This window comes from Schistocerca gregaria, chromosome 3 (genome assembly GCF_023897955.1).
Source record: "Schistocerca gregaria isolate iqSchGreg1 chromosome 3, iqSchGreg1.2, whole genome shotgun sequence".
In the NCBI taxonomy this organism is placed as follows: Eukaryota; Metazoa; Arthropoda; class Insecta; order Orthoptera; family Acrididae; genus Schistocerca; species Schistocerca gregaria.
In genome coordinates, this window is record NC_064922.1 from 641,877,390 (window position 1) to 641,949,478 (window position 72,089).

At 42.4% G+C, this 72,089-nt stretch overlaps 2 protein-coding genes and 1 pseudogene across 2 annotated transcripts in view; 1 reads left to right on the forward strand and 2 right to left on the reverse strand.

Moving 5' to 3' along the window:
• The first annotated feature begins 22,210 nt into the window (after window positions 1–22,210).
• LOC126354601 (uncharacterized) lies at window positions 22,211–59,383 on the forward strand. Its single transcript, XM_050004352.1, has 4 exons — window positions 22,211–22,475; window positions 39,948–40,269; window positions 50,670–50,887; window positions 58,549–59,383. The coding sequence occupies exons 1-4, from the start codon at window positions 22,296–22,298 to the stop codon at window positions 58,789–58,791; spliced, it is 963 nt and encodes a 320-aa protein (XP_049860309.1). The 5' UTR covers window positions 22,211–22,295; the 3' UTR covers window positions 58,792–59,383.
• Window positions 38,068–38,185, reverse strand: LOC126356590 (5S ribosomal RNA; annotated as a pseudogene).
• Window positions 59,384–63,530: 4,147 nt separating the features above from the next.
• Window positions 63,531–72,089, reverse strand: part of LOC126355541 (uncharacterized) — a 17,628-nt gene continuing 9,069 nt past the window's right edge. Inside the window, exons 3-4 of the mRNA XM_050005899.1 lie at window positions 66,154–66,503; window positions 63,531–63,623 (exon numbers count right to left, since the gene is read on the reverse strand). Of these exons, the coding sequence (XP_049861856.1) occupies window positions 63,531–63,623; window positions 66,154–66,503 (443 nt within the window). The remainder of the gene's footprint in view (window positions 63,624–66,153; window positions 66,504–72,089) is intronic.

A 72,089-nucleotide genomic window follows, 5' to 3' on the forward strand; every position in this document is an offset into this window, starting at 1 on the left:
CTTATGTCCTCCTTGCTTCGTCTGTCATGGATAATTTTGCATCCAAGGTAACAGAATTCCTTAACTTCGTCTACTTTCTAATCACGAATTTTGATATTATATTTCCCCCTTTTCTAATTTCTGCTATGTATCAAATGGTTCAAATGGCTCTGAGCACAATGAGACTTAACATCTGAGGTCTTCAGTCCCCTAGAACTTAGAACTACTTAAACCTAACTAACCTAAGGACATCACACACATCCATGCCGAGGCAGGATTCGAACCTGCGACCGTAGCAGTCGCGCGTTTATGGACTGAAGCGCCTAGAACCGTTCGGCCACCGCGGACGGCTTTGTCTTACTCCTGTTTATTCTCAAGCGATATCGTGTACTCATTACACTGTGTATTCCATCCAACAGATGCTTTAATTCTTCCCACATTCAGTGAGGACAGCAATGTCACCAGCGAATCTTATCACTGATATACTTTCATCCTGAATTTTTACCAATCTTGAACCTTTATTTTATTTCCATTACTGCTTCTTCGATTTATAGATTGAAAAGAAGAGGCAAAAGACTACATCTCTGTCTTACACCGTTTTTAATCCAAGCACTTAGTTCTTTTGTCTTCCAGTATTATTGTTCCCTCTTGATATTTTATGTATTTAGAGTATATTACCACGTTTTTCTACAGTTTACTCCTATTTTTCTAAGAATTTCGAACATCTAACACCACTTCACATAGTCATATGCTTTTACTAACTCGACTGTTGCTTTGTGATGATCAACGTTGCTTTCTGTGTCAAGTGCAACGTTAGAAATGGCAGACTGTTGTCTTTATCTTTCCTGAAGCCAAACTGATCGTCATCTAGCCGTTACTCAATTTAGTGTTCCGTTCGTCTTCCTATTATTCTTGCCAGCAACTTAGATGTATGAGCAGTTAAGCTGATTTTGCAATAATTCTCGCACTTCTTGCACTTGCTGTCTTCGGAAATGTATAGCTGATATTTTTTCCCAAAGTCTGACGGTCCCATAAATTCCACAAACCACCTATAATAGTCGTTTGGTTGCTACTTCCCCCACGATTTCAGAAATTTGACTGAAGTTTTCCACAACCATTTTAAATTCTGACTGTAACATTGGACCTCCGATGTCATCCATATCGACTCCAATTTCTTCTTCTAACGCGTTATCAGACAAGTTCTCCCCTTAATTGTACTTTTTCCTCTTATATGCTCTCCCTCCTGTGTTTAAGACTGGAATTCCCATTGCACTCTTAACGTTACCACCCTTGCTTTTAATTCCACCACAAGTTGTTTTGACTGAATGGTGAATCAATCCCTCTACAATCACTATTTTTTCGATTTCTTCACGTTTTCCAGCAGTCATTTGCCTTGGCTGCCTGCATTTCCTTTTTATTTAATTTTCAATGGATTTATATTGCAGTATTCTTGTCTTCTTTCACCATTTTGTACTTCCTTCGATCAGACGAAGTTTTACCTTCTTGTACCTATGTTCGTCTGTCCAGCATATGTGATTTCCCTTCTTAGACATATCCACTCCTTTTCATCCGAGCTGCCTACTTTGCTACAATATGTGAGCAAAAGTATCCGGACGCACCTAAAACATACGTTTTTCATATTAGGTGTATTGTGCTGCCACCTACTGCCAGGTACTCCATATGAGCTACCTCAGTAGTCATAAGACATCGTTAGAGAGCAGAATGGGGTGCTCCGTGGAACTCACAGACTTCGAACTTGGTGACTGGGTGTCACTTGTGTTATAGGTGTGTGCGCGAAATTGCCACATTTCTAAACATCCCTAGGTGCTCTGTTTCCAATGCGATAGTGAAGTGGAAACGTGAAGGGACACGTACATCACAAAAGAGTACAGGCTGATCTCGTCTGTTGACAGCCAGAGACCGCCGACGGTTGAAGAGGGACGTAACGTGTAATAGGCAGAGATCTATCCAGACCATCACACAGGAAACGAAGCTGCGTCAGGATCCACTGCAAGTACTATGACAGTTAGGCGGCAGTTGAGAAAACTTGGATTTCATGGTCGATCGGCTGCTCAAAGCCACACATCAAGCCGGTAAATGCCAAGCGACGCCTCACTTGGTGCAAGGAGCGTAAAAATTCGACGATTGAACAATGGAGGATGCGAGATAGGAGGGGCGTGTGGTCAGCACACCACTCTCCTGGCCGTTATGATGGTTTTCTTTGACCGGAGCCGCTACTATTCGGTCGAGTAGCTCCTCAATTGGCATCACGAGGCTGAGTGCACCCCTAAAAATGGCAACAGCGCATGACAGCTGAATGGTCACCCATCCAAGTGCCGGCCACACCGACAGTGCTTAACTTCGGTGATCTCACGGGAACCGGTGTATCCACTGTGGGAAGGCCGTGGCCAACTTGCCATTAGTACTCATTTAATCACTGTCAAAGGTTGCATTATATTTATAGACGTAAATTTACTCCGAACTTAAGGTTATGTCTTCAGTTCCTAAAGGTAATAGGAAAGAAACATCCACAGCCTTTTAAGCGTAGCCATCTCATACTCCATCAAACTGGTTTAGAGTGTTTCGTTGGAATATGAGAACAATGTCTTAATTACTAAGCGTCTAGGTCGTTTAGCACGTAGAGGATACCTGATATCAAATGACACAAAATACTCATTGTGGCATCAACACAAAGTAAACTGATATTGAAAGATTATATGCAAATAAATGACAGGTATCTTCTTTAAGTTCTTGAAGTTCAGTTATACTCTTAACGGTCTCCTAAACCTAACGACTTCGTTCCTGAGAAACAACTTTGCTTCCTCAATGTATGAACGTTCAAAGACCTACTCATTAGTTTTTCTACAAGTAATGATTAGGTTTCGTTTCTAATACTGTTCCTTTGGACATTAATATTCAGCCTCCATACAAAAAATATGTCCAATTAAATGGAACTATTTCATTGATTTCAATCCTTCTGAAACTTTTGCTCAAGACAATATTACTTGTTTCTGTCTGTAGCATCCACAATGGCTTCCACATTTTAAATGATGATTTATGCTTTTGGAGTAATGCATGGAGTAACTATTTTGCAAGATTAAACAAGTGAACGTTTCGAGCTAAAACTATGTACAAACGTTCCTCCAGTTTTCAGTTCAGCGGAACTACAGCTGTTTGAATGTTATTTGTTAAAGTTTCACTACAAAACTGCTGAATAAAACTATTTTTATATATTTAAAGTACATTGGTTATTGACAATCGTTTGAATTTCTTAAATTTCCGGAATGGATCACCTTTTTGTGATTAGTTACGAATACATCTTAAGAGAATGACTACATACGCGTTAATGAATAATGAAATATTCACAATGTAAGCTTTTAGTTTATCTCCTGTATTAACCACTTCTCTTAAAACGCACTCTTTCACCTCTCCTTGAAGACACGTCAAGTGTACCTGTTAGAAAACTGATGTAAAAGACATAGATTATACCTCGGTTGCGAAAATTTCGTCCATGTAAGTTGCCATAATTTATAGTGAACTCGTCACACTGAAAGAGCGTTCACAAACTATATTCAAACGTATCCCAACCTAACGACGCGGTTTAAAGTGAACGCACACAGTCTACACTGCGAAAAGCTTTATTTTCTGTGGTTACCGGTTTCGGTTACGGCTACACCTGCTCTGTTCACCGCCACCGCCTACCGTCATGGTATGAGATCTGAAGATGGTAAAAAACTGCCCGAAACCAGTAACAAAAATAAAGGTTTCCACGGTCCAAACGGTTTGTGCTCATTTTAAAGTACTAAAAAACGGCTGAAATGTTGCAATTACTAATTATGAGGTAATTCAATCTGCAGAAAGTTTACCTAAATGAGAACATTAACACACGTCTATAAGACCGTATTCAAAATTAGTCGACTTTCGTTCACAGCCTTAACACGTCTACAAAAACTTTATAGTGAACGTACATGACTTTAACAATATGAAGCAGAGCGATCTGCTGACATAGCTAGATGTGAAAGAAGTATCATAAAAAAATAATGTTAGTAACCGATTTTCAGGGACGAGATTTCATTCCTAATTGTGCCGCATAGTGTTACTTACAATTTTGTATGTGCGACATCGTAAGTATATTCGAATTACTGCAGGTTCGCTTGTGATTCCACCACATTGCATTCAATTGCTTATCCAGAAGAAAGGCATATTTTAAAAAAATATTAATCTCCAAGAAGTTAGTCAGAACCAGAGTAAGAACCCTATAAGCAGTAAGAAATCTACCTATAACATACATCACAGGCAGGAAGCGAATTTCCTTTATAAAACTTGTTAATAAATGTTAATTATTGTACGTAAGGATACATCGTATCATAATAGTCATACAATAGAATCTGGAATACTACATAGGCATTGGCATTCATGAGCATCTGATCTGTAGATCAAGTTTAACATTTTGTGCCCGCGCACCAAATAAAAGTTGGACAGGTGTTATAACGAATTTTTGAATATGAATCAGGTATAAAGTGTTCCTACCCCTTCTGACTTACCCTTCTTTTGTATCATTAGATTCACAATAATTAATATTTCTAAATATATAAATCAAAGTTTGCTGACAACGCTTTAGCGTGACGAAATGTACCGTCTGGATGACATCGCCTGGCTACATCGCAATAAGACGCGGCAGGGATGTGGCACAAACTTCACGGGCCACATGATTAGCCGTTATCTTTCTATTTGCCCGCACAACCAGGCGTGGAGTCAATTACCTTAGCTGCGTGATACATACCGCTGAGTCTGTATAAGAGCATGTTAAGTGTGTCACATGAAACCAGTCTCTTCATAACTTCGCGAGATTGACAACGGATTCAGTACATGATGGCAGTGCTGGAGTACCTCCTGTGTGTGCTTCTCAGTCTGAGATTGTGCGTGTCATCTGTCATAGTGTCGCCCGTCGAAATGCAAAGTGCCAGTGAAGGGCATCTTGAAAGCCTGGAGAAAAAGCCGGAAGTCCTACAAGTACACGATGTTAAGTTAGACGAAGGGAATTCTTCGTTGCTGTCGTTGTTGAAGACTAGAGAAAATGCTACGTATAAACTATGGGGCAAAGAGTATTTTGGTAGTGGTTTTGACGCGGTTAAGTTGAGAAGAGTGAATTCAAATGCGCTAAAGAAATTACTCAGGGTGGCTGACAACAACTCGCACCAGGGCTCCACAGTCAGTTTCAAGAGTGAAGCAGATGATCCACAGGAACCTGGAAGCTCTTACGATCTAGGGCAAAACGATTCCAAATCTGTCTTGTTGAAGACGAACTGGAAGACTACAGTAAATATAGAAGATAGTGAAACTGGAGTGGATTCTGAGAAGATGGAGTATTCCCAGCTTATAAAAAATTTCACGAAAGCACTAGTTAGCAGTTTGAAACGTGCTCCAAAGTTGTCGGATGGAAATGAGGAAGAAGATGGAATTATCACAACCACTGATACCCAGATGACGGAATTACCGGCAACACAGGAACCTGAGTATTGGGAGGGCTATCAAGGATCAACAGTACCAATTCATCTACTTCAACAACCAACAGAATCATTGGACATGGCAGAAGAGTTGCATACTTTGGAGTATGACAATACCGAAACTACAACCGAGGAAATTTCGACACTTGCGGAAAATTTAGTTGACCAGTATTCAGCTGAATGCCCAGAAAGATCAGAGCATATCAGTCTACATGAAAAAGTAGTACCTGCTGAGAGCCTGCCCAACTGCGCTAAAGGTCTCGTGGCGTACTTTGAGAAGATTTTTGCACCTTGGTGGAAGGGTGGCTTCTACGGAAAAGGCAGAGGTGAGTGACAAAGCCGTGTGGTTAGTGGGTCTTACCATTTCTTGAACTACAGGATTCAGGAAGGGATGCATCGACCATACATAAGGAATACTACACTGTAAGCGAAGAAAGCTGAGTTTTCTACTAACGATCTTACAGTTGAATTTACATTCTTCGCTTTCTTGTGACGTACATGATGTTATTGTTAACGAGTAGGCGTACGAATGCCTCAGTGTTAAGTCTGACACACCTGCCTTGAATTTGTCACCTCCCAGCGCACATTTCAAAATTTTTCATTATATTCTCCACTAGCAGAGTGTAGCTATTCGTTTATTTCAATTTTGTCAGTCCAACTCCTCCTTGCCACTCTCTCTGTACGTCTTGTCTTACACCTCCCTCTATGTATCTGCCACTTCTCCTACTCTGACCGTCTTCTCCCTCTCTCTAGCTTCTCTTTCCTTTCTCTATCTCGTCTTCCCCCACTACCTGTGCGTGCCTCTCTTCCCTTCCTCTGACCATCCCCTCCTCACCCTCTCTATTTCCACATGATGAACGCCACAACAAAATGACCTTCCTGCCTCTTATTCACACAGTATTTCTTTCCTGATGGTAATTAATGTTTGTACCAAGTTTGCCTGAAATCGGTCCATTAGTTTCGGAGGAGATGTGGAATATACATGCATACAAACTTTTCTATAATATGTGCGGATACCTTTTCTTCTTTCTTTCCGCTATTCTGTTTTGATAAAATAAAGCCTTTACGTTGGCTTAAGCTTGAAGTCACCTGTGAAAATACTATAAAAGTTCGAATAAAAGTTTTGGAGACTAGCGTGTTCAAGTAGACAAATGGGCAGACACAGTTTCACTGTTACTATAGTTTATTTTAATCGGTGTACGTCACATTTCTTTCAGTCTGACCTTAGGATGCTATGTTCTGTCTTATCATCTTGGCTACGTACTAGTGAGGCGTAGCCAGTACCAGGTAAATGTTATGGCTGCATACTCGTATTTTGATGTCAACGATCTTCTTAGAAACAGAAATCTAATAAGTAGATGGAACCATAAACATAATTAAAATAGGTATGTAACTATACGTTATAGAGCCACTATTTTGTCCGTTTTCTTTAATTAATGTGCCTGTGGCATTCTGCGTGTCGTTCTGTCGTAGTATATACTGACGGTACAGTTAAACAGCTGATACTAATTTAATAATCGTTAACCACTAAATAGCAACACCATCAAGACAGCCACAAACAAATGTCAGATTGACATGAAGCATACTATATGTCTCGGTACACAAATGACAATCACCACAACTGCATGAATTACACATTCTTTGTATATAAAAATCTTAATGCAGAGGGTTCCTCATTTTGTCAGCACAAATTGTTTATTAGTCGGAAAATATCACACCTCGGCAAGAAAAGTCGAAATACGGACTCTTTATATCTCTGAAAAGGGCATTTGAGCTGCCATAATGTACACGAAAAATACAATGGAATTCATTGCTAACAATACCTACAGATCAAAAAAAGATTTGCATCACCTCGGTTCCGAGACTTCGGGAACCTGTACAGAAAACTGGAATTTGAGATCAACACAAACATCATATCCGCCCTTTTTGTTGCTCATTAAAACCACACATTGCATGGTGTACCACCATAAAGCGAGGTCATCAGAGGTGGTTGCCCGGATTGCTGTACACGCCGGTACCTCTAATACCCAGTAGCACGTCCTCTTGCATTGATGAATGCCTCTATTCGTCGTGGCATACTATCAAAAATATCATCAAGACACTGTTGGTCCATATTGTCCCACTCCTTAACTTCGATTCGGCGTAGATTCGTCAGAGTAGTTGGTGGGTCACGTCGTCCATAAACAGCCCTTTTCAATCAAACCCAGGCAAAAAAAAAAGTGTGTGTGAAACCTTATGGGGCTTAACTACTAAGGTCATCAGTCCTTAAGCTTACACACTACTTAACCTAAATTATCCGTGGACAAACACAGACACCCATGCCCGAGGGAGGACTCGAACCTCCGCCATGACCAGCCACACAGTCCATGACTGCACCGCCTAAGACCGCTAGGCTAATCCCGCGCGGCTATCCCAGGCGTGTTCGATACGGTTCATTTATGGAGAACATGCTGGCTACTCTAGTCGAGCGATGTCGGTATCCTGAAGTAAGTCATTCACAAGATGTGCACGATGGGGGCGCGATTTGTCACCCGTGAAGACGAATGCCTCGCCAATATGCTTCCGAAATGGATGCAATATTTGTCGGAGGATGACATTCACGTGTCGTACAGCCGTTACGGCGCCTTCCATGACCACCAGGAGCGTACGTCGGCCCCATATAATGCTACCCCAAAATAGCAGGGAAACTCAACCTTGCTGCACTCGCTGGACAGTGTGCCTAAGCCGTTCAGCCTGACCGGGTTGCCTCCAAACAAGTCTCCGACGATTGTCAGGTTGAAGACATATGCGACACTCATCGGCGAAGAGAACGGGTTGCCAATCCTGAGCGGTGCATTCGGCATGTTGTTGGGCCTATCTGTACCGCGCTGCATGGCGTCGTGGTTGCAAAGATGGACGTGATCAGGGACGTCGGAAGTGAAGTTGCGCATCATGCAGCCTATTGCGCACAGTTTGAGTCGTAACACGTCGTCTTGTGGCTGCACGAAACGCATTATTAAAAATGGTGGCGTTGATGACAGTGTTCCTCCTAGCCAAAATCCGATGGTAGAAGCCTACCACTGCCGTAGTATCCCTTGGGTAGCCTGAGCGAGGCATGTCATAGACAGTTCCTGTCTCTCTGTATCTCCTCCTTGTCCGAACAACATGGCTTTGGTTCACTCCGAGACACCTGGATACTTCCCTTGTTCCTCCTTCGGTGGTTCGAGTCCTCCGACTGTCATGGATGTGTGTGTTGTCCATAGCGTAAGTTAGCGTAAGTTAGATTAAGTAGTGCGTAAGCCTATGGACTGATGACCTCAGCAGTTCGGTCCCATAAAACCGTAGCACAAATTTCCAAACTTCCGTTGTTAAGAGCCCTTCCTAGCACGAAGCTACAGTGCGGACGCAATCGAACCACGGTATTGATCGTCTGTCCATGGTTGAACTACAAACAACACGAGCCGTTTACCTCCTGCCTAGTGGAATAACTAGAACTGATAGACTGTCGGAACCCCTCCGACTAATAGGCACTGTTCATGCATGGTTGTTTGCATCTTTCGGTGGGTTTAGTGACATCTTTGAATACCCAAAGGGACTGTAGCTGCGATGCAATATCCACAGTCAACGTATATCTTCAGGAGTTCTGGGAACCGTGGTCATGGGAAACTTTTTTAATGTATGTATTTGAAATCTAGACGAAGGTTATACTATTTCAATGTAAGTCTTATAGAATGAATATTTCAAGTATTTGCATTTTTGAGTTCTGGCACTATTCTTGCCGGGGTGCGAAATGTTATGCCTCTTGTAAGGAGGAAAAGTGTTTATCACTAAGTGTACGGAATTGATAGTGGCAGGATGGTAGCGTATAAAGAGTACAGCCTAACGTTCCGCGATATTGTTGTTCGCCTTGCACGTAATTACACAAATTTCAAGGGAATATGTATTCGATGATGAATTTACAGCGGAGCATGAGTTGATATGACACTTTCTGGAAGAATAAAACTGTGTACCATACCGGGACTCGAAGCTGGGACCTTTGCCATTCACGGACAAGTGCACTAACAATTGAGCTACCGAAGCAAGACTAAAGAACTGTCCAGCCAATACCTCATGCCCTACCTTCCAGACTGCACAGACGTTCTCTGGCTTAGCTTACGGTTGTTGCACTCCTTGAAGAAATGATGGTGAAGGAGACAAGACTTGCTAGTCTCAAAAGCTACTCTGGAGAACTTCTGTGAAGTTCAGAAGGTAGAAGATAAGGTTCTGGAGGAAATAAAGCTGTTCTCGGGTATCTCAGTTTGTAAAACACTTGCCCACGACAGGCAAAATTTCAGGGTCCGAATTCTTATTCAGCACACAGATTTAACCTGCCGTGAAATTTAATGTACTATATGAACTCAGGAAGGCCTTATTCAACGCGCTGCAGTGTCTTAATGGTTTCGCGAAACTGTGGCCCCAGGCGCCATATACACTATGTGATGACGACATATACACTATGTGATACAAAGTATCCGGACACGTGGCTGGAAATAACTTACAAGTTTGTGGCGTCCTCCATTGGTAATGCTCGAATTCAATATGGTGTTTGCCCGTCCTTAGCCGTCATCATAGCTTACACTCTCCAAGGCACACGTTCAGTCAGGTGCTTGAAGGTTTCTTGGGGAACGACAGCTCATTCTTCACTGAATTCTGCACCGAGGAGAGGTATCGACATCAGTCGGTGAGGCCTGGCACGAAGTAAACTTTCCAAAACATCCCAAAGGTGTTCCATAGGACTCAGGTCAGGACTATATGCAGGCCAGTCCATTACAGGGATGTTATTCCCGTGTAACCACTCCGCCACAGGCCGTGCATTTTGAACAGGTGCTCGATTCTGTTGAAAGATTGCATTCGCCATTCCCGAAATGCTCTTCAACAATGGGAAGCAAGAAGGTGCTTAAAGCATCAATGTTGGCCTTTGCTGTGATAGAGCCACGCAATACAAGAACGGGTGCAAGCCCCCTCAATGAAAAACACATGAAACATTGTCTCCGAATTTTAGTGTTGGCAGTACACACGCTGGCAGACGACGTTCACCGGGCATTCGCCATACCCACACCCTACCATCGGATCGCCACATTGTGTACCGTGATTCGTCACTCCACACAACGTTTTTCCACTGTTCAGTCGTCGAGTGTTTACGATCCTTACACTAAACGAGGCGTCGTTTGGCATTCACCGGCTTGATGTGTGGCTTATGACCAGGCTGCCCCCTAACTGTCACAGAACTTGCAGTGGATCCAGATGCAGTTAGGAATTTTTGTGTGATGTTCTGGATAGATGCCTACTTATTACACGTTACAGCTCTCTTCAACCGTCGGCGGTCTCTGGCTGTCAACAGACGGGACCTGTCTGTACGCTTTTGTGCTGTATGTGTCCCTTCACGTTTTCCTTTCAGTATCGCATCTGAAACAGTGGACCTAGGGATGTTTAGGAGTGGGGAAATCTTGCACACAGACGCATCAAACAAGTGACACCCCGTCACTTGACCTCGTTTGAAGTCCGTGAATTGCGCGGAGCATCCCATTCTGCTCTCTTATTATGTCTAATGAATACTGAGGTCCCTGATATGGAGTAACTGGCAGTAGGTGGCAGCACAATGAACCTAAAATGAGAAATGTATGTTTTGGGGCGTGTCCGTATACTTTTGATCACATAGTGTACGTTCTCTCGGCCATGCAGCATAGTACAGCCATTTCACTCATCCTCTCTCAGGAATGGGCTTCTTAGCAGCAAGATATGTATCCTTAAGGTGAGTGCGGTGACGCTTAGATCTCCACGAACTCTGCTAAACATTTGCTGCAGTTTTACTTGGCAGCAGGGAGGCATGCTTACAATGGCGTGACCTACAGCAACACTGCTCACAGCAGAACCACCAAGTCGTCTATTCACGAGTACTGTGCACGAAGACTTTGAGTTTGAATTTTACGTACGCTTGAGGTATCGGCGTATGAAGGCTCCGAGGAGAGCGAACATTGCCATATTGCTGTCCCCCACGTTATATGGATGCAAGTCATGACGTGATGGGGAGGGTAATATAGGGTACACATTGTCAGTTCTGGTTTGGAGAGCCATTAATTTCACCACGTTATTACCATTTTTGTTTGGCTCCCGGCCACAGCAACAGTCGGTAGCAGCGATAACCAAGAACATGGATGGAAGATCGCAGCTTGATTCTCAGTTGGGGCTCTGGACACGCTATTGTCATTTGTGTGAATGCAACTCTGGTGCGAATGCACGACTTTCGGTTGTCAGTACTCGTTACTTTCGAAAACTAGCCAGCGGTCATCAACTAACGATGACTACCACGTGACCCAAGAAAATATTGAGGGATATTTTCGAAACGTGATTCGGTGGCAGACCGAGACCCATATATCGTTTCATGTTTACGGTACTTTGACTTAGTGGATCCAAGTCATGCACGAAAATTACCCCCCCCCCTCCCCCTAAAACATCACAGAACCACTGGCAACTAGAATCGTCGCCCTTCACATAAAGCAGATTAAATATAATGGTTAGTAGCTGACAATTGTATCGTATGAGAAGAGGTAGAATCGTGACTGATCGCACGCCCACTACTCGCGCTCAGTCAGCTAACGTGCAGTTTCTGTGGTGTCTGACCCACTGAAAAGTGCTGGTTTATGAGCTACAGAGAGCAATGGCCTGTCGCCGTATGCACCCGTTTCCAAACGTACGTTGCACGCTGTTCCCTTCACAGTGTTCACTCGGAAATTAGTTCAGATGGACCTGCTTTCAGAGACAGGAATAAATTCAGTCGAGTTTGGTACAAGGTGTTACTGGTTCCCGTTATTTAGAATCTTTTTACGACCATGGTCTCTATGACACACTACACAGCTGGAAGTGGCACATCATTTCATGCAACTATGTTGGACAATCAGCGCTAATACCCAAACAAATTTGGCAACCTCATTTACAAAATGCTCAGATGCGATAGGTCCTTTCTACTGTTTCGTCGCATCTGTACGTCGACTCATTGGCTCTGCTGATATTATGCGACTGACTGGCACAGCCGCATGACTTCACTGCCAGATTTACGTCAGCGTGGGGGATCACTTGAAGACTTTATAGTATCCCGAGTGCAGGGAGGGGAGCCTATGAGCCTGTATAGTGTGAGGAGGTAGTGGAGGCAAGGTGCGAGCCAAGAAGGCTCCAGTGAATGGCAGCTACAAATGTAAAAGGGTTTTTATTAAAGTGTCTGCATTCAATAGTACACCACATCTGTGGGCTGGTTGGCCACTGAATTCTGTTGGACGGGCTGCTTGCAAACCTTCTGATGCTGACGCTGAGTGACGGCTGCGCGCTGTGGCCTTGTTACCTCAGCCGGTAGCGAGGTTTTCAAGTTAGCTCGACGATGCTACAGCCAAATGAGGTACCTCAGCCTCGTCACGATATGGGACGCCCACCACGACGAAGCAGCCATCTGTGGCGGCAGGCGACATCTGGTGCACGGGGAGCGACCCGCTGCCCGCTGGACAGGTGTCGGCCATGCTGCCTGGGCCGACGTGCTGCAGTGTGGCACTAAGTCTAGGTGTGGCTTAGTGTGGAGAGCTGTCAGCCTGCCATGGCCTCGTAGCGGTAACTTTTAGTGTCAAACCTAGTGAAGATCTCGCCTGACACAGACCTGACGTCTTGGTAGAGGTTTGAGAGATAATTTGTTTACTAAATGTCCGGTATTTGTATTCGGCAGTCGCACGCTTGTGTATTTGCGCCATTTCTGTCACCTGTCCTAAAATGCTACTGTCATTACAGCCCCTGTCCTAAAACGCCAGTGTCATTGACATTATGGCAAATTGCGCTTCCCCTTGCTGCACGAGTCCATGCACTAACTCTGATTGCCTCGCGACATCGTGCTGGCCTTGTTGCATTATCCATCCCTTGTTCCCGTTCTTTTAGCGCTGTTGCAATACTCCGCTCAGGCTAACACTATTATGCCCACACATGGTCAGTACGCCTTCGCCTGGTATCGGTTGTGCTTCATCTACAGCCCTCCAAAGCGATCACGACACAAATTTTGAAGGCGACTTGTGTTTTTTCCTGTGTGCTTGAGTTTTAAATTTCCCCTTCAGAATTGGTCATGCCATCGTGCACATTTTAACCTGAGAAATAATTCAATAACAGACTTTTCAAAGTATGCTCGTACTGAGACAGTGACCCGGTTACAGGGCGCAGGAAGAAGGCGATGAAGCGCCTGTTGATGCCCATCCTGGCCATGGCACTGGTGGTGAAGACGTTCCTATTGGTGGCAGTGGGGCTGATCGCCGCTGTGGCGGGCAAGTCGGCGCTGGTGAGCTTCGCGGCGCTTGCGCTGGCCGGGGCGGTCGCACTGCTGGGCAGCGCCGGACTGCGCGGCTCCCCGACCACCGCCTACGGCCTGCACCGGCTGGACACCGCGCCTGACGCTTCGGCCGGCCCGCAGCACATCACCCCCGCGTCGCCACTGTACGTGCGCTGACACTGTTGGACGCGGGCAGTCTCTCTGCGTCATTCAAACTGTTTTCCGTTGATAATAACGCAATGTTTTCCACTGACAATGACGAAACATGTCTGAAGTGAATTCGGTGCTGTTAGAGGTTCTATAAACAAGCTGTACTATTAATACGGCAGCCTCCCGACTGTCAGGGTTGCTAGGGCCTTGAGATTGCACGGATTCCCTGAAATGATGGACAATCCGAAGTACACATGTTTTTTACCCGAAACTGCTATATGCTGTACAGAGTACTCCATAGGCGTGCACCTACTCTTCTGTAGCAGTAATAGGGGGATAAACAGAAACGTTAAAGCAGTATTCTGATATTTAGTTCCTTATGGATAGAAAGAGTTTCTTGCACTACTATATAACTCTGAAGGTGATAATCTTCGTTGAAAACTCCTCGCATCATGAAAATAAGTGTGCGGCTCAGATGATAAAATTAACCATCTATGTTGGAAATCAACACTATGAATATCTTTACATTAATAGAAACAGTACGGATATGAAATGGAAGTGTTGTATAATCTGGGAGGCTATGTTACCTACATAGCGACTGTGTTAAAAAGGCGTCGATCCTCTACATTTCAGTTTGCCTGCAACAGAGCCGGTTTTACGAAATTTCGCGAGACATTTCACCAGCGCACTGTGGTTAATTGGTAGACTATGTGGGTGGCGTTGGCTGGAAGTATTCGCGATAACACCGTTGTTCCTCTCTCCTGGCATCAGGACAATTTCGGTGCATTTGGCTCCTGTCTACGCCGTCAGCTTCCACATCGTCTATAAGGAAGGAACTCCACTCTCAGCTCGAAAATAAATACAGTTACGTTAAAACGAAGGGCACAGTTGTTTTTCTCGTTCAGTTCTCTGTATTGGTATGTAACACAAAAGCTACGAGATGCAGTCGAGATGGTAGCCACTACCAAAATGGCAGCAATGTTGGTAACGTAGCCTCAGAAGTGGATCCCCTCTCCTGTCTGACACTACATCACTCAGAATTAGTGTCGACATCATCAGAAATCCAAGAAACTTCGAACATACCAAGAGAAAAATCGATATTTCATTGCTAAGACACATAAAATGGAAGAAAGACTGAATATCTTGCAGTTGGTCCTGAAATGGCAAACTAAAAATTTCGCGTAAGTAACCCCGTTACCCATGCCTGGACGCAGTTTCTTTTAAAATTAAAATAAAACAAGGAACTACCTATAATTTCACAATTCGTCAATATCTGGTAAATAAGTGTTTAACAACAATGAACTTTCTGTTTTATTGAGAACAAAGTTAGGCTTGAGGATAAAATTCTCTTGAATTGTGCTGCTCGTTTATATTTCATGATGTGAGACAGAAAATCCAATTACTACAAACTTTTGATATTGCTGTTTAGTAACATACATACAAATTACCAAACAGTTTTGCGGGAACAGAATTTAACTGAAGATGAATTATGTATTAAAATGCTCATGGGTTTAATATATTTCTCGTACTCAGATAATTTATCACCTATATGACCTTTATTTATTTACTTATTTATTACATTATTGTTAACATAATCAATTTGTTTAGTAAAACTATTAAAGAGAACATGAGAATGATATCTTTTTTAACTTATTTACAGTTGCAAGTTTGACATAACCTGAACTCTTAATAAAAGAAAGAAGGATATAGAATTTGGTAACATTCTGTTGCCAGGAAAGAAGGGCTTATGGTACCCTATGAGTTCAAGTGTTGGAACTATTTCGACTAACACTTAAAGTATCTTTGTTGATATTTAGCAGAAATCGTTAACATTCTTTTATAGCTGTTTTTGAATTTGAAATTTTCTTTTCTATAGCAAATAATTTAAAACAAAATCCTTACGATGCTGTCCAGTGTCATGCAACAGTTTCTACCACTCACATACACTTATGCAGAAACATACAAAATGATGAAATTTGGAAAGGAAAATTATAGCTTTTCTCAATTTGACAGCGCTGCAAACAATACCTGTCACCGATATTTTAAATCCTGCTTGACGAATTTTCCGACACCCAAACAAAACAGCTTACCATGCAGAACTGGTCCTTTCGTGTTTTATGTACTCGCAAAGAGGAATCTCAACGTAAAAGAATTTTCAGTGTATGTATCAAACAGCCCTGGAATATCGAAACCAATTTTAATTGATGATAGAGAAAAATCTTGCAAAATTCCTTAGACTTATCCTTTCCCATATCCATCAGTGAAGTAATAAATATACTGGTTTGGTGACTCCTCAGTGACAGTAGAAAGCAGAGAACCAACAACAATAAGGAGAATATTTATGCAATTTAATTACATACTCAAACCTAGGAAAGAAGCGCATAGTTTTAGATACACAACTGAGGAAAGCAAAGCCTCGTAGAATAAAATTTAATTTTCCTCTCCGATGTCCATTAAGGTTAATGTGGAGTTCGAACAACACAGGTACTTGGTTTTTTCACATATTGAAATCATTTTCGTTCGTCAGCACAGGCACATGAGTAACATAAATTCTGCTTTCGAAGTTCGGCCTTCGTGGAGACGTATTTACACTAGAAATGGAAAGCAATTTAAAAAAAAATTTTTTTGGAGTTGTCTTAAGCTATAGGTTTAGAAGTGGCTCTACAATTCAAAGTTGGGAGGAATGTAAGGAAATACCATCTCCATTAGAACCATGCCTGCGACAGCTCTTCAGTGATCAAATCATACTCCGTGTTGACTGCTTTGCCTTTATACATATTAACTGAAGACAATGAACACACGCAAGATGTAAATTCTGCACATAGGTTTGTGTTTCAGAGACAAACTGTATGTCCAAAGGGAAGTTTTCTGCAACAACTTTTGTTATAATCTCTAATGATCAGAAAAATGTTTAAATCAGATTAATAATTTACAAATTATGTACAGACACTGACATCTATACCCTCTACACATGTACATACATTATGAGTCAAAACCACGAAATAATTAACAAACTTTTTCTGTGAGTGGGGCCCCACAGTTTATAGATATTTTTCGGAACTATTATTGTAAGACCATAATTTAAGAAGTCTTTATTGTTGCACCCAATTTCGTGTGTCACGTATCACAATCAGTAACTTGTGATAGATAAATGAGCAGCTTTTTTTTTTAAAAAAAAAATTGTGTGAGGCAAAAGCTTCACTCTTGTACAAGATCAAATAATGTACTCTTACACACCTGTAATCTCTTAAAGTGGAGATCTGTGTGCAAGAATACATTCCATTCAGCCCTACTCTACAAAACAACAATACTCGAAAGTGCCCATAAGACTTACGACCGTTGAGACTTGGGTGCATCATAATACCAACATACAGACAATCATGGAATCTAATGATGTACAGCACTTACGTTGGTGACTCCAAACAGTATGACCATCTGTTTAATAGCATGTTAATCCACCTTGGGAACACAATGCAGTATCGATTCTACATGTCATGGATTCGACAAGTCCTAGCGAGGCTTCTGGAGGTTTTTGGTACTACATGTCTACGCATAGTTTACGTAGTTCGTATAAGTTATGGATCAGTGGTTTGTTGGGAAGAAGCTGGTGCCAAACAGTGTCCCTGGTGTGTGTCATCGGGTTTGGATGAAGCGAATTTTTCAGGGAAGACATCAATGTGAATTCAGTATCATCCTTCTCAAACCACTGTAGCACCATACACTTTTGGTGACAAGGGAAGTTACGGTGCTGGAAGATTTCATTTCCGTCGTGGGAGGACATAAAGCATGAACTGATTCAGGTAGTAAACAAAAATGTTCTCTTGATTCACGGCCTTCATAGCGCCTGCAGTTACTACCGCAAGTTCCATAGCAGGGCAGCTAAGTAGCATCCTTCATTGAATACTCTCCCCACTGGCCTGAGTCCTAAGCACAGTTCGTGTTTCGAGCTGAATTTCGACACGGGAACCCATCTGGTGCCATATGAAATACATCTCTCCCAACCAGTCCGACCGTTTATACTGACTCAAGAACCAACATAGGTGGTTCTTGGCAATTTCAGTCGAAACATACGATGTTATATGGTCCGGAAACGAGCCCAATGTTCAACAAAGTTCGATGAACGGTGTACTCGGGAAACTGTTTAGCTGGCACCAGTGCTGTGTTCTTCGTTAGACATGCTACAGATAGCCGCCTTTTCCTCTTTACAAGCCGGGAAAGCCTCCAGTCTCCACCTTTTGTGATGAGTCATTCCACATATGTTCCCGACAATAGCACGTAAACAACCGACCACCTTTGACATCTCCGAGAATCTCGTACCTGACGCCGCGCCGTATTCTGACGTCCATCAAAGTGGCTCATGTCAGTGGATTTCCTCTTTTGCGGTCACGTACCAGCAACGACACCAGGCTTCATTTAGGTCCGCAGTAGGCATTGGTCACAGTGTTTTGGATCATCAGAGTAAATCATGGAGTGATCTTTTATGTTATAATGGACAATATAGCGAACGTTTTGCTACCAAGAAGTGACTTTTATCTCCACAGCTGCTAAATTATAACACAGCCTTTTTCACTGAACTATGTAATTTGTTTGGGGCACTGAAAAGAGCCTTCAAAGAGACCTTAAAGGACAAACCACTGTCGTGCATCAGGAGAAGAGGTCCAACAGATGTCTCTTCCTTTCTGTACGATCTGCAAGTAAACGCGTAACTCTTCTATGCCTCGTACTTTCATTATTACTACTGGCATATCAAGTGCTCAAAATATTGGTACTAAGCAGTGACACGCGGGCTAAAAAGCGGTTCTGAACGAACACTGCTGCACGCTGCATTTCATCACAGCGCAGGCATAGCAGCTCATTTATTTTAGTGCCATCGGTATTTCCTTGTAGAGCTCTTGTTTTGATTATTTCCACACGTAAATCTCCAGATGTGTTAAGTATGGCGACAGCGTAAGACCACTTTTTTAAAATTAATTTCCGTCACTTGACGGTTAACTGTCCATTTATTTTACAGAATCATGATGTCGTCCTTTGAAGCTACTCTCAAGTACATGTTGAATTGAAAATTAATATAGCATGCCTATCATACAAAGCAGGACATAGAAATAAACGGTTATTATATATTAGCAATTCTTACTTACATGTTAATTTTTTCCTTTATTGTAATTTCACGCCCCAGCCTCACATGGGCAGGAGAGGGCTGGCAGCGATACAGTCCGCCGTTATTCAGCCGAGTGGCTTTACAAAAATATAAAAAAGTGGAACACGTACATAAAAAGGGCGAAAAAGGCGGATATAAAAACACAGTAAGTGGAGATAATGGAAGTTAAAATATACGCTAACAAGTGGACATTCACTGAGGGGAAAGTTTAAAAAAGTCGACATAAAGTTAAAAGAACAAATCTGGCAAATTGTGGGGCACTCAAAATACAAGGAGTCACACACACGTTGAACGTCGGCCACAATATAAAAACACACAGAGCGACGGACACTTAAAAAAGCATTATAAACGACGGAGCACACACGAAGAATAAAAACCGCTGGTAGGGACCTGCCGAGGGCAGGAACCCTTAGAGGCTGGAAAAAGAGGGGAGATAGTTGCAGTGGAAGGGGATGGGAGGAAGAGGAAAAAGGGGAGACGGGGGCTACCAAGAGCCTGGAGACGGGCAGGGCGGGAGATGGGGAGAGAAGACGAGGCAAGAGCGAACGCAGAGACACAGATGGGGGTCAAAAAGGGAGGAGAGTTACATGTTAAAATGTATTTCTGGTCTTATAGACCAATTGTCGTATAACAGGATACGAGTATATATGGAAGATACATAATATGGCTAACATTGTACACAGTGAGAAACCATTAACACAAAGTATGGCGTATTTACCAGCTGATATATTGCTGTAACTTGTATTCAAAACAGTGATAGATATTGTAACAAAGCAGCAATACTGTGTGAGCCACATGATCCTCGCTTCATCAGAGGTATTGCTAACAAAGGGATGGTGGATATTATTTAATTAAATGATTACCATATCATTGCAGTAGACATTCCGAACAGCCTCTTACAGGTGTACGTTGTAATAATACATACTGAGAGTGTTGGTATAATCATTTCAGGTGTACATAAAAATGTTTGACCTCACAACGATCGTATAGCTGCTGTCCGCACGACCCAAGCCAAGCGGAGGAACCAAAAAATAGCTCATAAAATAAATGATCTTGCACCAGAAATGCTCAATGTCATTCTCTACACATTTGTAAAACATGAAATTCCTTCAAAAAATTCTGTATGACAGTGGTACCCCACAAAGGAAAAAAAATGGTTCAAATGGCTCTGAGCACTATGGGACTCAACTGCTGTGGTCATAAGTCCCCTAGAACTTAGAACTACTTAAACCTAACTAACCTAAGGACACCACACAGATCCATGCCCGAGGCAGGATTCGAACCTGCGACCGTTCCGGACTGAGCGCCTAGAACCGCTAGACCACCGCGGCCGGCCCACAAAGGAAAGATAATTAAGTGCACGGCAGGTTTTCTTCTCCAAACGACTCGTCTGACGTTTATCTTACGACGGGGGAGATGTTATCCATTAACTATGGTAACATGTAAGTTAAGAACTATATATGCTTGTGAGCTTTTACAAGTAGCTGCTCATCCATTTTTCTTACTTATCGTGGATTTTCACTTGACCTGCAATGCGTATAGCGAAGACTGATTTATTCATGCTTTGTAAATAATGCTTCATCCATAATCAATTTCTTGCATAGAGTCGGTATTTCATGTTTTCTTGTAGAGGTAATTCTTTAGTGTTTAGTCGGCACTTACTGCAATAACGTCAGGATGAAGCTCAATCCATTGTCGACGTACATTTTTCTAAGAGAAGAATATTACAGTAAAAAACCATATTCACTGACAGATAATCCTATGAGATACCTCAAGTAACAGCCAATCACGCTTTCAAACTTCGTCAATTGTTAAATGGTGGAAGTGAAGTAGTACGCTGATATAAACCTTCCGAAATTTCGGATGAATATCTCGTTGGAAAGAAACCACAAATGTATTTCACGCGTTTGAAAGAAACACAATTACATTACTACTTTAACCAGTCTTATCGTCAAAAGGTTATACAGGACAATTTCTTCTTGACTAACAATATTGCCCCACAAGGACCAATATAAGAACAAATGACGATCAGAAATATAAACAGCTCTGTAGGAAAGTTAATTATCTACTATCTATTTACGAAATACAAGCGTGCTTCTATGATTCGAGCTTGCTTCTTCGAACTTCTCGTTTTGTTCACACTTGCAATTGTGATGGACTATCAGTCTTTTGTCCTATTGATGCATTTGATCGAAAATTGTCATTTCAAGAGGTAACCACTTCGAGTTAACTATGTGTCTCATCCAAACAGGATGAGATACGTAATGAGAAATAAAATAGAGTGCAGCAAGAGAAGGTGTTTCTTTATTCACAAAACTAATCATTATTACTCTTTATTATTTGCCTACGAGTGTATTGATTGTAAAATTTTTGGCCTTAGTGTAATCACTCTTTAGGGTTACTGTGATACTTGCTATGTTTAATTCTTCAACTAGTTGTTGTAGGTACACACTATCCGTTGGTTCTTAATACACGACAGCAACATTTTATAATGAAAAGTGAAACGCTTTTTCGTAATTTATTAACCCCATCTAAAGTGCTGACTGATACACGTCATTTCCTTCTACCACTTTGGTGTCAAACTGATATGTTCCATGAACATATTACAAATATACCAAACTCCTTTCTGAATTACATGAAGCTGACTTATACTGCCATTTTTATTAAGTCACAGTAATGAAAATATAATCATTGAGGTCGTCACTTTACTTCACCACTACGAAAAATCCGAGTGCATAGTAGAACAATTTATGGAGTACATGTTCGAGGTCTCCGTTGTAAATGGTTTCGCTTCACTTCCTTTTGCTGCAGAAGCTGGAGTTACCGGCGTAGATGGAACTAGGTTCCCAAAGCAGGCCGGATGCTGCAGATAAGAAACTGGGAGTCGTGCGGCAGTGTAGCTCGTCCGTCATCTCGCAGGAGTGGTGCCATCCCAGAGAAAATGCCGTTAGCTCCGTAGGCCCGGAAGACCGTCTTGATAGCGAGACGAAGGCCTCCGTACAGCAACGCTCTGCTCTGCGTTACGCTCTGGAAAGCGACGGCGGTCGCCAAATTGGCTCATTGTATAAAAGGGGCGGCGGCGGCGGCGGCGAGTCGCACTGTGCTGCGACACGCGTCACGCGCCGCTGCCCGCCCCACAGCCGCGGCTCCGGACCACAGAACTGACAGCGAGCTGCCGGCTGCTGCCATGCCGCCCCCGCACCACGCCTCTGACACGAGGGCGTTGCGCACTGGCACGCTGTGGCTGCTCTTCTTCCTAGTGCTGCAGCCCACCGCTGCTTTAGCACAGCACGAAGAGGATCCGGAGCAGGATGAAAATAAATCCATCGATTCGTGGTTTGGTCCAGACCTCAGGCTAATGTACAAGGTATGGTAAGAGTCCTTATGAAAGACTGTTACTTAATAGTTGTTTAACAGCTACCACAGCAAAATTCGTGAGTTACTTCTAGAAAACCTCGTACACTGTAAGTGCCAACGGCCTTGCCTCAATGGCAATACCGTTCCCATTAGATCACCGATTTTAAGCGCTGTTTGGCTTGGCTAGCACTTGGATTAGTGACCGCCCGAGTCTACCGGGCGTTGTTGGCAACTCGGGTGCACTCTGCCCTAGTGAGGCTAATTGAGGATGTATCTGATTGAGACGTAGCGAAACCGGTCACAAAACTGACAACGGCCGGTAGAGTGGCCGTATCCACATCCAATGACGCCCGTCTGCTGAGGATGACACGGCGGTCGGTCGTTAATGTTGGACCTACCGAGACCTGTTAGGCCAGAGTTTCGTTTCGAGTGTATAATGCAAACATTTACGGCCGGTAGTGTGTCACTTATTATGATATTCCGTGCCATTGCAGGCGGGTCGAAAAAAATTCGTTGAAAAAACCGTTTCACCCGCATCTGTGGAGGAAATCTTCAACGGAATCTACCTCTTATCAAGTTACAATTCACCCTCTTGATCTATATTAACTTAAATAAAATTTAGTTCCCAAGTGCTCCGTGCAGAGGCGTTTAGTAGTATCTAACAATTTGTCTATTGTGTGATGGCTGCATCGCAATTAATTATCGCCTGAACACTGTATATTGTACCATGATGTCCACTCCTGAACTACTTCTTAATTAAAACATATTTGAAAAGGGAACGATCTGAAAATCTAGAACAACCTCAATTTAAAAAAATAAAAACAAAGGTTGGCCTGTTTCGAGTAGGGCTCATGCCCTGAGGGTTCATTACAAAATTATCTGTCCACTCCGCAGTCGAGGATATTGACGATCTTTACCTGTTAACGGTAGTACTGGCCAAATACAGGTCCCAGGGACTCCTAAACTTTCGAGAATGTTTTAATTTGAAGTTTGAAGTCGGATAGCAAATGAAAAGTAAAATAGTTTTTCATGTGATATAATCACAAATTAATAGTTTCGCATTTTTCTCTTTACTTGCACTGTGAAACCTTACTTCTTGCCAAATATCATGTATCTTGATAACGGGAAGTACCCTATACGTTTTGATGAGTGAGTTTTAGAGTCTCAAAATATGTGACACAACGCCCCTATATTTTGGTTACATTTACTAAGAAGCTTAAAATTATTTCACAGCCAAGAGACCATTGACCTTGGTATGTGACTGACATTTCAACATGATACGCCAAACTGTTTCTGAGAGAAATAGTGTTACCGACGGGCAGACAAACATAGACAGATAAATAATATTTTTTCTTGTTACAGAATTACGAATTATGAATTTTCGGATTTTTTTTCCTTTACTGGTGCTATGTAACCTTGTGTCTTGTGAAAGTTCATGAATCTGCGTTAAAGAGAAGCACACAGGATGCTTTGATTAGTGGGTTTTCGACTATCAAAATGTGTGGCACAATTAGCCACATATTTGAATGAATTTTCTTAGAACCTTTGGCACTATAGGCGATAATGTCTGACATAAATTTCAACTTTATACGTCTATTCGATAGTGATAAAAAGGTTTCTTAACAGTCGGAGAGACGGACGGACAATAAAGCGATCCTATAGGGATTCCGTTTTTACAGACTGAGGCACGGGACACTAATCAAGTTTGTTCTATGCACTCGCAGTAAAAACGTTCCCTGCGATTCCCAAAACGTAGCATTTCCCTTGATGCTCAAAATGTGGCGTTAATGCAACTATATTTTTTTGTTCTCCATCAAAGTGACGAACGTTTACTGTGAGTGCGTCACCATAAGCTGTAGAGACTTAACAGAAAAATTACATTTTGAGTTCATTTCAAATCAAATCGATTTTGCTAAATGGCTTGATATGAAAAATAAAATTACATTATTAGAAACCTATTAGTTTGGTGATAAAGTAAATTCAAAATTATCTTTAGATGTGGCTTATATAATATACGTATAAAAGTTAACTCAATTCAAGACAAAATTTATACGCAATCAAACATTCTAGTTGAATTACGAAAGTTCTGAGTAAGCAAGATTCATTACAAATGCTGAAACGAAAGTACAATGTCTTGGTGTCTCGAACAAGCTGCACATGACAAACCTTTACTAATATTGCAACAAGGTGTCTCCGAGTGAGATATTTCCAATCTTATAGAAAGTGACTGTATAACAAGATAATAGCGTTAATTTTTAAATGATCTGCAACTCAGCTACACGGTGCAGGAAAGGCACTAAAGAAAATCTGTACTTTGAAACTATTTATGGTCTAATGTTCCTTTCATTTCTGCTGAAAAGTCATGCAATTAGTTCATAGCTGAGCGTGAGATGAACTTGTACTCATCATACAAGGCTAGCGCTTCTTGAACTGTTAGAATTTAGTGCTTCGGAAAAATGTGCTAACGCACATTATTCGTTATGAGACGAGACTTTTAAATATATCAGTGTGAAACAGACAACAGGCTGCGCCACCCTCGCATTCAGAACATATCTAAATAGTTGAACTTTTTCATTTGAAAACAGACTTTTTTATTCCTCCCATTGCTTGTAATACAATTTTCACGAATATATAAGCAGCAATGAAACATATAGGGTAATTCCGTGATGATATTATAAACTTCAGGATGATGGAGAAGGGTACATGTAACAATATGAGGTAAGGCCCGTGAAACGATGGAATCGAAAATTACAGGCGAAAATTAGTGTGATACCTCTGAAAGTTGGCAGTTTGTAATGCAAACTCTTCGCTTTCCATATTTGAACAAGAAGTCTTATGGGGAAAAATAAGAAAAAAATGTCCGTTAATCATGGGCTGTAAGGAGCATACCTCAAGAGCTCTAAGCACGTGCTCACAATTTTTACTGCGAAACACTTCTTTTGTACTGAACAAGTGCTTATAGCTCTTAATGTACTCACTTTAGAGCTCACTTTTAATGAACAATTTTTCTTATTTTTGTCTGTATTACCACGACCCAAAATACAGAAAGTAAAAAGTTTTCGTAGAGGATGACTGCTGTGAAAGGTGTAAGAACGATTTTCGCTTATAATTCCATCATCTGTCGTTTCGAACCAGGATCTGTTACCTCAGACTGGTAAATTTATTCCTCTCCGTCTGTCCTAGAAGTTTGTAACATAGTCACGGAATCTTCCTGTTAATACCGAATACTCAATAATATATTAGTATTTCCAGAAACAAAATTATATCTAATTAAAAAGAATCGATCTTCATTTGTCAGGACCAGTCAACAGTTCTTTGTCTTCTTCGTAGCTTGTTACTATATTTCTCCTTAAAGTGTGATATCTGTATGGGAAATATCTAGTAACAGCTGACTATTAGCTTCGTCTTGATGAAATAAAATTAACCTCCTCAAGTTAGGGAATGTTATTTTTATTTCAGCTGAAGTGTAATGTGAAAAAGAAATGATGTCCACCGCAATTATAGGTTTTGCCTATAACTGTAGTGCGGTTTCAAGTGTCTACATCGTATTATTGAAGGAGCTGTTTATAATATTTCAGGGTCATATAAAGGTACACCTTCGCTTGGTACCACACGTCTTAATAACAAAAGTATTAATAACGAAAAATAAAAAGTTTTTGCTAATAAAAAAACTGGAAAGTTTTATAATTTGTCGCTATTAAAATTACAAATACCCTACAAATAGGAAGAACCAGGCAAGAAACGGTATACTTCCTGCAGACACAGGAGTAACTAAGTTATTCAATGCCTTATGAATAAATTATTCACATTATTATATCGCATTTTGACTTAACCGAACAGCTGGTATACCACCGTATCTCCTAGAAACAACACTTTATTTCAGAGGGCACGTCAAGCATAGCATTGTTAACAGTTTGCTTGTCTATTCTTACGTGAATACGCATTCTTTCTGTTGGAATAATTTGTATTTTACAGATATCAAATAATCCTTGTGACTAGTTAGTGCGCAGCCATTCTGCAGCATGATTTCCCGTGGACATTCCGTCTGTTTGGATTAAATGACCCTCGACAACTTGGTTATTAGCGCTGCTGCCACATACTGAATCTTTTAAGAGCATTGGTAACAATAAAACAAATTAAATTTAGCCTCGAATTCAATGTATATGTTGATAAGTTAAGGTCTCGGCTATACCGATTTTCCCGCTGCAGGACTGCGACTGTGGAACTGCGGACGAGGAGCGAATGAGAAATCTGGTGTTTGTGGACATAGCTGAAGTATATTCGAGTTGCGAAACTAGAAACTACTGCCCGTCAAAAGCAAGTAGCCAGATACGAGGCTGTGCACGGCGTACGCTTATGTCACGTATGCAGCGAAATTCAACTTCATCTGGCTCTTGAACTAGGATCCTAGTGTAATGTCTCAGATAGTCACTGAATACATAAAAGCACACCATGAAATATCGGTTTGCAATACTGCGCTGAATAATTAAAGATACGATGCTGACCTTACGGAAATTGTTAGTAATGTATAATTACCTGTTTTCTGAGTGTCCGTTAGTCAATTTACTTTCTTTCTCTCTCTGTTCGGAGGCTACTAACAGAATTTAATGGATGATAAAATGAGAGAGTAATGACGTTCCATTTACCTATGTATGAAGGGACATCAAAAAGTATGGCAGGTCGGCTAACGTTTACTGAATTCTACACTACACTTTTAACTTCCAATGATAGATGAAATTTACTTTTAATGTAGTCGCAAGTCTCTGTTAACAACGGCCGGAATGTTCTACTACCTGTTCATTTCCGCGAAGTATGATTTGTCGGAACGCCATTCGGTAACCGCTATCTGGAAGTCCACGTCGTTGGAAAATCTTTTTCACCACAGATCTTTTTCAGGAGATTCTGTAGTCGATGTTGATGTTCTTCTTCCAGATCAGCATCACCCACCTCTGTGCTGCCTTGGTCAATTTGTTGTCACCATCTCACAACGAAGAGATGCGACATTGCATTTGATGCATACACTGCTGGAATGTCGCGATGAATCAGTGAGCAATTCAGACGCTTTGCCCACAAGAATCGTAGTGTCCCATCTGCATCAACCATAAAGTTCGTTTCCAGTTGCCACGTCATTTAACTCCTATACTATAACGCACACGTTATCCGTACGGCAGTAGAACTGTTTCTACAGGAAACCTGGAACATGTTCTCCCTTCTGATGATGCGCCACTCCTGTATTCTGCAGTGGATACGATTCCAACGATATAATGAATATTAATAATGGTATACTACGTAAAAAAATCCACTAGGAATAGGCAAAGCTCAAACGGTAATGAAATCACACCATGGATATTGGACGAGCTGGCAGACGAATTCATGGGTTACCATAATGTACCAGATTTTGGCAAGATTTTACAGAAAGTAGGCAAAAAGCTAGGAAGAAAAAAGATAAGCATAACTGTGTGATTTATCATTTGCGTGTGCCTATTCTCGTATAATGAACAGCCTAGCGCATATCACTGCACCTGCATGCACCTAATGAAATTGTGTCTGAAAGTACTACTTGGCTGATGCCAATGGAATACATTTGAAAATTGTTTTAATGTGGTTATTACATAAAGTAAGAGATGTCTAGAAATTTTATGCGATACTACTTACTGTAAAACCCAGATGCGTTGTATTTTGTCTCAGAGTAAATGTTTTGACGCATGATATTGTCATGTGAAGTACGGTGGGCTTACTGCAGCAAGTCAGAGCATTCTGTGTGTCCACTTGTAAACTGTCAAGCGCAGCGAGCACGCTTTTACGAGAGCGCTATCCTCTCATCATTAATAAGAAAGCAGTGCTTTTGAGAAGTGCACATCAATCTCTACAAGTTGTTTATAAGTTCTCTAAAGCAGAAAATGAAGAAAGAAAATAGTTGTGAGGAGCAGCAGAAATGAGATTAGCAAAAAACTTTACATCAGAATTTGTGACCAAGTGGTGAATGAAATGAAGGAATTGGTGAAGAAATTCTCCTGCCTTGGAAGCAAATCAGTTACCAGAGACGGACTAGAGGGTCTTCTTAGACAATATTCAGGCTCGCAGGAGATATTCCTCACTCTTTAGTTCTTTTATAAAGTTTGTTTTCTTTACACAGACTCGTAACACAACTTTCTAGAATGTTGTTGCACATTTATTCGACATTTGTTTATTTCATTGAATTGCGGGATAAAAATCATGCACTATTATTTTCACTGACTTTTGCGAATGGCGCTGCAGTTTGCAGTTTGCATCTCTTGCAGGACTGGCCACGGAATGGCTCTACTGAATTATTAATCTCTGCGACTGAAGTTGGTAAGACAAAATGTAAGGACAATATTGGCATCAAAAGTAGATCACTCCGTTATTTCTGTAAGTCTACAATCACAGCGACATCAGGTATGAAAATAAATTACAGAAAGACTAAACTAGTGTAACAATCGGCAATAGAAATGAGAATTTTACAAATCAATAAAAAATGTAAATAAAGAATAAACAATACCTGAAAAGTTACCAGAATGAAATTTTCACTCTGCAGCGGAGTGTGCGCTGATATGAAACTTGCGGAAGTACAGCTGTGAGGACGGGGCGTGGGTCGTGCTTAGGTGGCTCAGACGGTAGTGCACTTGCAGCGAAAGGCAAAGGTCCCGAGTTCGAGTCTCGGTCGGACACACAGTTTTAAGCTCTCAGGAAGTTTAATACCTGGAAAACTTCTGATTAACTGATTAGAGTCTAAAATTAAGGTTCACGCGTATCTGAAAGCCGAAGTTTGCAAGTTTTGACTTACGATAGTGAAACGTGGCGTTCAGTTATGGAAACCATTCGAGAACTGTTCCTTAGTGAATAACAGAAAGGTGTGTAATGAGGATTGATGGGAGAGACGTGGCAATGAAGAAATGGATAAGGGAGCAAACTAGATATAAGATATAAGTATGACTGAAGTGAAAATGCAGTTTGGGTATTACATAATACAGCGAGGTCATGGATGGTCGATGGATAGAACAAATATTCTTGCTGGATTCTCAGTGCAAAGCAAAGTTCAAGACGACGTGTTGGAAGACTGGCATATAATGCTAGACAACAATCAGCGTAATAGCTAGTGAATAAAAGTTACTGACAAGGATAATATAAAGAAGAAGAAAAGAAAACTGAAGCTCAGTTAGATGATGTTTATTTTATTTTTAGGAAAGGTAAAGGCACAAGAGAGGCAGTTCTCACAGTGCTCTTCTTAAAGAAACCAAGACTTAAGAAAACTGACGGCGTATTGAAACGCTTCTTGCACCTATAAAATGCGTTTGACAGTGTAAAATGTCTTAAAATGTCCGGAATTCCGAGGAAAATAGAAGTAAGCACAGGAAAAGACTGGTGGTAAACATTATGTCAAAACACCAAGAGGAAACTAAATTCATCGGAAAAAAATCGTGACACCAGAAAATAATTAATGTAGAGTAATGAAATTTCGTGAATACATTTCTTTAGGTAACATGTTTAACAGATTAACACTGCAAGATTACAAGTTAATGTAAGCATGAGGTAAACCATTACAAATGGGAAATGCTGGTACCTTGACAACCAATGTAACCGCCAGAATGTTGAATGCAAGCTCGTAAACGTGCATGCATTACACTGTACAGATAACCGGACGTCAATTTGTGACATGGCGTTCCATACCTGTGGCGCTTGGTCGCGCGGACCGAAAGCCCAATCGATGATGTTTTGTTGACTGCTTGGCACACTGACGCTTGTTGATAGCGTGCGAATCATTCAACGAAACATCATCGATATGGGCTTTCGGACCTGAAGGCCCACTCGTGTACTCTTGATGACTGAGCGACAGAAAACCTTACGCCTCACCTGGGCGTCAATACCGACATTGGACCTTTGATGACTCAAAACATGTTGTCTGGTCGGACGAGTCTCGTCCCAAATTATATCGAGCGAATGGAAGTGTTACGGTTATGAATCCGTGGACCCTGCAAGTCAGCAGGTGACTGTTATAACTGATGGAGGCTCTGTAATAGTGTGGGGCGTTGGCAGCTGCAGTGATATCGGACCCCTAATACGTCTAGATGACACTCAGACAGGTGACACATACGTAAGCTTCCTGTCTGATCACCTGCATCCATTCACGTCCATTGTTAATTCCGACGCATTTGAGAGATTCCATCAGGACAATGTGACACCTCACATGTCCAGAATTGTTACGGAGTGGTTCCAGGAACACTATTCTGAGTTTCAACACTTCCGCTGGCCATCAAACTCCCCGGACATAAACATTATTGAGCAAATCTGGGGTGCCTTCAACGTGCTGTTCAGATGAGATCTCCATCTTCTCGTACCGTTACGGATTTATGAACAGCCTTGCAGGATTCAAGGTTTCAATTCCCTCCAACATGACCTCAGACATCACTCGAGTCCAGGCCACGTCATGTTGTGGTAATTGTGCGTGCTCGCACCCTACACGATATTACGCATGTGTACCTGTTTTCTGGGCTCTTCAGTTTATAATGACAGCACACACTTCACGCTTCAATGGAAGCATCACGTTTTCACTATGGGCTCAGAACCGAAAAGTGGAACGAGGCGTGATCGACGTCCACAATAGAGACACAGCACGACACATCTGCGCAAAGCTTCGTGGCATTTTGACTGCAGTTTTAATTTCACGATCGATCGGAGCATGAAAGTAAACAGCAGAATACTCTACAAAGATACGTAACCGACGTAAACATGATGTCTTCAAGACGGCGTTTTGCTTTAATCGTTCTACGGTCACGTACAAATCGGAGATTACGACAATATAGACCCTCATCTTTGGTTGGCTTAGCTACGCCTCGTGTGATAAATCGACTTAGATAGATCGGTACCTGGATGAGCACACTTTCCATCATTCTGCCGAGAGTGGCGCTGAGAACTATGATGTATACAGCAAAACTCCTTTCGGACGAGAACCAAATCGGTGCCGAAATAAACCTAACCTCTCTGTTCAAACAATAACAAGAAATGAAATCAACTTTTCCACAAAACACATCCTCAAATCCAGTCAGCCAATAAAACCAGATCATCACACAAAGTAGCTCTCCATATAACGGAGTAACAACAAAGAAAATTGGATGAATGTTAAACTAACCGTGGATTACAACTGATTTTCCGCACCTGAGAAAATGAAAGAGAACCGCGGCGTAAGAGTAGCGTCTTCGACTAGAAATCAAACAGTCCTTGGTCCGGGGATTGAATGTCAACAGCGCTTATTAAACTTTGAATAAAAATCATCAGCGGTGGTGGCCGAAGAGTTCCGGTGTAAGGAGTCATCCTCAATCTGCCGAAGGCATTGTCAGAGAAAGCAGAAGATCAGACAGAGATTCAAGACACTTCCTTGTCCTTGGAGTGGGAAACTGCCTCTAAAAGGCAGAAGAACCTGCAATGATCAACGGCATGAGGATGCAGAAACCAATGCAAACCACTGCATTAAATGCACGTAATTTCTATCCGCAGGACTTGTGGCACGTAACTGAAAAAACAAAGTCTCCTGATGATTCCTACATTGGGAATAGGTTCCATACTCGGATATCCAGTAAAGGATGCCATGACGAAGGTGACCACGAGAAAAAGGTTGAATAAGTAACGAAAGGGTAACGTTCCATGGGTCGGGACATGAAATGTCAAGAGTTTGAAAGTGGTAGGGAAAATGTAAATCTGAAAAGAGAAATGTTAAGTTTCAGTTTAGATATTTTGTCTATCAGTGATGCGATATGGATATAAGATAAGGATTTCTCGTCAGACGAGTGTAGGGTAATATAAACAGCAGCAGAAAATGGTAAAAGGGAGTAGGATTCGTTATGAATAAGAAGGTAGGGTTGGAGACAGATAGTGTGAACATTTCAGTGACAGAATTGTTCTAGTTAGAAACGACGGCAGATCAACACAGAAACAGTTAAACAGGTTTACATGCCGATATCGCAAGCAAATGAGTAGGCAGAGAAAGTATATGAGGATATTGTAGCAGCGGAAATTCAATACATAAAGGGAGATAGTCATGGGGGATTGGAATACAGTTGTAGGGGAGCAAGTTGAAGAAAAGGTTAGGTGGGCTTGGTAATGGGAACTAGAGAGAGGCGCAAGACTAATTGAGTTCTGTAATAGATACCAATTAGTGAATACTCAGATCAAGAATCAAAAGAGAAGGAGGTATACTTATAAAAATCCAGTTAGATTACATCGTAGAAAGGCAAAGATTCCGAAATCTGATACTGTATTGTAATGAATAACCAGGAGTGATACAGACTCAGATCACAATTTAGGGTAACAGTAGGCTAAAGTTTAAGAGATACTTCAGGAAGAATCATTGCCAAAAAGTAGGATATATGAGGTACTGAGGAACTAAGCGGTATGCTTGAATTTCTCTGAGGCTGTAGGTACAGTAATAATGAAAATCTCAGTAGGAGGTTCAGTCAACGAGGAATGCACATCTCTAAAATGTAAATTGTAGCAGGTGGAAAGAGAAAAATAGGTAGAAGGAAGGTAGCTGCTGAAAAACCATAGGTAACAGAAAAAATACTTCAGTTTATCGATGAAAGAAGGAAGTATAAAAATTTTGAGGGAAATTCAGGAGTACAGAAATAAAAGTCACTTAGGGATGAAATAAATGGGAAGTGCAGGTAAGCTGAGACAAAATAGATGCATGAAAAATTTTGAAGAAACCGAAAAAGAAACGATTGTCGGAAGACTGAGTCAGTATAGAGAAAACACAAAACAACCTTCGGTGAAATTAAAAGCAAAGACGTTAACATTAAGAGTGCAATGGGAATTCCACTAATAAAAGCTGAGGAGAGAGAGGATATATCGGAAGAGTACAATGAAGGCGTCTATGACGGGGAAGACTTAGCTGATGACGTGATAGAACAGGAAACAGGAGTCGATGGAGAAGAGACAGGGTATCAATTATTAGAGCCAGAATTTAAAACATCTCTGGATTGCTTAAGATGAAATAAGGCAGAAGAGATAGTGGTAACAAAACAACTGCTTACATTGTTGTTTAAAATGTATGAGACTGGCGAAATACCGTCATACTTTCTGAAAAACATCGTCCACGCAATTCCGAAGATTGCAATAGCCGACAAGCGTTAGAATCATCGTACAATCAGCTAAACAGCCCATTCATTCAGTTTCTAAGAACAATAATACAAAAAAGAACGGTAAAGAAAATAGAAAATACGCTAGTTGACGATCAGTTTGGCTTTAAGCAGGGTAATGAACGAGAGATGCAGTTCTGACGTAGCAGCTAATAATGGGAGCAGGAATGAAGAATACTCAGTGTATATTCATAGGATTTGCCGACCTGAATAAAGTGTTCGGAAAAATAAAACGATGCAATGTGTTCCAAATTCTGAGAAAAATAAGGAAAAGCTGTAGGGAAAGCAAATTAATCTAATATATGTACAAGAGCCAGGAGGAACAGTAAGAGTGGAAGACCAAAACGAAGTGCTCTGATTAAAAATGGTGTAAGACAGGAATGGAGTAGTTCGTGTAGTATTTCGCCCCTACTGTTCAGTCTGTACATGTAAGCAGCAATGACGGAGTAAAAGAAAAGTTCAGTAGTGGAATTAAAATTCAAGGTGAAAGGATATCAGTGATGACATCCGCTGATGACATTGCTATCAGAAGTGAAAATGAAGAAGAATTACAGGATGCGCTGAATGGATTGAACGGTCTAATTCGTACTGAGTATGGATTGAGAGTAAATCGAAGAAAGACTTAAGTCATGAGAGGTTTGAGAAATGAGAACAGCGAGAAACTTAACATAAGGGTTTGTGATGAATTTAAGGTATTCTGCTACTTGGGTACCCAAATAATCCAAGACGGGAGGCGCAAGGAGGACATAAAACACGGACTAGCACTGACTAAAAGGGCATTTATGGCCGAGAGAAAGCTTCTAGTATCAAACATAGGCCTCAGTTTAAGGAAGAAATATCTGAGAATGTATGTTCGGAGCACAGCGCTGTATGTTAGTGAAACATGGACTGTAGAGAAACAAAAATGAAGAGAAACGAGTCATATGAGATGTGGTGCTACAGAGCAATTTTGAAAATTAGGTTGACTTGTAAGATGAGGAATGAGGTGGTCTCTGGAGAACAGGAAAGGAAGAGAATGTATAGAAAACAGCGAAAGGGTGGAGGGACTGGATGATAGCACATCTGTTAACACAGCACGAAATAACTTTAATGTTATGAGAGGGAAATGTAAAGGGTAATATCTGTAGATGAAGATAGGGATTTGAATACTTCCAGCAAATAATTGAGAACGTAGGTTGTAAGTGCTACTGTGAGATGATACAGGAGTGGAATTCGTGGCGTGCCGCATCAGGCCAGTCATAAGCAAATAAAAAGTGGTGCCGTGTTAAGGACATCCCAAGCGTTTCATCGTAGCAATCATCGAAGGCACACCAACCGCAGGAATCTTGAGGGAGCTGCTGCTGGGGAATATTCTAATCTGATGAAATCTCACGATACTAGTTGATCACATATGTTCTATAGCCCACGCCCGAAACTACTGGAATTCATTTGTTGACGAGGCTTTGGAAATTAAGAATATGTGGCAATATATTCAGTAGAGCTACGTAGCGCTACACGTCTGGTTTCTGAGCGCTCAGCTTCCGAGGAACTGCTGATTCCTGTATTCTAGACAGTGAAATGTTGTGCGGCAACAATTTTGAGTCATTCTTTACAAGTTTAAGAACTATTCTAAATACATATTACCAGGAAAAGCTTGGTAGTGTTCTACAAAAATTTGTTTATTTCGTCACGAACCAGCATTCGGCTTGCCCCTGACAATAACCCAAGCAGCCCAAAGCCAGTTCGTGACCAAAAAAATATAGTTTTTCAGAATATAAGCAACTTTTTACTATTTAGTGTTACTATCACGCCTGCCAGGCAGTAACAGGAAATTTAGTTAAGAATAATTTATCTATTCTGGTTGTAAACGTTGTGACGTTTACTGTAATGGTGTCTGAAGTAGAGCACAGTTAAGAATATTTTATTAGGACACCTACAAAACCAGAATAATGTCCTCCTTCACAAAAATTACTAATTTTAAATGTGGCTTGTAATTTTTGTCCCGTAAATGGCAAAATAATATTTCATGATCCACAAATCTTAAGTTTGTTGTGTTTTCTGTATGGAATTGTCAAGCATTTGCAACTTTATCCGCTAAATCGTAGTCTGGCTGCTGGTACATGTTTTTATGAATGTAGACCACACATGTTATTCAGAATTGCTATAAATATTCCTGAAAACAAGACACTTAATGTAGCATGTGCATTACGTGTATTGTTGTCGTTGAATGGCGACATGAAAGTTGGAGAACAGTGTATCATTTCAGTTGCTAAGTAAATGTATTTCACGTTACGCTGATAAGTAAGGCCCCTGAACACATTAATACCTCTTTCTACTTAATTAGTACCTTTTTAGAGCATTCATAATTTTTACCATCAGTAGGGCATGTTTGTGCAAACAACACCAACTACAATACAGTTGAGTCGCCATTGTTTATGACACTTAATTTTAGGAATTACACATATTTCAGTAGAAAAGTAATGTAGCACGAACAGTGCGTTTAAAATTAGTTGTGACTTTTGACAGTTCAGTGCGCAGCGAGTGGAAGGGAGCGTTGTTGCCAGCGTGTGCTAGGTTCGTCAGCAGGTGAGCACAGCATAATGGCAGGCTAGCTTGACTGCGTGCTACGATCTTTCTCAAACACTTTTTAAGGAAACCAGTCGGTAATGAACTCTCAATCTCGCACATCCTTAAGTTTAATAACAGTTAGCTTCATAATGAAAAGCCTATCATTTCGTTAATGGCCACAGTTACTGTGATATTTCGTTAGTAGGTAACTACTGCTAGAAACTCGTAGTATGCAGTCGAAAAAAGGAGTTGCTATGAATTTGTGTTTGGTTCATGTTAGGTTACATGTTTCTGCGTATTAAATGAAGATAATATACTGAATCATCCTTTGGAGTTTTTGCGATATTACTGTTGGTTCCCAATCTCGACAAAATTGAGTGTATGTAAAGCGCTCCGCCACGAACTCGTAATCAGTGAAAAAATAGATTGAAATATTCATAAATTCCTCTCGTATCTCTTAAATGGTGTAAGATATTGAAACAAGATTTTGGCAAATGATAGCACGCAAAGAACAGAGCGTTTTGCCGTATGATTAATGTGCAAAACTTCCACATCTACTGCGATAGTTAAGCGACTACAGAATTTTGAATGAACGTAATTATTGAGAGCAGTCGATATCTGGTGAAACGAGAATGGCCGGCCGAAGTGGCCGTGCGGTTCTAGGTGCTGCAGTCTGGAACCTCGAGACCGCTACGGTCGCAGGTTCGAATCCTACCTCGGGCATGGATGTGTGTGATGTCCTTAGGTTAGTTAGGTTCAACTAGTTCTAAGTTCTAGGGGACTAATGACCTCAGGAGTTGAGTCCCATAGTGCTCAGAGCCATTTGAACCATTTGAAACGATAACTTTTGTGGGTTTTGTAACAATATGAGTGAAGATGTTATGCGTTTAGTTTTATACCGAGAATGGCCTATTTCATGGACCATTGAACTGACTCGCACTCAGTTGCAAGTTTAATAATACACTACTTCAGGATTCTGTCACAATTTCAACAGCATTAAATGTTAGTGAGATGAATTTTTTTAAACTCCGCGGTGTTTCGACAAAAGTAGCCGATTTTAACAGGGTGACAACAGAAGCTACGTATCCCTAAAAACTCGTCACAGTCCTTTATGAATCACTGTCTCCTCAGCCACGTCCTTGGTATGGTTGACACTCAAAACCAGCCCTGTCGTGCTAAATTGGCAGTGGCTTCTTTTGCCAGCGTTCCAATCTCAGTGAGCGTAAACGTCGTGCTGTTTTTGCAACATTACTTTTCACCTAGACCAGTATCTCAGTCTCATTTAAATGAGCACGATACGGACGAAACCTGATTAAACCATGCCTTTTACCATCAGTTTGTCCGTCGACCTGGTAGCATAAAGTTTTGGCTTGTACAGTTGTACAAGTTTCATTAACTTCACCTTATACATGCTAGGTAGAGCATTTCCTTGTACCCAGAGTATATGCTTTCCACCGCTGCATTGTTGGAGCTTTATGCATCACAACAGAGTGGTATAGCGCATTTTCCATTACTATTGTCGAATTCCGAGGAATGATTTGCAGCAGAACGTTATCCTCGCACCAGGTTAACGTGTTTATGGACGACAATTTTACTGCAAATCACGTATCCAGATGCACTGCCCTGTTGTTTATTAATGTAATTCCAACACGAACCACTTGTTCACAAACCTGACGAGTACAGTACACTTTAAACTAATCTCCTCCTGAACAGCCATGAAGGCCCAACGGTACCGACCGGCCCCGTGTCATCCTCAGCCCAGAGGCGTTATTGGATGCGGATATGAAGGGGCATGTGGTCAGCACACCGCTCTCCCAGCCGTATGTCAGTTTCTGAGACCGGAGCCGCTACTTCTCAATCAAGTAGCTCCTCAGTTTGCCTCACAAGGGCTGAGTGCACTCCGCTTGCCAACAGCGCTCGGCAGACCGGATGGTCACCCATCCAAGTGGTAGCCCAGCCCGACAGCGCTTAACTTCGGTGATCTGACGGGAACCAGTGTTACCGCTGCGGCAATGCCGTTGGCCAAAGAACACTTTAACACCAGAAAATTCGACTTTGAACGAGAGATGGCGAACATTGATTCATCTAATGCGTGACATCACATAGTACTGTTTACTGATGGTGTGGCAACAGGGATGCTTTACCAGCAGAACTTCTGGCACGGTGATAGGTGTTACACGGGCAACGGCGTCATCACGCCCTCTGGTCACCCAAATGTAAAAATAGCAAATAATTTTAAACGCACTTAAAGTGAAACCTTCAGGCGAACTTAAACCATTAATCGAATCTGAAATATTGCCTTTAACAGACCATACTTTTACCGATAGAGATATCTAGGCACATCTCACGACCCGTCTTGACAGTTTCACTTCACCAGTAGTTCTAAGCTACCTTCTAAACTTCGGGAAAATTCTCCTGCAAACCGTGTGAAAGTAGGAACGAAATAAGAACGGCTATTGCTCCCAGAATGTGTATTTCACTCATAATCGCATGGGGACTGCTTTGAATCGCCTACGCTGTGACTAAGCCATTTCTCAGTACTGTCCTTTCTAGTCCATCTAAAAGTATAGGAGGACTGTGAAGTATGGGTGGTACGCGAGAAGTACAGGTGGAAGTATAGCTGTGGTGGAAAATCGTTATTCATTCCGGCAGAAGCATTGCCTGTGAAAGATAATGTTCTGGATTCGAGTCTCTGTCTGGCACACAGTTTTAATTTCCGGCCTTTACAAAACATTGAACACTCCAACTTAGAACGAAAAATTGATTATAATGCCACATTTATCAAATTTCACTGCGTCCCTTGTCATTCTCCTGTACGATAGACTTAAAGAGTAAAACTTAAGTTTAATGAGGCAGAATCCTCTTTCTGATCAACTGTCTATTTCGTCTGACATTATAGTTTTAAAATGATTGCACAGAACTTTCACAGGGTTTACAGATCCGTACCTCAGTCGGTAAAAAGAGAGCCCTTACAGGATGACTCTGTTGTGATTTATAATAAATATCTCGTCACGAAAATATTACTTTTTATGCGTCTAGAGTGGCTCCAGTGAGGTCACAGACAATAGCAATTCTATGTGAGGACAGAAGGAGCAACGACTCACACATACATCAGCTGCATACGTCCTGTTAGCGATCGACTTTATTCTGTAATCACACAAATACGCTTACGCATGCAGTTGTCTTTGATACTTTTTTGTGCTAGAATAAGTGCAAAAATAGTAGTCATGCCCTGGCTTTGAGGAATATTTCGCTTGGTTTGAAGACAAATCCTCTACAAAATATTCCATCTGTGGCACCTTCAGCCGGCCGCGGTGGTCTCGCGGTTCTAGGCGCGCAGTCCGGAACCGTGCGACTGGTACGGTCGCAGGTTCGAATTCTGCTTCGGGCATGGATGTGTGTGATGTCCTTAGGTTAGTTAGGTTTAAGCAGTTCTAAGTTCTAGGGGACTGATGACCACACCTGTTAAGTCCCATAGTGCTCAGAGCCATTTGAACCATTTCTTGTGGCACCTTGCACCTCATTAACAGCCCGAATGGTGTTTCGATGGAAAGTATCTATCGGGTCATTAGACGAAAATCCCACAATAACTGAATAGTAAAAGAATTAATAAAAAAATAAAACAGATTACAATGGGCAAGTAGTTGTCATTGCGACGAAGATGGCACCTCGAAAATATATTGCCTTTTACAAACGTCTGGAACCCGCCGAATCACTGCTGGAAACTGTATCTATAATGTTCCCTAACAGTTGGATTGAGCAGAGTGGTGTGTCGGTGTATGCAGGTGGTGTCGGAATGCAGCCGCCACTCCGACCTGTGGCTGTGCCTCAAGCTGAAGGCGCTGTGGACGCTGGAGCGTGCGAGGACCGCGGCCGGCCCGCTGCCGCTCACCAGCTACCTGTCACTGGCTCCAGACCCGGCGGACGCAGAATCCGACGCCTCAGACGCGCCGCCGCCTCCAGACACCGAGGCTCAGCTGGAGGAGCAGCTACCGCGGGATTTAGACCAGAAGCAGGCGCGGGTCGACGCCCTGCTGGTGCAGAGCGCTGACCGCCTGTTGCGATCGCGCGCCCTGCAGATCACTTTGCCGGCGAGCGTCTTTGAAGGTACGCCCCCGCTTTCACCAGAATACCTTTTCATACTATCCGTAGCTGCGAAGTGCTTTGCATCCTATCCGAATCATGTGCAAACCATACTGATACGGCTTTGTCAGCTCAGTACTGATATTGGAGGTAACAGCAGCTTTTTGGGTTTTGTAAACACCATTAACGTGCAAAGTGTATACTGGTATGAAACATCCTGGTGGGTTAAAACAGTATGCCGTTCTGAGACTCGGACTCGGGACATTTTCCTTTCGCGGGCAATTTCTCTATCACCTGAGCCATCCAAGCACGACTAACAGTCTGTCCTCACAGCGTTACTTCTGCCAGTACTTCATCTACTTGCTAGTCCTCCAAGTTTCGTATGAGGGCTTATGTGAAGTTTAGAAGGTAGGAGATGAAGTACTGGCAGAAGTAAAAGCGTGAGCACGGATTGCGTCTCGTGCTTAGGTAGCTCAGACGGTAGAGCACTCGTCCGCAGAAGGCAAACGTCCTAAGTACGACTCTCGGTCTGGCACACAGTTCAAATGTGCCACAAAGTTTCATCATTAACCTGCTCTTAATGTGCGTTTAGTACTCTCTTAACAAGGAACAGGCTGTGATTCGGTGCTACATCATAAGCGTTCATGAACGCCACAAAATTTTGTCATTGTGTAAATTAACTGTACGCTGAACCTTTCATGTACATATTGGTGAGATAAGCACCTTCTAAGTGTCGCGTGAGAAGCCTTCATTTACAGCTTGATAACGGCCTAAAGTTGTTATTTTCAGCTTCATTGTGAAGACTCTTTTGATGCAGATCTTCACGCAACGCTGCTATGAACATCAAAACGACAAACACGAAAAAACACATATGCGGGAGGATGGAATAAAGTGCTCTCTATAAGGGAAATAGAATTTTTAGCAAACTATGATTACTGATAGTTTACCGCTTACATGTTTTGAATCTAAATGTTATAACGTATCATACCAAATAATTTTTACTGAAGAAAGTAATATGCAGACACTTTATGCATTTTTCTGAAGGCTTACATAGTAGCCACTCCTTTCTTCCTTGGGTGACAATGAGACTAGTGACATCGCAACCGACTACCCATGACGCCAGTTCTGCTTTCCGGGCCTTTCTTCTACAAGTGTCAAGTACCAGAAAACATGCCAAGCGGCTGCGGGAGATGGCGCTCAGTTGCATTTTTGTGGAACGTCAAATATAAGGAGTCATCACACGAAAATGAGAGCGATGGAAGAAAACTAAATTAACCGTTTATTGTATCAAAATAATCATCATTACTGTTAGAACATTTATCCCGCTGTGGAGCAAGACGTTACGTTTTGGAATGCCCGTATTTACACGATCCCATACAGCCTTCTACCTAACTTGACATTCTCCAGATGAGTATCTACGAAACACGTTAAGGAACACGTTACATCCAGCGATTATCAAATATTTATCCAGCGTCAATATTAGCACTGCTCAACGTTTTAAAACGCGGTCAAAGCCTTCATGGAATGTTGTCGGTTGTCTATGGAACCATTACCGTACTCAGGCGCACATCTCCTCCTCCTAAATAAGTCGACAGCCACGAAAGTCTTTCTTCAGGGCTTAAAGAGTATGAAGAATGTGTAAGGGCTTTTCAGCTAAATTTCTGCGGTGTAGTCGAACGGCCTTGGCAACAAGCGGGCAATATTTAAACATTTTTAATTGGAAAAAATTATCCTCTACATATAAGTGTGGTGACAAGTATAGATATGTATGCCACAGCAGGCTCCACTTATGCGTTCGACAGCACTGTTACCTATAATGTTCCAAAAGGCCACGAGTAAAAACGGGATTTTTCCGGGACTCATACTCAGGTTCTGTTGGTGGTAGACACAAAGGGTCAAGTGTTTGGATAACTCTTGGGATAGGGACCACTTATATACTCAACAAAGGGGTAGTGGTATTGCAGTTACTCTTCGGTACAAGCTCCAAATTGGAATATTAAACACATCTTCCAGCTTAGGAAAATGAAGCAAGTAGTTTGGTTCTTTTTCCATTATATGTGGTATATGGCGCACTTTAAGGGGCATAAAGAGGCACCAGTTAGTTCACAGGCGGTACCTGAGAAAACCCAAAAATCATGGCTTTTGGGTACCAAAACCGAGTCGCGTGTTCTAAGACGGCTGAGCACAGCAGAAGACTAATTTATACGACAAATACACAAGATTCCGATCTCGAGCAATATTGAAAATTTTCATGATATCTTTATGTATTTCTGATATACAGCGTTTCGAATAAGCTTGAAATATCCACGTGAGGCGAAAACGTAGTTTATAAAGTGACCTGGCACGGAGAAATAGACTGCAAAGTGTCTCCATTATCATCAGAAGGGTTCTGGGAACTCGATATTGTAGTACTGTCGCACATTCAAAGTTTTTGTACATGTTCAATGACACCTGAGGTATAAAAGTATTTTTCCTTTATTCCAATTTCATATAAGTGAACTATCAAAATTTTACCGACACAGGAAGTTCTTTTGATATGAGTGACATGCCCTGCTGAAACAGGAAAAATAAGGAAACTAGAGGAAAAATGTTCCTATCATGGTACAAAAAAGGTTCATATGCTCCTGCTTTAAAACAGTATGACTGAAAGATGAGGTTCCAGCTGCCTCACTCTGCCTTTTTCGGCACATTTATAAATATTCCCAGAAATTTTCGAATGCGGTCATATTCGGGCTTTTTTATGCTGAGAGAGAGAAGAAGACAGTAACAGTGGGAAAGAGACGGAAGAATAAAAAGAATTATAAAAGATGCTAGATAGTGGTTATTGCACCCAACGAGCGAAGGAAACAGTAACGCGGAGAGAGAAAGAGAGGACGCTGTAGCAGTGGCACATAGTTGACAGTGAAGAAGTGACACAACAGTACCACGAAAAGAGTGACGCAGACACTGCCAGTGGAAGAGGAATAAAGATAAGGAGAAAGCGGAACTGGATGAGAGCCAGTGATAACGAGAAGCAGAGACACCGAGGAAGAGGGAGAGAGTGTCAGTAAGAAAAGACAGCAACACTGGGACTAAATGAATAAGATAGCTGTAGTAAGAAAGAGCAAGAGGGAAACGGTGGCGGCAAGAGGAGATAGTAGCAGTAGGACAGAACGAAAAAGACTGTGGCTATGAGACAGGAGACAGTGACAGGTAGAGAGAGACGCAAACAGATGATGACAACGACCTAGGCTGAATGTATGAGTAAGAATAGGCAAGCAGGAGCGAATGAGAATGAGCGACTTACAGCGATGGGCTGACAGTTCTGAGAGCTCTATAGTTAGTGAAGCTTGTGGGATTGAAATGTGAGACGCATTTTAAAAAGAGTGCGAATATTTTCGCATCCCGTAGAGTTTAGAATTTTCTTTTAAATTGCCTCGGAGGGTAAAATGAGGTAGTTGGTACCCCTCTTTTTATAAAACAGGAGCTTGTTGCCGTTTTTTGTGCTCCGATAGCAGGATTTTTTCTCTGGTTATATAATTGACTTATCTTACCTCGGACGGCTGAATAACAGACAAGTTTGTACCGTTACCTGATGTCTTAACACATGTCCTTGTATCATTTCTGTTCTTCTTATCAGTGCTCTCCGTATGTTCCTTCTTCGCCGAGTCTGCCTCATTTCTTGTCAGTCTACGTAATTTTCAACATCCTTGTAATGCACCTCTAGAACCTTCCGATTTTCCAGGTTTTCCACAGTCCACGATTCACATCCATACAGTGCTGTCCTCCATACGTACATTCTCAGAAGTTTCTGTTAAGCGTATTTGCATGAGTATGGCTAAAATAACGTTTTCCTTAATATTAACACTAAATATGGGAATATAAATTGTAAACTGATCCGTTCAACATCATTTAGATAAAATAATGGTCTAAATGAACTATGAAACCTGTTGTTAACTGACTGACAAATTGAGCCCAGAGATTAATGCTAGGAGAATGCTTTTAGCCTATGCCAGTCAGCATTTTATGTCATCCCAGCTGCATCTACCACGTGTTATTTTGCTTGCAAAGCAGCAGGATTGCTTCATTTTGTTTACACCTTGGCCACCAATTTTGATGCTAAGTTTTTCGCTATTGTCATTCCTACTTTTCCTCAATTCTTTCTTCAACGTACCGCCAACTAACATTTTGTGTCAATAGACCGTTCATTCCATTCACTTTCACTGACAGTGAGTGTAGAAAAGTAATCAGCGAATCTCATAATTGATATCTCCACTGCGCGATAGCAGTGGTGTTGTAACTGATGACAATGACGCTAAAACAGGTGTACTAAACATGATATCCCGAAGTTCCTTAATCTCGTTGCAGGTTAAATCAATAAATGCAAGGCCTCCATCCAGTGTATATCAGTTACATATCTTTCAGTGTATGCTGATATGATAGCTCCATACTTGGCAATTATACACACATGCTCTCTCGACGAAAGAACCTTACCAAAAGAGTGGGAAGTTACGTAGGTCACATAAACACTCAAGAAAGAAACATTAGTAATCCGCGGGATTAAAGAACTATACAACTAAATTCGAATTGCTGCATGATTTAAGAACATATGTTGTGTTCAAACATTACGAATTACCTGGCAGAAATAGTCTACACGGGTAGAGAAAATATGGTTCTTGTGAAACACAACTATAACTTTATTATCACGGAATAATGCGTGCTATGGGCAGGGGATGTCAAATTGATTATATATTTTCAGATTTCCAGGAGATTTATGACACACTTCCTCACAAACGACTTCAAATCAAGTTGCGTGCAACTGGATTTGAGATTTCCTGTCACAACGGTCACAGTTTGAAGTAAATGACGGAAATTCTTCTAGTAAAATGGAAGTAATAACTGCCGTTCCCCAATGATGTGTTACACGCCCTCCGCTGTTCCAGTCTACATAAACGATTTAGGAGACAAGCTGATGAGCACTCTTGGATTGTTTGATGATGTTGCTGTCACTTACCGTCGTATCAAGTCATCAGATCATATAAATCAATTGAAAAATAGTTTTGACAAGGTATCTGTTTCTGGCAAAACGTGGCAGTAATGAAAAGTGTGAAGTCATCTAAATGCACACTAAAAGGAATCCTCTAAATTTCGGTAACACGATAAATCACAGTTAAAGTAAAGGCTGTGAATTCAACCACATACTTACAGATTACAATTATGGATAACTTATATTACTGGAAGTATCACATAGATAATGTTGTTGGGAAAGTAAACCAAAGACTGCCATTTCTTGGCAGAACAGAACGTACGTCCACTTCTGGAGCATTGTTGCGTGGTGTTGGATCCACATCAGATAGGACTGACGCTGACACCGAAAAAGTTCAAAGAAGGGTAGCTCATTTTGTATTGAAGGAAGTAGGTGAAAGTTGCCATGGATGCGATACAAATCGGGGCGCCAGTGATTGAAACAAACCCTATTTTCATTGCAGCAGGATCTCCAAATGAAATTTAGATCACGAACGTTCTTCTCTAAAAACGAAAACATTTCGTTGACGCCCGCGTACATAGAGGGAAATTATGATGACTATAATAATAATAATAATAAAAAAATCAGATCACGCTCGCAAAGATTCCCTTTCCTCGCCCGCTTTCGAGGAGTCTATCGGTAGAGAATTAGCTTGAAGGCGGATTAATGAACGCTCAACAAGACACTTGATTGTAAATTACGTAGTAATGATTTAGATAAGGATGCAGATATACTCTTTCACCCTGAATTGTAATCTGACTGCTGAGCCAACCAATTATTTCCGTCATTGTTACTTAAATATACAGATAGAACTGTAGGGGCGAAAAGACTGCATTCCGGTGTTGCATCCTTTTTAATCAAAGTACTTCCTTCCTCTGCTTCCAGTCTTCTCTTTCTCTCCTGGTTCTTCTACATATTGTCTTTCCCTGTACCTTGCACCTGTTTTTTTAACAATTTCGAGCGTCTTCCACCATGTAAGACAGTTGAACACTTTTTCTATGTTGACTAATCCTATGAATGTGTTATGATTATTTTCAAGTCTTGTTCCAACTGTCCAACGCTAAATACTACCTCTCTGGTGCCCTTATCTCTTTGAAAGCTAAACTGTTTCTCATATAACAGGTTTTATACTTCCCTTTCCATTCTTCTATGTATTATTCTTGTCAGAAACTTTGATGAATGAGTGTTTTGGCCGAGTGTGCGATAGTTCACGAACTCATCTGCGCTTCGGAATTGCGTGGATTTTCCCGAAAGTCTGTTGGTATACATCAAGAATCGTAACTCCTACACACTAGCGTGAAACGTCGTTTGGTTGCCCTATCTCCTACGATTTTAGAAATTGCAAAGTGGTTTTCCCTTTTCCTTATGCAGTATTTGATCTCCTCCCTTCCAAAACCCAGTGAAACACTAACTGTAAAATTAAGTGTCCTATGGCATCTACGTCGACCTCTGTGCGACCTTCTTGCGATGGAGACAGACCCCTTGTCCAATGAGTCACCGTGCTTTCGTTCACTGCCAGGTCTCCGTAGACATTATGCAAGCGCCTATGAATATCTGCGATGCTCTTTTTTTTCCGCCAACAGACACTAAAAGGTAGCTCTCTGCTTGAAACGCTCTTCCGTTACAAACGGCATTTTCAAGGCTACGTATAGGGCCGCCACACTTCCCAACTCCAGGAAACTATAGGGGTTGAAGCGGGAATATTCCCCAGTGCCCAACACCAAATATAGCGTTGTTTCAACCAAAAGTGGCTGAGAGAAATGTGTGTTGCATTACTTATGGAAAACCCCACTTATATTTAAACCTTACATCTCCTTTCGCAGATTTTCTTACTTCTCTAACTCTTTCAGATTTTTAATATTGCACTTTCCGACATGTAGAATGTTTCTCTTTCAATTGTTATTTGACACACGGTTACATGCAATACATCATCTGTCTTTAGTGCAGTGGTTTCTGTTGCCTTCTGCATCTTTATGTAATTTGTCATAGCAGTCTCCCGTTTATTAGAGCCTGTTTCTTACCCCAAGGTTGAGAGGGTGCCCTTGATACTGTCCAATCTTCCGTCCTCTTTGATAAGGCTGTTGGTACAACAGATCATTGCCTATGCTTTTTATTCCGAATTTAAGCAGTGGCTAACGTATAATGGGGCTTATTCTTCAATTCATCCTTACATAAACACATCTTCCATTTCACTCATAGTAATAACACAAGCAATATCCATGATGTATTGCATTCGTTTCGTCAACAACCACTACTGTTGATTGAGAAAGTTTGATTTAGACAGTATTTGAGAATCTAAACTGCTTGGAACGACGACATCGACCTCAATCAATACTGGCCTAGTAATGTATGACACTGTTGACGGTTCACTACAACAAGGTTTGTTGACATTTTATCCAAATATCTCTCTGGTCGTATGTTTTTCATTTTCTCTCTCATCTGTTTCTTACATTTTAATTAAAAGATATTAAACTATAAAAATGAGACATGGTTCCAGTGTGTCACGTCCTGCATAGCTACAACTAATTAATTAAAAAAAGAAACAGGCATAAATCCTAAATAAGTAAACCTTACTCTTCCTATTAGTCCTGGTATTACGTGTTAGGGTTATTATCTCTAAATGGCACATACGTAAGTAATTAATCTCAATAAATCAATTTCCGAGCTGTGACGTCATAATAGTATAGGATAAATGAAAAATTCTTATAGCTATTACATACTAGCTGACAAACTGGGCATTACCTAGGTATTCATTCCGCCAACTTAATGGACACTGTAGTGTAATATCCCGGACTGTTTCTGGGCGCTGCACGCAACTGCTTCGCTTGTCTATAAAGCGTTTATGTAGACGTCTCTATGGCAACGTTGCTTCATCGCTCCGCAGATATCGATTGTTTTCGCCTACAGCCGCTTCCGCTTGGCAATTGGAAGTTGTCAAAGGCGATATCAGGTGTCAGGTATTTCCTTAAGTTGACTCTACAGTAGAAGTATGTTAGCAGTGAAGAATAACTGTATTAAAACTTCATACATGAGGCGGCATTTTTTCACAGATCTCAGTTTTATGACACTATGCCTCTTGAATTATGAGTTTTACATTGATATATTTGTGTAAGTACATTCAGTGGCATATGTGGATAGTGTCACCAAATCTTGTGGTCAATAGCCGCAGTGGCAAGGAAGTGATAAATTCAAAGCTCACGTACAATGCGGCAGATTGTCACCCATCTCAGTGTCTATGGTGTCTTTTCTCCTTAATATATTTGGTATCCGTATATAAATTTGTAGGTGCATTTACCTGCATATGTGGATACTGTCCGCTTAATTTATTGGAAATAGAGTTAGTGGCACAAAAGTAATAAATTGAAAGGTTATATGTTATGCGGCAGTTTTTCACGAATCTAATTGTTTACGACTTCATAACACTTCTAGTATGATAGGTAGGTGTATGTTGCCACACAATAAGGGAAGTGTGTACGTTTGGTTGAAATCGACCCAGAGCATTGGGAGAAGCTGTGGCATACACATACACTCTCTCTCTCTCTCTCTCTCTCACACACACACACACACACACACACACACACACACACGTAAACTATGATTTACTTACGGGAAAGAAATGGGCCCTAATGAGAATTCGACCTCAATGCAGATAAAAATTCGTTAAAAGAGTCGAGCACGGAAAACACTATGGAATTTAATGTGATTATATTTGAAATTGTTACAGTCGTTGCTTACGTTTGTGGCGTTCAGTATCTTAATTATTACCAACCGCTGAAGTATGTCGGCGGCCCTTGCAATTTCTTTGTATTTAGTAACATACAAGACGCAAAAAGAATACGTTTGTGAGTACATATTCCACTATTCAAATGCAATAAAAATGGTGTGTTGAACAACGCATTAGCGAATGACACAAAGTTCTTTCCATATTTTTTAAGTACCAGTAAGTGCATACACTGAAGCGCCAAAGAAACTTATAGGCATGCGTATTCAAATACACACGTATGAAAAACACGCAGAATACGGCGGCTGCGGTCGGTAATCCCTGTATAAGACAACAAGTGTCTGGTGTAGTTTTTAGATAGGTTACTGCTGCTACAATGGCGGGTAATCAAGATTTAACTGAATTTGAACGTGGTGCTAAAGTCGGCGCACGAGCTATGGGACACAGCATCTCCCAAGTACCCATGAAGTGGGGAATTTCCCGCACTACCATTTCCCCAGTGTACTGTGAATACAAGGAATCGGGTAAAATATCAAATCTCAGACATCGCTATGGCAGGTAAAAGATACTTCAAGAACGGGACCAATCGTTCAACGTGACAGAAGTGCAGTCCTTCCGTAAATTGCTGCAGATTTCAATGCTAGGCCATCAGCAAGTGTCAGCGTGCACAGCATTCAACGAAACATCGTCGATATGGGCTTTCGGAGCCGGACGTCAACTCACATACCCTTCAAGTAGCGAGGCACATAGACTTACGCTTCGCCTGTAGCTGTAACGCCGTCATTGGACTGTTGATGACTGGAAACATGTTACCTGGTAAGACGAGTCTTGTTCCAAATTGTATCGAGTGGATGGACGTATACGGGTTTGGAGACAACATCATGAATCCATAGGCCCCGCATGTCAGCTGGTAGATGTTCAAGCTGTCGTTAGCTCTCTGTAATTGTGTGAGGCATGTGCAGTTGGAGTGATATGGGACCCCTGATACTTCTAGATACTGCTCTAACGGGTGACGCGTACGTAAACATCCTGTCTGATCACCTGCATCCATTCATGTCCATTGTGCATTTCGAAGGACGTGGGCTGTTTTAGCAGTACAATGCGACACCCCACACGTCCAGAACTGCCACAGAGTGGTTCCAGAAACACTCTTCTGAGTTTAAAGACTTCCGCTGGCCACCAAACTCCCCATTGTGCGTTTCTGGGATGCCTTGCTACGTCCTGTGGTGAAGAGATCTCCACCCCTGGTACTATTGCGGATTTGTGTACAGCCCTGCAGGATTCATGGAGTTATTTCATTCCAGCACTACTTCAGACATTAGTCAAGTCCATGCCACGTTGTAGTGCGGCACCACTGCGTGCTCGCGAGGACACTACACGTTGTCAGCCAGGTATGCCAGTTTCTTTGGCTTTTCATTGTGTATTTTTACTGCATAGATCTGAGCTCTGTTATGTATAGGAACACAAAATCTGAAAGCGCTAGACCACCAGTTCAATCATTCATTTGTGCACAAAAGTAGGATCATTTTCTGTGTAGACACCTATAACCAAAACTATCAATTATACCAGCCCAGAAACCACAGAAATACTCCAATTCTAGTGACCTAATTCTCCTCTGTACAGTGTATTGAAACGCTAGTTTGTGTTAGAGCCGAAAGACGGTGCTACTGAGGTGACGCTCTGGGCCGCTGTTTGCAGGGAGAGGCAAGAAGAAGGACAAGTACGGCGGCATGCTGCTGGCGGCAGGGGCGGCAATGGCGGGCATGTTCCTGCAGGTGGCCATGGGCAAGATCGCGCTGCTCGCGGGCAAGGCGCTGCTCGTCGCCAAGGTGGCGCTCGTGCTCTCCACCGTCATCGGCCTCAAGAAGCTCGTGGGCGGCGGCGGCGGCGGCGGGGGCGGTGGTGGCGACCACCAGGTAACTCGGCACCTCTTACCTCATTTCAAGAAGTAGCCTATCTCTTTGAATAAAATACTTTTGTACTGATCAATTCAATAATCGCATTTGATTGATCGGTGTCAGTTAACCGATTTCGATTCTTAATGAGTCATCACGAAGACATGTATGTCGTTACGAAATTAACCCATCTAGTCATTGGAGGCCAATGGGCAATGCGAGATCTGGTATGCTTCTATGCTGTAAGTGGTGCAGTATCAGACTCTGACCTGAATTACCGGGAAATTTTATGTCTTAATTTCGGAAGGAGATATTGATCCTGATGATGATTCATTACAATAGAAACTGGATAACTGTCATAAATCCTCCAGATTCATGAAGCAATTCTTGAATAAAAAAGAAATGCTTTTCGCAGTTTCTTCATGATGATGGATCACGAAAACTACTGGGTACTTGAAACAGAATCGTCCGGTTTCACAAGACTATGTTGTCTGGGTAAATGAAGTTAGAAACTTGGAGTGTATTTTAGCTTACGCAAAAAATTGAGTTATCAAGTTCATCTTTTTTTTTTAAATTGGTTTTTATACGCATGCGGGCAACGGCCTTACCACAGTGCATACATCGGTTCCCGTGAGATCACCGAAGTTAAGCGCTGCCGGGTGTGGCCGATACTTGGATGGGTGACCATCCAGCCGCCATGCGCTGTTGCCATTTTTCGGGGTGCACTCAGCCTCGTGATGCCAATTGCGGAGCTACTCGACCGAATAGTAGCCGCTCCGGTCAAAGAAACCCATCATAACGTCCGGGACAGCAGTGTGCTGACTACACGCCCCTCCTATCCGCGTCCTCTGCTGAGAATGATACGGCGGTCGGATGGTCCCGATGGGCCACCAGCGGCCTGAAGACGGAGTGCTATATTCGTGCACCTATAATCTTTGGATACATTTTAGAATGACGTGCAGTCGGAAGTCCTCATTTACCTTTCGAAAATGTCAACGTATCCTCTTCCAGAAGCACAACAAACATCTAGATTAAAGTCGAACATGTCTCATATTTTCCTTATCTATTTCAATTTTATTTGCAGCATGTTACAGGATAAACCATGTTTTATCGTCTGCTAATGGAGGAGACACAGTGAGGGCCTATAAAGGCCTTCGTAGTTGATATGCAGTCTGAAGCAGGCTCAGCAAACCAAACATGTTCATACAAAACTGCGAAATGCTTACGAATTGAATTCTAAATCTAGCCAACAAGATCATTAAGGCGCCACCGCGATTCTCCAGCAGTTGGATATGACTCGATGGGCACAGAAAAATGCCTTAGACAGTGGCCTGATACCAATCGATCTAACATAAACGAGAATCTAATTACGGGTTGGGAAAGCCAGTGACATGTGGCATCTTACTTTCCACAATTCAGTCAAGGTTGTACCAAGGGTAGCGATACAAAGGCTTTCACATTTTCCTTCCCCTCTCAAATAAAAAGGAAGTCACATATCTTGAGATTACATGCACTTGGAAGCCAATGGTTCTATGAGAAATAACTACCCCCATTACACTGTATGAGGTGCAAGCTGTATCCTTGGAGCGAGTCACTGTTCCAAGATGTAACAGAATCGCCTCTTTTGAAACGAATGATGCAAATCGTCTTCATTGTTGCGTCATCGTCATCTGGACTCGACGCTTTTGGGTAATATTCCCTACCGGCAACCACGCTCATAGTCTACTTGCATCTATGGGAAAGTTAAATTTTTAATTTGGAGGCGTCTGTTAATATTCAACCCAAGTATCTGTCTTCATTCATATATAAGATACAGTCCTTTGGAATAGGATAAATATCTTTTAAGTATATTGTAGGAGCGTGACGTGGGTATTCTTCCAGAAGTGCCTCACACGGATGTTCCTCTCCCACGACTGTATCATTCTTCTTTACTTTGAGATCAGAAATTGTCTCTTCCACACTTCTAATGCAGCTCTAAAAGCCATTCACTACTTCATGACAGTTAACTTTCTATAACAAATCTGTTTATTTATTTATTGTTCCGTGGGACCAAATTAAGGAGAAGTCTCCATGGTCATGGAACGAGGCAATACATGAAATTATAGATATAATGAAATGCAAGAAACGTATCCAGGCGACAATTCGTAAGTTTAAATAAAGAAAATCAGCAATGTAACACTGGAATTTGCTTAATTTTTCAGCTCTTCCAGGAGCTCCTCGACAGAATAGAAAGAGTGAGCCATGAGGAAACGCTTCAGTTTAGACTTAAAATCGTATGGGCTACTGCTAAGATTTTTGAGTTCTTGTGGTAGCTTATTGAAAATGAATGCAGCAGAATAGTGCACTCCATTCTGCACAAGAGTCAAGGAAGTGCATTCCACATGCAGATTTGATTTATGCCTAGTATTAACTGAGTGAAAACTGCTAACTCTTGGGAATAAGCTAATATTGTTAACAACAAACGACAGTAAAGAAAATATATACTGTGAGGGTAATGTCAGAATTCCCAGACTATTGAATAGGGGTCGACAAGAGGTTCTCGAACTTACACAGCATACAGCTCGAACAGCCCCTTTTTGAGCCAAAAATACCCTTTTTGAATCAGAAGAATTACCCCAAAAAATAATACCATATGACATAAGAGTATGAAAATACACTCCTGGAAATTGAAATAAGAACACCGTGAATTCATTGTCCCAGGAACGGGAAACTTAATTGACACATTCCTGGGGTCAGATACATCACATGATCACACTGACAGAAGCACAGGCACATAGACACAGGCTACAGAGCATGCACAATGTCGGCGCTAGTACAGTGTATATCCACCTTTCGCAGCAATGCAGGCTGCTATTCTCCCATGGAGACGATCGTAGAGATGCTGGATGTAGTCCTGTGGAACGGCTGGCCATGCCATTTCCACCTGGCGCCTCAGTTGGACCAGCGTTCGTGATGGACGTGCAGACCGCGTGAGACGACGCTTCATCCAGTCCCAAACATGGTCAATGGGGGATGGGGGACAGATCCGGAGATCTTGCTGACCAGGGTAGTTGACTTACACCTTCTAGAGCACGTTGGGTGGCACGGGATACATGGGGTTGTGCATTGTCCTGTTGGAACAGCAAGTTCCCTTGCCGGTCTAGGAATGGTAGATGATATGTTCGATGACGGTTTGGAAGTACCGTGCACTATTCAGTGTCCCCTCGACGATCACCAGAGGTGTACGGCCAGTGTAGGAGATCGCTCCCCACACCATGATGCTGGGTGTTGGCCCTGTGTGCGTCGGTCGTATGCAATCCTGATTGTGGCGCTCACCTGCACGGCGCCAAACACGTATACGACCATCATTGGCACCAAGGCAGAAGCGACTCTTATCGCTGAAGACGACACATCTCCATTCGTCCCTCAATTCATGCCTGTCGCGACACCACTGGAGGCGGGCTGCACGATGTTGGGGCGTGAGCGGTAGACGGCCTAACGGTGTGCGGGACCGTAGCCCAGCTTCATGGAAACGGTTGCGAATGGTCCTCGCCGATACCCCAGGAGCAACAGTGGGAAGTGGCGGTGCGGTCTCCTACGGCACTGCGTAGGATCCTACGGTCTTGGCGTGCATCCGTGCGTCGCTGCGATCCGGTCCCAGGTCGACGGGCACGTGCACCTTCCGCCGACCACTGGCGTCAACATCGATGTACTGTGGAGACCTCACGCCCCACGTGTTGAGCAATTCGGCGGTACGTCCACCCGGCCTCCCGCATGCCCACTATACGCCCTCGCTCAAAGTCCGTCAACTGCACATACGGTTCACGTCCACGCTGTCGCGGCATGCTACCAGTGTTAAAGACTGCGATGGAGCTCCGTATGCCACGGCAAACTGGCTGACACTGACGGCGGCGGTGCACAAATGCTGCGCAGCTAGCGCCATTCGACGGCCAACACCGCGGTTTCTGGCGTGTCCGCTGTGCCGTGCGTGTGATCATTGCTTGTACAGTCCTCTCGCAATGTCCGGAGCAAGTATGGTGGGTCTGACACACCGGTGTCAGTGTGTTCTTTTTTCCATTACCAGGCGTGTATACGAAGTAGACTACTTTTCGTGTTGAACTGTCACTTATTTCAAATACTGTTGTAATGGTAAATAAACCAGCATTTAGTTTCTGAACAAGATTCTGAACATGGGCTTTCCACAACAGCTTACTATCTTTCCGAACGCCTAGGAACTTGAACTCTTCCGTCTCGCTTATAATATTCCCATTCCGTCTGATCAAAATATCAGTTCTTGTTGTATTGTGAGTTAGAAAGGGTAAAAACTGAGTCTTACTGTGTTTTAGCATCGAATTATTTTTCACAAGCCACAAACTTATTTCATGAACTACATTATTTGATAATGTTTCAATATTATACACACGATCCTTCACTACCAAGCTGGTGTCATCAGCAAACAGAAGTATTTTAGAATCACCTGTACTACTAGAAGGCATATCATTTATATAAATAAGAAACAGCAGTGGCCACAGCGCTGACCCTTGAGGAACGCCCCACTTAACAGTACCCATTGGGACTCAACATCACTACCACTCTCAATATTGTGGAGAATTACCTTCTGCTTTGTGTTCTTAAAGTAAGAGGCAAACCAATTGTAAGCTACTCCCCTTACTCCATATTGGTCCAACTTCTGCAGTAATATTTTGTGGTCAACACAGTCAAAATACTTCGTTAAATCAATGAAAACACCTACTGTTCGCAACCTTTTATTTAATCCGTCCCAAACCTGACACAGAAAAGAGAATCAAACCTGACACAGAAAAGAGAATATAGCATTTTCAGTTGTTCAACCATTTCTAAAACCAAACTGTACATTTGACAGCACATTGTGTGAATTTAAATGCTCCAGTAACCTTGTATATACAACCTTCTCGTTAACTTTGGCAAACACCTATGGCATAGAAATAGGTCTATAATTGTCAACATTATCCCTGTCTCCCTTTTTATAAAGTGGCTTCACTACCGAGTACTTTAATCGGTTAGGAAACCGACCACTCCTAAAGGAAAAGTTATAGATATGGCTAAGTACTGGGCTAACATACATAGAACAATACTTCAGTATTCTGCTAGATACCCTGTCATATCCATGAGAGTTCTTGGTCTTTAGTTATTTAATTATTAACTCAATCGCCCTCTTGTCAGTATCATGGAGGAGCATTTCAGGTAACAGTCTCGGTACACTTTTTTCTACAAGCGCTATATGATTCCCTGTTAGGACTAGGTTTCTTTTTAGTTCACCTGCTATATTCAGAAAGCTGTCTCGCAGATAATGAGACAGGAAGGCGACAACTGTAGAAAATCACCCTGGCTTTCGCTGGAGATCATTTGTGGGTACTATGGGAACCTCAAACACAAATATGAACTCCATTCTGTATGACACACACTGAAAGACGTTAGAAATACGTCTAGAAGATTTGTTTGCCTTATTTGTATCACAACTTTTTTCCAGTACTCGCTAGTACCCTGCTCATAAGCTTTAACCGTACCTCCTAATATTGTGTCGGACTTCCTTCTGACTGGTGTGGTGATGCTCCTGCAGCTGGATGTGGCTTAAGTTCTACAAGTCGTTGGAGGTCTCCTACAAACCTATTGAGCCATACTATATCTACAGCCGTCCATAATTGTGAACGTGTTGCCAGTACAGGATTTTGTGCACAAACTGAACTCAGGATTATGTTCAATAAATTTTCGATCGGATTCACGCCGGACGATGTGGGTGGCCAAATCATTCGCTCGAAATTTCCAGAATGACCTGAAATGGTGAACTGTCATCCATAAAAATTCCATCGCTGTTTGGGAACATGAAATCCGAAACGGCTGCAAATGATTTCCAAGTAGCCGTACATATCCATTTACAGTTAATTATTGGTTCAGTTGGACTAGAAGGCCCAGTACATTCCATGTAAACACAGTCCACACCATTATGGAGCCACCACTACCTTGCAAAGTGCCTTGTTGACGATTTGGGCCTATGGCTTCGCGGGACCTGCGCCACAGTCGAAGGCTACCATCAGCTCTTGTCAGCTGAAGTCGGGGCTCATCAGATCAGGCCGTCGTCTACGGTCCAGTTGATATGGTCAAGAGTCCCGGACAGCGCTGCAGGGGATGTCGTGATGTTAGCAAAGACAATCTCGACGGTCGATTGCTGCCATAGGCCATTAACGCCAAATTTTTCCACGCTGTCCTAACAGATACGTTCGTCGTATGCACCACATTGATTTTTGCGGTTATTTTACACAGTGCTGTCTGGCTGTTAGCACTAATATCTGTACGGAAACGCCGCTTCTAAGTGAAGGCCGTCGGCCACGGCGTTGTCCGTGGTGCGAGGTAACATCTGAAATGTGGTAGTCTCGGTACATTCTTGACACTGTCTCGGGATATTGAATTCACAAAGATTTTCGAAATGGATTAACTCCGATAGTGAGGGCATAATTAATCGGAAACCTTTTTCCCACGAATCACCTTAACAGAAATGAGAGCCCCGACAATGCCTTGTTGCCCAGGGCAGAGTCCTATCGTCATGACTGCTGGACGTGACTATTTTTGTGCTTAAATTGCGCACTGTTCCTCTACTGTTCATCAGTTTTAAACGTGGTTGTGAAACAGTAACCGTACAAGGAAATTAAAACTGCCATAAAGCTGGTAATCGCCAGGAAAACTATAGCTATTTTCGTAGCAAAGTACACGCCACTAAGGGCTGCAAGAGGAAATGGTCACTGGAGGTGGCGTCAAGACTAAAGGTACTCACTTGCCGAAGCTGCCACAACGAGGACACGAAATCAGTCAAGCCATCTAGTTACAGTCGATGATACAAGCCGCTTAATTTCCGCAAAGTATTTTAAATAGCTTCTAAGTATTTATTTCACATATCAGCAGCCTGTATTAAGAAAAATGATAAATTGTACAAGACAATGCCATATCAGATAATAGGTACAATTTTGTACGAAAAATTTATGACGTAAAAAATGAAAAAAAGAAAACGATATTTCGGAATCTGCACTGATAAAAAAAGATGAATCAGCTTTACGCACTCCTAAGCAACGATTTTATACCACACAAAAATTTTTATTACACAACTGCAACTGTTCATCAAGAATGACGTCGTCATTCAAAGGTAAATTTGGTAATTTTAAACTGTAGAAGATTATTAAGTCTGAAGCAATTCCTCTCTCTGTGCAGGATAATGATGTTCTTTTGCCGTTTATGGCTTTCAGTTAATAAATGATCGGCAAAGGGCGAGTTATGTATATTTGCACCGTATTTTCCTTAAATATTTTCTTTGTATCTATATGTATGTTTATTTATAACTGTTAAAGTAATTGTGAATTTTCTGCTGAAGACAGCAATAGTCGCTGTCGACATCTGCTAAGAGTTTTCTTGAAACCAGTTGGCTGTTTTATGCTCATCACCTAGTGTTTTTTGTTTTAGTTCTAAAAAAACTGTGTACTTGTATTTAATTTGTCTATAAGTACTTGGGTAATTAACTATGTTCCCTTTCTATTCTTATCGTACTGAATCCCCGAACCAGACCACAGGTCGTAGTTCTTCTTATGTGCGAATTTCTTGATGTATGTATCAAAACATTGGTGATATGTTGAACGCCTGGCTCTCCCGGCTTTGTAAGGCGCTCTCTCCGCCCGCAGGTGATCTACGCAGCCGACGGCCATGGCGGTGGTGGTGGCGGGTGGAGGCGGCGCAGCTTCCGTGAGGACCCGCACGTGCTGGCGTACAGTGCTCAAGAGCCAGTCGGACCTGGTGGCGAGGAGGAGCGGCGGGAAGACGGGCTCGCTGACGGCCATGTGGAAGACGACGTGGCTGGCGACTCCGATGGTGGTGTGGCTGCTGGTGCGGCGGGTGACCGTGACCGGAACAACAGCGTGAGCTAAGAACTGTGTGTGTAAATAACTCACGTCGCCTGCCTACTGCCACTTACAGCAGGTCACGCTTACGTCTTCTGCGGTAGCTTTCCACACAGTGGGTGAAAACGCCGTTAGGTTCAGGATACCATGTTAATAATAACGTCGCAAACAGTACAGAACTCAAGGCATATTTAAAACCAGAGAATTTCAAAGTTAACTCTTCTAACTGCTAGCCACAACAAAAAGGTGGAGTACTAGGTGCTTAACTAAATCTTATACAGATAGATGCATTTATGATTTACACACAACAGAGTAAAACAGCTTTAGGAGAGGAAGACTTTGGGTAAAACAAAACAGCTATTTCATTTCTTTGAAGAATCATTACCTACCGTAAGTATCCTCTACTGTACACGATTTACATCTCAAACGGAAACGTATATAGTTGTTCAGAGTCAATACGAAGACTGTACAGCTACAGCAGTGCTTATTTATTTATTTATTTATTATGTATTTTATTTATCTATTTATTTAATTACACAACTGACACGCAGCCAGGCGTCCAGTTAGAAACACACACACACACACACACACACACACACACACACACACACACACACACTTATCACACTCACAGAACCAAGAAACACAAAAATATTGAACGTATTTCGCTCATATTAATTACGAATGTAATGTTTTTATTAAAGTCTCTATTCCTATACCCTTACAACTGTGAAATGTATAATACCATCAAAAATGTTTTTCTGTCACGACAGCTATTCTGCTGCTCGAATAAACATTGATATGATTGCAAAGAGAACAATACATTCTGTCTTATTTTTAGTTTGTACTTTTGAATAAACATTCTCTAGAGAACTGCTACTTTTCCAAATAGGATAGCCCTCAAATTAATTTTTCCTTTCCAAACGTGCCATACTACACAAGAGCTGTCTACATATTATGAGCACTTTTGCTAGCTTAAAAATGTGTTCTGAATTATTATAAAACTTTCAGCTCTGAAGAAAGTTTTATAACATTTTTCGCTCAGTCTAGACTGCAATCTCCTATACACTCAATTGTAGTACTGTATGAAGACTTCGGTTTTCAGGCCATTTGCCAAGGATTAGTAGCTACTTTAGCCTACACCTGGATGTGTACTGTAGTGAGGATATTCAGACTGAGAATTTAGGGCTGGAAAATGAACGTCTGACTTTCGTGTTCAGGGTGTTTGAATGTGACTCAACAGGAAAGTCCAGCCTAGAGACTGCCAGTGTCTTTTCCCTTCTTTTTTTATTTTGCTGAGACCATTCTGAATTCGAGGAAGCGCAGTTCATGAACTTGATACATATACTTCTACATCTACCTTATTCTATGCAATTACGCGGTAAAAGTATCACAAATTGCAAGGCTGGTTTGAACACCACAGTACCTTTCTAGCCACGTGCGAGCTGACACCCCAAAGATGTTCGGGCTCACATGCGGTTTCTCTTCGTCGAAATGTCTTGGCTCAAACTCGTCTAGGGGTTGAACCGCACGTATCGCATTACACACCCTAAATTTGACACTTGTGACGTGATGGCTGGGTGTTGTGTGATGTCCTTAGGTTTGTTAGGTTTAAGTAGCTCTAAGTTCTAGGGGACTGATGACCTAAGATGTTAAGTCCCATAGTGCTCAGAGCCATTTTGACACTTGTGACTCTTTGGTTAAATACAAAGCTAAGAACTGCCCTCTGCCCCATCTCCGACCGCGTGTCCCGGGCACCGAACATCTTCGCTCAACTGCTGGCGCAGTGCCCTTTCCTGAAGACGTTCATCTGATTGACTACAGCTTATTCTACATTACTTTCCATTTCAACGCGTTTAAATAATCAAAGCTTGGCCACTTTCACTTTCTAAATCAAGTACAATATTATCCATTAGATAGTAAACGTTAAATTCTTTTACATAAGGCCAATACAATTCCCTTTTTAACTTTGAATGTCACTACCAGTAACCTAGCACCAATGTGCTTTCTGATAAATAAATAAGGAACAAAACTAATTATTATGTACTAAACCTTACAACTAATATTCTATTACCTAATGATTCAATAAGGTGTCATACTATCATCGCTCAATGTGTTTTGTGTGGAGAAAATGATGATCTGATTATCAACTGAAAATATTGATTTACTATATCGTTCAAACAAATGAAGTTACAGAGTTGATATTTACTACGTTTGTCATTTTACTGATGCATTTCTATATTAAATGCTGATCGTTAAGTCGACCAAAGTGTTCAGATTTTGGCACTCAGGTCTTTGTTAGAAAACTTTTTTAATTTCACTTTAACAGTAAATCCTAAACTATTGTAGATATGATCAATATTCAAGTTTTATCGGGATCACCATGAAAATTTATGAAGGATATTAGATTAAAAAACTATGGTTTTATTCCCTGGATTACAACAGAATTAAATTGTTTTCATAACTGTTTCCCTTTAAGACCGATCTTAGGTCTGCCATATATAACACTGCTACGTCTCCTTGGGCACACAAGTCTTCTACTGGATTTCCCTATGACGTAGGTACTCGTCTGTCTCATTCGCACACTATAGCGTTTAGGCCTCAGTAGACAATAGACGCCTGTGAGTTTCCACATCTCGTGGTCAATTTGTGCCGTTTCTGGCATCCGGTCCTGGACGACAGGGCAAGTTTCACAATTCCTGAAGGCTGACTCTTTTGGCCATTTACTTAGCGAAATTCTCCTTAACCCATACACGGTTCCTTTTGATGATGACATACCGTTGACTTACTCCGACTTCTGAACTTACTTATTAGTGGCACCCATAGCTAAACGTGTAACCATGAATGAAATACCTATCTGTCCCAATTACACGAGTGACCGGAATGAGTCCCAATGAAATGTAATGGCTGCAAAGGACGAAAATAGACCTTTTGCCAGCAGGATTAAGGGTCAGCTTAGCACAGGCAAGAAATCACGGAAATCTTACTCTAATCGAAATCTAAATCTAATCGAAATCTAGTGTCGAAAATTACACGACACGTATTGGATACGAACACCGCCTGCATCCTGCCACCTTTCAGGGACATAATCAATCTGCAGACACACAGCGTGGGCGAGCAACATTTTGTCTGTAACAAAAGTTGTTTCCCATCACGTATGTCGCAAAGTCTTTGAAACACTCCGGATATTTTACCAAGTTAAGATGACAGTAAATAACAATTCCTCAGTCAGAGGGAGTATCATTGGCCATTGGCCTCCACTCTCACTATTGAAGAGAGGGAGAGGGATGAAGGTAAATTATACAGGATGGGGAAGTGAAAGTGACCCGGAGAACACGGCTCCAGGGTACAAAGAAACACGGCACAGGAAAGGAAATAAACTGTAATCTGACTATAGCAGATGTTGGAAGTGACCATCACTCATCTCTCTGAACTTTTGGGCCCTAATCAGCAAGTTACTGTAGGCGAATCGAAACTCGACCGCTCGAATTGCTGTAGTCTCATCCGGAATGTTCTGCCGCAGTTCTTGAAGACTGTAACGGTTGTTGGAGTGCACCTTAGACTTGAGGGATCCCAATACAAAGTAATCGCACACTGACAGGTCAGGTGAACTGGGTGGCCAGTTAGATCCGCGACGAGACTGACCTCTACTAAAAACTCTATCAGGCGTGAACATTGCGTAAATGTGCTTCAAGGTGCGGCCAGATGTATGGTCAGTTGCTCCATCCTGTTGGAAACAACTGTAGGTCTTTTCCTCCTCTGTTAAGACCGCCTCAAGTGGGGTCCACTCGTCCGGACCACTTTAATTTGTCCTACCCTATAGTGTGCTCTATGTACCTGTCACTATATGTAATGAAAGGTGACTCATATAACAGATGTGAATGTATCAGTAGACAACAGCTAGACCAGTGTAAGACTGTGTCATTTTCAGACAAACATTAGTTCATGTATTAACTATACTTCTCCTACCTTTGCTCTGTTAACTTACCTAGAATAAGGATGCTATGTTGATGTGTCTGCTTCCTTGCGTAAGTGATGTACGAGCGGTGCTGAGAGACTGATAATATCAGTTATTTCCTGTGTAATGTCATTTTTCTACTGTTACGGTTTGGAGTGGAAATTGGCCCATTTATTCAACAGTATTAGTGGGTTATGGCGAATATCGAGTAATGACGGAAGAGTGTGGGCCTCCTATGTTTCTAATTTCCCATACACACAATGGCACAAGAAGTTTTCAGGGTCAACAGATAGAAATGAGAGTTAGAAGCTACAGAGAAATTTGCTTCAATTAAAGTGCGTATCATGAAGCTAACAATATAACAATATTATTGCTATTAAAGTAATAAAGCGAAAGAGAATAAATGAAATAACGTCTCAACAAAAATTTGAAATTTTGTTTGCATTTCTTTTTATTGAAATTAAATTTAATGTCATACAGTACACGGCACACTATAACTTTCAATTAGCAATATTATCCAAGATAAACGAATAAATGTGTAAATATTGACAAACACTGCTCGCTTCGAAACATGGTTTTTACAGACATGGACATGACTAAGTAACTAAAGAGAGCTTTGAGTTTAATCTGTATTTTACCATTAGGCGAAAGTTCATTACTGATATGAAACGTAAGAAAGACACAGGAAAAACTTTATTGCGTTCGTGTCTGATTTGCTGTCGCTTTATGTCTTCACAGGGGTGCAACTCCGATCGGTGATTTTTTAGAAATTTTTTCTCAATTCGACGCCTCTTTCCCTCCTCTGGCACTAACACCATGTTGTTTTTCTGTACCCTGTGTTTTCTTGCACTCTTTTAGTTTGTCCAACACCTAAGCTCGTCCTGGAAGTGCTTTTGCTCGTCTGCCAGGAACACAACAGGCAGAGAAAACAGAGTACAGCGCGTTTCGCCACAGGTTCGTTTAGCAGGCCCGAGAGTACCATGGAGACGCTCATCCAACTCCAGAGGCAGACGATACAAGAGAGGCGTTGCTCATTAGAGAGTGGTTTATTGTTAAAATTGCGAGAGGGTATGTTTGCTAGAAGAGACAACCAATACGTTGCTTTCCCCCTACAAACGAGGGGGGTCCAATTAGTAAGGCAAAACATTATTTTCTTGTCCAGTTTCGGTTGAAAAGATAGGAAACTAGTTGTGGGACATTCTGGAATATTGCCGCTTCAGTCCCTATAGTTTCGCGTAGTGGCGATGGGGGGGGTGGTGCTATACGTGGCGGTAAAAATGGGCTCTATGACGGAGGTGCGTTTCAAGCAGAGAGATATCAATGAGTTCCTTTGGCGGGAATCCAGAGCATCCCAGATTGTCACAGGCGCTTGCAGAACTGGACTTGGCAGTGAACAAAAGCACGGTGAGTCATTGGGCTTGGAATCTGTCATCATCGCAAGAAGATAGCGCAGACGAGTCCGATTTATCGCGTTCCGGTCGGCCGCACACGGCTGTGTCTCCTGCCACGTTGGAATGTGCGGAGACTCTGATCCCAGGTGGTCGAAGGATCACAATCAAAAACCTCGCTGAATCGGACGCCCCTGCTGGTACTGCTGACACTCTCGCTGGAGTACTCAAAGGTGTGTATCCTCTGGGTTTCTCGTCTTCTAACTCAAGACCGTAAAGAGGAATGGAGAAGCATATGCGGAATTGTTTGCACGTTACGAGACTGGTAGCCGCATTTTTTGTGGAACTTCGTAACAGGCAATGAAACATGGGGTCATCTCTTGTAACCGGAAACTAAACTGCAATCCATGGGGCCCCATCGCCTCTCTTCCGAAGAAAAAGTTCAAAGCCACATTCTCGGCCACTTAAGTCATGGCCTTCTGGGTTATTTTGTTTAATGTCCTCCCTCAGGGTGCAACAGTTAAGTCGGAAATGTATTGTGCTTCCTTCGGGAAATTGAAGAAATGTCTTTAGAGTGTTCGACGCCACAAAAATTCAAATGAACTTCTCCTTCTCCGTGACAACACAACGCCCCATGTAAATCTGCGCACCAGAGAGGAGCTCACAAAATTTCATTGGACTGTTCTTCGTCATCCACCCTAAGGCCCAGTTCTTGGTCCAGCTTTAATCTTTTTGGCCCAATGGAGGATGCACCCCGCGGAAAGCAGTACGTTGAAGATGGAGAGTTTATTGATGCAGAAAGCCATTTTCTCTGACATAGACCAGCAGAATGGTACCATTCTGGCGTACGGACCCTTCTAGTAAGGTGACGTAAGGCCGTCGCATTGAACGGCGCTTATGTTGATAGGTAGTGTTTTGTAACCAAAAGAGTGGGGAAGTAGAATGATGAGGCAAAATGTTAGTTCACTACCCACGTCGAGGTTGTATACTGCCTAGTGGTGCTGAGGACGCGTGACGCAGTGAGAGAAGTATATGAGCGGAGGGGAGACGATTAGGGAATCATTCTAGGGATCGGTGGCTTTCCCGCTCTCTAAAGCTGATGTGTGGCAGATCTGACTATTACAGTGCTGCCGCAGGCAAAAGGTGTTTTGCATCACAGCGTTAAGCGCACAGTATTGAAGATGGTATTCGGCAACATACGACCGCTAGGTGTTCCCATGTTGACCCAACAACATCGTCCATTATGATTACAGTAACCACGGAGTTATCGAAATTGGGCCATGGATCAATGGAATCGTGTCATCTGGTGGGATGAACCACGTATCTTGTTAAAGCAGGTCTATGATCGCGTTCGGATACGAAGTCATCCACGCGAAAGGCTACTAGAGAAATCAACCGTCCCACGGACGTAGGCGGAGTGAACAGTACTAAGTTCAGAGGGTCATTAATTTGGGCTCTCATGGGACCTGCGGCAGTAATCTGGGGTACCATAACAGCCGTGGACTATGTAAATATCATTAGGGACCACCTGTAACCCTTTATGCTTGATGTCTTCCACAACATCGGTGGTATCTTAGAAAGCGTTCTGTCTGTGAGACAAAGTCAGAGTCGCGGTGCAGTGGTTTAGGGAGCATGACAGTGAAATAACATGATATCTTGGCCATCAAATTCTAATTATCTGTACCGAACGAGACACAACTGTAACGGTATCGGGCCCCAGCTCCGCGTCCATAACCAAAATTACGGGAACTGTGTGACCTGTGCGTATCCGTCTGATGCCACAAACCTCTCAAGAGCTACCAAGGACTTGGCGAATTCATGGCACGCAGAATCACTGCTGTACTGCGATCCGAAGGTGGGCCAACGCGCTTTTTAGGAGGCAGTCATAATGTTCTGGCTCGTCAGTCTATATGTAGGAATGTGAACTGGAGAGACATTAGCGCGAATGAAGTTTGGCGCCTAAAGCAGATGCCGTGCCCGCGCGCTGTAGGCCAGAGGGTGGGCGTCGGCGGGCGGCAGGCTGCGCCGCCAGCGCGCGCCGGCCCCGTCCGCAGCGTTGGCCTCGTAGTGCATGACGCCGCCCCCACCGCCGCCGCCCCCACCGCTGTGGCCGTACTCGTGGGGCACGGGATGCGCGTACGCGTGGGCCAGCGCAGGGTGTTTGACGTACTCGTAGCCCGACTTGTCGTGGTCGCCGCCGCCGCCGCCGCCCCCGAGCAGTTTGCTGAGCCCCACGACGGCGGCCAGCACGAACGCCACCTTGGCCACCAGCAGCGCGGTCCCCGCCAGCAGCGCGATCGCCTTGAACGCGATGGCCAGCACCGCCGCCTTCATCATGGCGCCCAGCAGCAGCACGCTACCGTACTTCTTCAGGCCGCCGCCCTTGCTGCGACCTGTTGGTAGCAGCAAACACAGTTAGCATTCGTTGTTTTACATCTTGACGTTCGGTAAATACACTGGTGGATTTGTGCAACACAAACGAAAGCTTTTAGACGTGTTACTGCGTCTCAGAGACAATAGCTACTCAGATTTCACAGCAGTCGCATAAGAATGTCGACAGTCACGCCAGTATGATGTTGCAGATTTGCTTTACATGCTCGCTGTAACGGTCTTGAGCGTTAGTTACCGTTCAGTATGGACGTGGTGAGTTGGTGTTAGTCAAAAACGCCTTTAAGGCAACGAAGACGCCATTATTAAAGACGCTATTATCAGCACCAGACTGAGTTTGAACTGGGTCGCGTAGGCATAATAGAGCTACAAGACGGTGGATATTTCTTTTGTGTTATGGCAGAAACACTTGCCAGAAATGGCCACTGCACACGACTGTTGGCAGCGGTGGTCACGAGAATGTATTGTTGCAAGAAGACGAGATCTGGACGGCCTCGTGACACTGCCAAGAGGGTATGGCTCTGGCACAACGTACAGTGCCTGTACCAGCACTTTGAGCAGCAGTTGACGCCACACCGACACAACGGAGAGTTCCAAATCGGTCTTCAAGTACGCTCCGAGCCACTCGCCCTGCAGCGTTCATTCCACTGACCCCAAAAACCGCCACTTGTGACTTCAGTTGTATCAAACAAGAGCGCAATGGAGGGCAGGTTGGAGGTCTCTTGCGTTTTCTGACGAAGGCTGGTTCTGTCTCGGTGCCAATAATGGCCGTGTGTTGATTAGAAGGAGTCCACTTGAGGGCCAGCAATCATCCTGTGTGCTTGATATTCTCACTAGACCTACATCTGGAGTTATGGTATCGGGTGCGATTTTGTATGACACTATGACCACTGTCGTGGTTATCCCACACACATTGACTGAAAATATGTACGTCATTTTGGTGATTTGACCTGTTACACTGCCATACCAGGCTGTGTTTTCAAAGCAGGTTCAAATGGCTCTGAGTACTATGGGACTAAACATCTATGGTCATCAGTCCCCTATAACTTAAAACTACTTAAACCTAACTAACCTGAGGACATCACACAACACCCAGTCATCACGAGGCAGATAAAATCCCTGACCCTGCCGGCAATCGAACCCGGGTATCCGGGCTCGGGAAGCGAGAACTCTACCACACGACCACGAACTGCCGACTTTTCCAGCAGGCTAACGCTTTTCCACACACTCTCCCACATGCAACTGTCGTAACCCAATAAGTTCTACAGATTGTCTACAAGTTGCCCTGGCCTTCTCGATCTGTGTCCAAAGGAGCACATATAGGACATCAGCGGACGACAACTTCAGTGTCATTCACAAACAGCATTAACCGTCCCTGTATTAATCGACCTAGTATAACATGTATGCTTGCATTCAACCTTCTTGTGGTTTTATCGGTTAATAAAGAACCAGGATTTCAAATTTGGAATACCTTAGGTCGTGCTTACATTAAATCTGTGATCTTGTACTGTTACCTACTCAAACGTATTCTCGAAATTTCATTTTTTCCTTCAGTGTATTTAAAACTAAATGAGTAGTCAAGTGTAACTTGTGATACCCCGAAGTCACTAGGGTACATTACTTGGTTGAAATACATTCTACTTTTCGTATTCCTGAGACGTTAAAAACTGTGAATAAAGCAGAATGTTCATTAATACTATTTTACGTGTGCAGTACTAACATATCCGTCGATGTTTATCGTAGTACATCATAAGGTATGAAGCACTGAATGGGAGAATACCACGTTTAAATCACATTATCTGCCGGTAGCACGTCAGAGCTAGCTTGTAGCGACTAGCAGGAAAAACAGTCGACTATTAAGACTTAAAAATATCGAATGGAAAAACAAATACGTTCATTGTTATTTTATATTAAGTCTAAGCGTCTAAGGGAAATATTTTATTTTATTTTCATGTGTTGTGTATACACCGCGAAACAATTAAAGTGTCAGTTTTTCGAAACACCGCAGCTGTCTCTCATTGCGACGCAGGAGTTTAAAACTTGGTTCAAAGGTTCCTGCAGCCTTCCTCCGTTACGGTGCGAAGACGTGGTGCCCTGCGAGTCACCCTTGTACTGTACGACGCTTCAAACAGTAAGCTATCGACACATGCGAGACAAAGGCGAGAGCTGAGAAGTTCGTTTGACTTTTGACGTGGGTTAATGATGTCACACTTTCGCCAAATTTCACCAGAATTTTGACCAGCGCCACTGTGGACATATCACACGATGGGAAGGTCGTTACTCCCCCTCTTGCCCACATTGAATCGGTTTTTTGGACGCCTCTGAGTTGGAAGCCAGAACAGCGTTGCTCAGTTTTGAAAGCATGCGGTTTTCTTAATGGTCAATGAGAAATATAATTCACACACATCGCCGCTCGAAATAGACAAAACGAAAGGCCTTAGAGATGGCATGATCATCATGAAGGAAACCAATACTTTTCTTGGGGCGTTGATTTCCACCTTCTGAGCGATGCAAAATGACAGTTGGCAGTGAGGTGAGCAACAGGGCGATTTCCTTGACAACCTACGACATTGCTGACACCGATGACTGTTCAACTCTTGTCTGAGGACAGTGTGGTGCTCCATCACAACCGAATATGATAGCACATTTCTGAATTGCAGCGTGACCACAGTTTCTTCTCTTGCGTATAGGTTTAAACCACTAGAAACCATTCAAAACCTTTTTAAGAAATTTGAACATGAATCTAAGCCACAAAGGACGTCGGTAGACGCATCAAAAGAGGGAACGGATAGTAGATAAGAGGAGACGTGATGACTTAGTCGTCGTGTAACACGTCCACTTTAGTGTTGGGCAGAATTGTGGTGAAATTGGGTGCCAATATGAAATCATTAACCCACATTACAAGACACGTGAACTTCTGAGCTCTGTCCTTCATTTCGATTGTGTCGAGATTTTACTGTTTGAAGCTCGATATCGAGGTTGACGTCGTAGGGTGCGACGATTTTGCACCGTAAAACAGAATGGTTGTAGGCACCTTTGAGGCCGGCCGCAGTGGCCGAGCGGTTCTAGGTGCTTAAGTCTGGAACCGCGAGACCGCTACGGTCGCAGGTTCGAATCTTTCCTCGGGCATGGATGTGTGTGATGTCCTTAGGTTAGTTAGGTTTAAGTAGTTCTAAGTTCTAGGGGACTGGTGACCTCAGATGTTAGGTCCCATAGTGCTCAGAGCCACTTGAGCCCGTTTGAGTCAAATTTCAAAGTAATTTGTCACAATGGGACATAGGAGTTAGAAAAAGTTATACTTCAGTCCTGTTGTACAGCGTACATTAAGAAATTTTTTTATCAAAAGAATAGCTACGCATATGCAAATATTACTATAACTATGCATTGACAGTTCGACCATAGCTTTCTAGCATAATACAATACAAACAATAATAGCTGTACAAGAATTTCAACGTCTTTTTTATGGTATATATCACCACTCGTCACATTTTCGAAGGTCCCTGTCATGTACCTGTTTCGTCACATGCTGCAAAGCGACAGCATGTTAATTAAATGCTGTCTACTTTGCAAAGAAGAGCGACAAGTCCCTTAAAGTTTACAAAGTGAGAGAAGAATTTCTCCGCTGTCGGTGAGACGCGGAAGTAGCGGGTGATCAGAAAGTCAATATAAATTTGAAAACAGATTAAATCACGGAATAATGTAGATAGAGAGGTACAAATTGACACACATGCTTGGAATGACATGGGGTTTTATTAGAACTAAAAAATAAAAACGTTCAAAAAATGTCCGACAAATGGCGCTTCATCTGATCAGAATAGCAATAATTAGCATAACAAAGTAAGACAAAGCAAATATGATGTTCTTTACAGGAAACGCTCAATATGTCCATCATCATTCCTCAACAATAGCTGTAGTTGTGAAATAATGTTGTGAACAGCACTGTAAAGCATGTCCGGAGTTATGGCGAGGCATTGGCATCGGATGTTGTCTTTCAGCATCCCTAGAGATGTCGGTCCGTCACGATACACTTGCGACTTCAGGTAACCCCAAAGCCAATAATCGCATGGACTGAGGTCTGGGGACCTGGGAGGCCAAGCATGACGAAAGTTTCAGGAGGATGCGTTAATTTTTACCAGGGTTACCATTTACGTGTAAGTGTTTTCACAGAAACGTGGGACATATTTAGCACCTATGAGTTACATCGATTGGATGAATAGGTCACATCCTTTATATATTCTACATATGTTCAGTTAGTCCACTTCTTCGATGATATTCACAGCCTGATAAAAAGTGCGGCACCCAAAATACATATCGGATGTCAATGTAAATGCCTACACACACACAAAATCGGCAGATATGTGAATGATTAAGGCTACAGTTCTCTGTGACAGGTAGAACGACCACTAGGGTGCCTTAGTGTTGTTCGTGTTTAGTGATTCTATCAGGCCTCATATGGAGTGATCATTGTAAAGGAGACAGACTCGTGTGAAACATCGTTTTCTGCACCTGGTAGAGCTTCAAAGCGGCCTCATTGCGGATCTCCATTGGTCGACTGGCCAAATCATGCAATATCCAGATTTCTGGTGCATTCAGATGTGATATTGGCCCGACATTGGACTGTATGGGAACATGAGGGCAGGTATAATCGTCGCTGAGTTTCCGGCAGACGCCGTCAGACCAATAGAAGAGAGGATCATTGTCCTGTTCACCAAGCACTTTCACACCTTCACATCTACGCCCATCATCCGATGACAATTAATGGACTCCCTGCAACATTCTGTTTCATCTCGCACCATTGGTCAGAGACTGGAAGTAGCCGGACTAAAGGAATAGCGTCCTATGCGTAGACTGCCGTTAACAAAACAACACAAACGGCTGCATTTGAAATTATTCCAGGATCGGGAAGCATGGACTCCTAAAGAATGACGTCGCATTCTGCTCAGCGATGAATCCCTGCTCTGCAATAACTTGGGTAAGCTATGCAGTACCCCAGGTAATCATCGTCGGTGAGTATGGCGACGACCTGAGGATATTCCTCCAATCTTTTGGAGAGGCACAGTGGACCTACTCCAGCGGTAACTGTGTCTGGAGCTATCAATTATAACATCAGGCCACGGCTGGCACTGACTGAGAGAATTCTGGTGGCAAGCACTATGGCGAAAACATCCTGCATCCTCATGAGTTATCACTCACGCGGCAGTAGTTTAGTGCCATTTTTCAACAGGACAATCGTTTTTCGCACATGGAAGGTGCCTCATGAATTTGGCTATTTTAGAGTCACTACACTAGTAGCAGAAATTAAAATAGTTCTATTTTAAAAATAGGAGATAATATTATGTTTGTAAGAAATGTATCTATTATAACAGGCTACAGATCATTTAATGACGACTTTCTCAGAATTCAACATGCGGTCAATTGCGAGCATAACGTCTACGTGAGTGTAAGGCAGTAGAGACACTTACTTCTCAAGAGGGATTTGCACGGAAATATGTTTAAGGGTAAAGACGTGACAGAGTTGCAAAATGGGTAAATAATGTTTGGCCATGCTTACGGCCATATGGTGTGTAAAGTTGCTGTATTTGTTAGTATTC

Bases quoted from the DNA above. Each gene is read 5' to 3' on its own strand.
- LOC126354601 (XM_050004352.1), top strand. From the start codon at position 22,296: ATGCCGCCCCCGCACCACGCCTCTGACACGAGGGCGTTGCGCACTGGC. The intron at 40,270-50,669 runs GTACGCCCCCGC...CGCTGTTTGCAG, and splicing joins GCCGGCGAGCGTCTTTGAAG to GGAGAGGCAAGAAGAAGGAC. The intron at 50,888-58,548 runs GTAACTCGGCAC...CTCCGCCCGCAG, and splicing joins GCGGTGGTGGCGACCACCAG to GTGATCTACGCAGCCGACGG.